This window comes from Eriocheir sinensis, chromosome 67 (assembly GCF_024679095.1).
Source record: "Eriocheir sinensis breed Jianghai 21 chromosome 67, ASM2467909v1, whole genome shotgun sequence".
NCBI classification, from domain to species: domain Eukaryota; kingdom Metazoa; phylum Arthropoda; class Malacostraca; order Decapoda; family Varunidae; genus Eriocheir; species Eriocheir sinensis.
In genome coordinates this window covers 2,999,755-3,071,843 of record NC_066575.1, presented here as the reverse complement: position 1 = coordinate 3,071,843, position 72,089 = coordinate 2,999,755, and the positions used below count along the sequence as shown (strand labels likewise).

Here is a 72,089-nt window from a genome sequence, read left to right as displayed (position 1 = left end):
TCATTATTGTTATTATTAGAGAAAGTCATTACGAAAAAACTTGCCTTTCAGTTTTCAGATACTATTTTTTGGCTATTCATTCACTTATTCATTTTATTTCATTTATGTATTTATTATTATTATCATTATTCATTCGTTTTGTATTTATTTCCTTACTTATTTGTATGTTTCGTAACCCATTTATTCTTTCGTTTATTTTCTATGTATTTATTTATTCGCTCATTTATTTTCTATGTATGTATTTATTTATCCATTTGTCTATCTGTGTTTATGTATTTTTTTGCCCCGGCGCGTCAACCGTCCACGCGGGAGATGGATCAGCCCGGCCGCCGCCCTCACGCCATCCATCACGCTGCGCCAGTCTCTCCACGCGCCGATGTAGTGGTAGTTCTAGTCGTAGTTTTGGTTGTAGTTAGTCAGGGGCGTCGTAAGTAGACCCGGCAGCTGTTAAGGGGGAAGGAAAAACACTAAAACAGAAAAACAATATGACGCTGTGTAGCTCTTTCTGACATCTCTGTATGCAAGGATATTTGGAAGCCTTAACCCGTCCGCTGCGATTGTCATGGATTTGGCCTTCACTGGTAGCCTGATAACATATACTCCCAGGTCGTTCTCTGCCTCCGTGGTGGATAGTGGAGTGTTTCCCATGTGGTATTGGTGTGCTGTATATCTCCTCCCAGGGTGCAGGACTTTACATTTTTCTTCATTGAATTGTAGCAGACACTTTTTGTTCCATTCCTGTAGCTTGGTGATGTCTTCTGGTACGAAATCCGCAGCCAAGGGGTTAGTAGAAAACGTAGAAATGATGGTCTGTATATTATTTACCAACTAGCTGTTTCATAGTTTATTTTGCATATATTCATTATCCCGGGAATAGTGATTAAATTTTTATCGTCTTTTTTTTATCTTAGAATGTCGTACGCATCCGTTACTAAGCTGACCGTTGACTGGAGAGGCACTTGAGTTCCGAAATTAATTGTTACTTTAAAGAGGTGTTCTCAATGGAGTTCAATGGATTTTTTTTCTTTTTTTCTGTTTGATCGGCTGTTAGTTTGGGCAGCTTTCATTTGACGGGGTTTTAGTTAATATTTGAGCAGTTATTATCAGACAGGCTCCAGGTTAGTGAAACTTTTGTTGGAGTGTCGCGCGCGGTTAATTTGGGCAACTATTACTCGATAAGCTCTTCTTAGTGTATATAGCTTCCTCGTTACTTGCTCACTAGTTTACACGTGTTAAAAGAGGCTATTACACTTGGCAAATTTTCCATGGATCTTCATTCAAACCACGATTTCCGCTGGCGTGGTTCTCATATTTCCGTGGTTTTCTGACGCGTCCACGATCTTCCAAAGCTACGGTAGATTTCACCAAAGGACGACGGTATTACTCACCATCATCAGCAGCAGCAATAACAAGAAACAAATGAGAACCACGCTAGCGGAAATCGTGGTTTGACTGTATTGATTTCATATGGATTCTTCTTAATTGATTTTTGTTGTTGCTTAGCTATTCAGACACTTCATAATTAGTTTTCCATTACTTCATCTAGGTGTTGGGTTTTACAGGTGTTAGATAATTACCTGCTCGGCTATTATGCTGCCAGAGACTTGTTCCGCCTGGCAGCTGTTAAAGGGTACAGGTGTCGGGTGGGCGGGAGGGACCAGGTAGCTCCCACGACTGTCATTGTTCACTCACCCCGACTGTTATGCCACACACCTGCACGCCGGTCGGGTCCACACTCACACACACACCTGTTCCTCTACTGATTGTTTTCCCCACACCTGTTACCTGTATGGCCCCTTATTCCTACGGGTGTTTGTTTGTTTGTTGGTTATCCGCTCAGGTGTGTAGGTACTGGTCGGGTACGGTGGCAGGTGCGCGCTAATTGGTCGGTTATTCGCGCAGGTGTTTGGTCCGACAGGTGTTTTCCCCGTGTCTTTTTTTTTATTTGTGTTATTTTGTGTTGATTTTCGTGTATTTTTTGTCTTGATTTGAGATGATTTTATTCCTGATGATTTGAGAGAGAGATGAAGTGTGTCGTACTTATTATCATCGTTATTAATATTATCGTGTTTATTTTGCGTATATTTATTTATTTTGCTTTATTTTGTATTTCGCAATTTTCCACCTCATCCCCTTCCACTCCTCTCTCTTCCACCCCCTCCTCCTCCTTGTCTTCCTCCTTCCCTTCCCTTCTTCGCCGCATCATCCTTCTATCCAGCAACCCTCTCCTACCTCTTCTCCCTCCTCTCCCTACTTCCCTCCGTCCCTCCCTCTTTTCTCCTCATCCTCTTCCTACATTTCACCTTCCTTCCTTCCTTCCTTCCTTCACCTTACGTCAATCTTTCTTCCAATCCTCCTCTTCTCTCCTCTACCTCTCATCTTCTTATCTTCTTACTTAATATTCTTTCATTTATTTAACTTCTTCCATATTTTTTTCCTTTTCTCCCTTCTTTTAACTTTTTTATCTCCCTTTTCTCTTTTTTCTTCCTCCTGTCATTTCTTCGCTTCTTTATGTCATGCTTTCTCCTCCTTATCTCCCTCCATTATCTCCATCTCATCTTCTCCCTTCTCCGCAGCTCCCTCATGAATTCCTTATCTCTCCACTCATCGCCTTATCTCTCCTCCTCCACCCTCCATTCACCTCTCATTCCACTATCCACTGTCCTCCACGTCACGTCTCTCCACTTCTCTCCCTTCTCTTGCTTTTTTTTCCACTCCGTTCTTCCTTTTATCTTGTGTCCTCCACTTATACTCGCAACCACCTAACTTCCTCATTTCATCCCCCTTCCACATCTAATGCCTCTTCCACTTCATCCATCCCTCCATCCATCCATTCGTTCATCCATTTAGTATTCTTTTCATACTTTTCTTTTACTTACCAATATCCTTTAATTTATCCATCTATCCACCTAGCTGCTTCCACTTGTTTTCGTGTTCCACTTTTATATGTAGCCGTTCTCCACTCCCTTTCCACTCCACTCTATCCGTCCTGCATTCATCTCTTTCTTCCACCCTTTAACATCCATTACTCATTTCCCTACATCTCACTCATCTCCACCTGTTCATCTTTTACTCAACTCCCTCCACTCTCATCTCATTCATCCACTTAACTCCACCTATCCATTCTTCACCCATCTCTAATTATCTCCGTCTTCCTCTCACCTCCACCTATTCATCGTCCATTCATCTCCTTTCTTGACTCATCTCCATCTTCCACTTTCCACATTTCTTCACGTATCCATTCTTCACTCACCTCCTTCCAGCCCACTCATCCACCACTCATGTCCCTCCTCCACCACTCATCTCCGTCCTCCACTCAGCACCTTCCATCCCACTCATCTCCTCCACCAATCATCTCCGTCCTCCACTCAGCACCTTCCATCCCACTCATCTCCTCCACCACTCATCTCCCTCCTCCACCACTTATCTCCCTCCTCCACCACTCATCTCCGTCCTCCACTCGTCTCCGTCCACCTGCCTCCCCGTAGCGGTTTCTCTCGCCAGCTGCACGCCGCGGCTGACCCACATGGTGCCGACTTGTAGCCTTTTAAGGAAATTTGTCTTCACTTTCTGCTGCTCACCTCTCCTCCTCCTCCTCCTCCTCCTTTGACTACGACTCTGACCGACCTCCCCCCCATCTCTCTCTCTCTCTCTCTCTCTCTCTCTCTCTCATATAAAAAATATATATACGGAAAAAGTGAGTATAAATAAGTGAAAGCGAGAGAGAGAGAGAGAGAGAGAGAGAGAGAGAGAGAGAGAGAGAGAGAGAGAGAGAGAGAGAGAGAGAGAGAGAGAGAGAGAGAGAGAGAGAGAGAGAGAGACAGGGTATTATTCAAAGAGCACCTTGATCTCCACTTTTATCCCCCTCCCCTGCTATTGAACTCTACCCCCACCCCCTTTCACCTCCACCACACTCACCACCACCACCAAGAAAGTCTCCCAACACACCAGCTATCACCACCACATCACCACCACCAATTAATTATAGTACCCTCATCACCAAACGATCACCACCACCACTACCACATTGATATCACCACAACACCACAACACCATCACCACATCACCACCACACCATCACAAGGGCACCATATCACATCACCGCCACACCACAACATCATTAATCACCACCACTACATCACCACCACCACCACTACCACCACCACCACCAGTCCCGTAATCAAGGGTCGAGGCCACCAGGTAACACCAGGTAACACCAGGTATCACCACACTGATAACAGGTTTACCGCGCACCGCCCAGCCGGGAAGAGGAGGGGGAGAAGGAGGAGGACGAGGAGCAATCGTAGGGAAGTACAAAGGGCAGAAGAATTATGTTGAAGGGGAATAGGAGGCGAAGGAAAAACGAAGGCAAGAGTTATGCCGAGGAGGAGGAGGAGGAGGAGGAGGAGGATTAGAGAGAAGAGAAAAACGGAGGACCAAAGGAAACATGAAAACACGGAAAAGCAGGCAAATGAACGTCTGTTAGATCATAGCGCTAATGCCTACACTTAATGACAATCTATCTCCCAGGCGTTACCGTGACCTCCTGGACGGATTAAAGCACTTCCTATACCTACGTGCGGGGCCGTTCAATTAACTCCCAACGCAACAATGTAACGGCTAAAAGAACCTCATCGTTTTCACACTAACATATTCTGCAGGGAGGTTGTTCCAGTGTCGGATGATTCGCTTTGAGAGAAGAAAAACTCCTGCCGGTGTCTGTACTGCATCATCTCGCTGAAATTGGTTTGCCTGTTATCTCTAATTATCAAGTTAGTTCGGACCCCCCCAAAAAAATTCAAGTGATCGACGTTACTAAATTTGTTCAGGTATTTGAAGACCTGAATCGAATCCTCCTCCAACCCCCCTCCCCTCCCGTGGTCGTCTCTTTCCCAACATCAAGAGGTCCGATCGTTAAATTCGTTCAGCCTCTTTAGGTCGGGAAAGAGACGAGTACTAGGAGATTTGACACAGGTCTTCAAGTACCGAAACAAGTTCAGTAATGTCGACGAGGAGGAGGAGGAGGAACAGAAGTAGGAGGAACAGCTGGAGGAGGAAGAGGAGGAGGAGGAGGAGGAGGAGGAGGAGGAGGAGGAGGAGGAGGGCAAACAACAACGAGAAGGAGCAGGATCATCAGGAGGAGGAGGAGAACGGAAGCAGAACCAGATGAAATAAGAACAAGGGAAGGAGAGAGAACAGGAGGAGGAAAAAGAACAAAAGGAGGAGAAAAGATACAATGAAAAGTAAATAAAAACCACAGGGGAGGAATCTTAAAAGGAAAATAATTGTTAAAGGGTAATGGGATGAAAAGGAAAGAAGATAAGAGAAATTGGGCAAAAAAAAAGACGAAGGGAAGCGGAGGAGGGCGAAGACAAGGACGAGGAGGAGGAGGAGGAGGAGGAGGATAGAAGAGTCACATTAGCATTAAGAGGAGAAGGAGGGGAATGGAAGAGGGAAAGAGGAAGAAGGGTACAGAACAAAGAGGGAAGAATTAAGATAGAAGAGGAGGAAGAGGAGGATTGAAGAGTCACATTAGCATCAAGAGGAGAAGGAGGGGAATGGAAGAGGGAAAGAGGAAGAAGGGTACAGAACAAAGAGGGAAGAATTAAGATAGAGGAAGAGGAGGAGGAGGAGGAGGAGGAAGAAGAACATTATCATTGAAGAGAGTCAGAATGAGAGGGTGAGACCAGAGGAGGAGAGAAAAAAAGGATGCAGAAAGAGGGTTTAGAGGAAGGGGAAGTAGATCGACCACCACCACCACCACCACCACCATCACCACCAACAACAACAACAACAAAAAAAAAAAAACCAAAAAAAAACAAGAACAGGAATAAGAGAAATTAGAGGCACTGGAAAGAAGAGATAGAAGAGAAAGAAGAAGAAGAAGGATGGAAGGATGAAATCAAGGAAGGGACAGTGGATTAAATTAAGAGAAATCGGGTATACTTGAAGGAGGAGGAGGAGGAGGAATCAATATAGTAGAGTAAAAAGAGAATTATAGAGGAGGATTCAGAAGTACTACGAGGAGGAGGAGGAGGAGGAGGGGGAGCCGACTTAGACAACTTCCATACAAGGTTCTAAGGGGTCAGGTGGAAGGGGGGCCGGAAGGGGGGGAGGGGGGGGGGCGCCATGCCTAGCCAATTACTGTTCTTTATATCTGTGTCCCCAGAAGGTTCCTCCTCCTCCTCCTCCTCCTCCTCCTGTGACTCCTTGACCCTCCCCCAAACCCCAAATAATGCTTCTTCTTATACTGTTATTAGAGAGAGAGAGAGAGAGAGAGAGAGAGAGAGAGAGAGAGAGAGAGAGAGAGAGAGAGAGAGAGAGAGAGAGAGAGAGAGAGAGAGAGAGAGAGAGACTAAACTGACAGCTGCAAAGATAGAAGGACAAACGGAGACAGGCGGACAGATACAGACAGAGGAAGATGGGCAGCGACAGGGGCACAGAGAGACAGACAGACAGACAGACAGACAAAGAGACAGCCTGAGAAAGCATCGGATCGCGTGCTTTTAAAATGTAGAGTCACTGTTTAAAGGAGATGGAAGGTCGAGGCTTGAGTGGTTGCCTTAAGACCTTGAAATTGGTCCTGCTTTGTCCCTTTTTCTTTTTTCCTTCCTCAAGTAGTGGTGGTGGTGGTGGTGGTGATAGTGGTGGTGGTGTGATGATAGCGGCGTCAAAACATATATTAATCTCCCTATCTATATCTGTGTGTGTGTGTGTGTGTGTGTGTGTTTATGTCTCCTCGTATGTGTACTCTCGGTTGTCGGAATATTGTTACTTTATTATCGCCGTTTGCAGCGTGTGCGAGGGCCGATTGTGATGTCGTGCGGGGGCGATAATGTCCGCGTCAGTGATGGTGAGGGCGATTGTGTGTGTGTGTGTGTGTGTGTGTGTCATTGTTGTGGTGATGCGGTGCCCTCCTGGTGGTGGTGAGGTGGGTGGGGGGTCCGGTCTGATGTTCGTTGTGGTGTTGTAATGAAAGCTTTGTGTTCGTGGTGGTGGTGGTGAGGGTGATGTATGGTGTCATTGTGGTGCTGTATGGTGTGTTGTGGGGGTGTGGTATTTGTGTTCCAGGTGTGTGTTACTGGTTTGGAGGGGTGTTGATGATGGTATTGCAGGTGTAGAGGTGTGTAGAGGTGGTGCGTTGTGGTGATGTGGTAGTTGTGGAGCTGATGTGTGGTTGTGGTGGTGGTGGTGTAACGTATGACTGGTTGGCGTGGTGGTAGTGTTACATGTGTGTTGGTGATGGGGTGGTGCAGTCATGAGTTGGCGTGGAGGCGGTACTGGCTGACGTGAAGGTGGCGGTGTGTGGCGGGTGTCGTAATGGCACAGGTGTGTTACATGTGTGGTGCGGGCGTGGGCGGCGTGGCTGTCACAGGGCGGCGGGCAAGCCTCACGTGTTGGCAGGAGGCAAATTGTGTTTGGTGGTGTGTGGACGTGTGTGTGTAAAGGGGGACAGGCGCCACCCACCTGCCCGCGCGCACCGCCCGCCCACCTTGCCCCTCCAGGCGCCCACCTACTGACTCGGGCGCCCAGGGTGCCACCCACGCCACCTGGAGCTCTATGAGGCTCTTGTGCCACGGCCTGGCCACTGAAAGGCCTCAAACCACCTGCCCCGGCCCCGGCAGATGACTGTCTACCTGCAGGCCCACGCACGCCGCGCCCCCGCCCCTGGGGGGTCCGTCAACCGGCCTGTGTGTCTGTTTGTCCTGCTCTCGCGCCATGAGTCAAAGGTGCTCCCTGGCGTCACCCCTGCCCCTCCCCCACCCCTCGAGGGCCGGGCGGGCGGCGTGACCATTACGCCGCCTGATCTGCCCCGCTCATCTCCGCGGCTCGTCCCCGTAATGACGGAGTATCGGCGCCTCCCCCGCCCTCGGTGACCCCGGCCAATGATAGAGGCATGGCTAACCACCTCTGTATAAAACCTCTTTTACATGTCAGTCCACATGCAAGCTTGTACTACCGGCCGCCTGCCGCCTCGCGCCGACACCCTCCCCCTTCCCAGGCCTCCTCCTCCCCTCCCACACCTTGCCGGCCCATCTGTACCTGCGCCCAACATTTCCACCTTTACTTTTATCTGGCGAAGTGTTTTAGCCGGTGGGGCAGGCAGGAGGCAGGCTTCGCGAGCGAGGTGTGAGGAATGTGGGTGTCTGCAGCGGGTGTGGGAGCGAGCGAAGCGTTGTGGCACGGCTGCCGTCATCTGGCTAGGCAGTCACCAGCTCCGCCACCACGCGCCACCACATGTTGCGCGCACACTGCCATTGCACGCCCGCAGCCACACCCACGGTGCCGCCCTCTCGCATGTCGGCCCTTCACCGCCCACCCTTGCCGCAGGAGCAATTTTGGCACCTCACGCCCACACATGGCCGCAATACAGGGCATTAACCGCACATGTGGCGCGCGGTGGCCGGCCCTGCACCGGCCGCGTCCCGACCCCTGCCCGCCGACTCCGCACCCCAGCGCGCCCCTCCTCCGCCTCCCGCCCCGCCGCCCGCCTGCTTTTATAAAATAGTTATTGACATTCTCTGGACACAGGCTCAACGCTGAGTGGAAATATTTGCGTCTATACGTCTAGAGGGCCTCGTGGGCGGCTGCGAGGGTGGGCGGCACACGGGGACGGGGCGGGCGGGACCTGCGGGGCAAATGACTCACTGGCTGAATGGCGGAGCCGCATCGCTTCTTCATTCCCCCCCACGCCCACCCCTCCCCGTCCTTCCTCACCCTCCCCCGCTAATCCCGGCCTGCACTGCTCCGCCGCCCATCCACACACACACACACACACACACACACACACACACACACATTACACATTTCTGCCAACAAGACGCACCGTATGATAATGTTGCGAAAGACGCCCACACAGTCCAGTCAACTCACGCCCGCCGCCGCCGCCACGTCCCGTCCCGGCCCGGCATTATGGAGGCCGCGCCCGCCTTAATGCTGTATACAATAATTGCGACGCAGCCCTCCTCGTAAACAAACTAACAACAATAATAATTCCTGATAGACGATTTCCTCAGCCACTACCACCCCGCCCCACCCCGACCCCACCTCCCCTCCTTCCCCGGGTAACATGCAAAGCCCCCCTCCACCCCCCACCTTCTCCTGCCACGTCCGTATCGCGAGACAAAGGCAAACACGTACGTCCGTAAGCTTTCACCGGCGCCACGGACACGTACACACACACATACATAATACTCTTGGATGCATATGGGTAAAGAGGAAGAGGAAGAGGAGTATGAGAAGGCTGCTGCTGTGACCTGTATGGCTGTAGAAGAGGAAGAGGAGAGTGCCGCTATGTGACTGCAGCTGGGTAGTGTGGAAAGAGGAAGAGGAAGAGGAGGAATAAGAGGCACCTGATATAACTGTAACTGTGTGATTTTAGGAGGTGCGAAAAGGAAGAGGAAGAAGAAGATTAGAAACGATGAAAATGATGGTAATGAAGAGGAAGAGAGAAAGAGAAAGAGAACAATAGATAAAGGGTAAGAGGAGAATGAAGATTGATGGAGTTGTTGATGAAGAGAAAGAGGAAGAGAAGAAGAATAAAAAAAAGGTAGTTAGGGTGTGTTACACATAAGAGGAAGAGGAAGTAGAGAAGAAAGTAGTAGAAAGATATTGTTGACGTGGAAGAGGAAGAGGAAGAGGAGAATGAAGGATGAAAGGATTAGTGATGCGGATAAAAGGAAGAGGAAGAGGAAGAATAGAAAACGAAGAAGAGGAAGAGGAAACGGAGAAAGAAGTGTAAATATATTGTTTGTTCAGATAGAGGAAGAGGGAGCGGAGAAGAGAGTAGGAAGAGGTTGGTGATGGTAAAAAAAAGAGGAAGAGAAAAAAGAGTGAAGGACTTGTCGATATGGAGAAGAGAAGAGGAAGAGGAGGAAGAGAAGAGAGGGTGGAGAGGTGAAGTGAGAAAGAGGAAGAAGATAAATAGAAAGGATGAAGATAATAATACAGAGAAGGAATAAGAGGAAGAGGAAGAGGAGGAGAAGAGAGGGTGAAGGGGTGAAATGAGGAAGAGGAAGAAGAGAAGTAGAAAAGATGAAGATGATAATACAGAGAAGGAAGAAGAGGAAGAGGAAGAGGAGGAGAAGAGGGCGAAGTAAGGGCGTCAGAATCAGCATATTACAGAGAAGGAAGAAGAGGAAGACGAAGAAGAGGAGAGCATATCACTTCTCTAAGCACCGCGGACCACCACTTCACATCATCTTCACACCATCATCTTCTTGCGCTCATCTCACTTGTCTTACGTTACGGTTACGGGAGAGATGATCAGCGCGCGACAAGATGAACGACTGTCTTTTATTTGTGGGTGTGTGCGTGCATGTGTCCGCCCTTTTTAGTGACGGCTGGGCGGGAAACGAAGGAGGAGGAGGAGGAGGAGGAGGAGCAAGAGGAGGAGGAGGGAGAAGAGGCGAGCGCGGAGGTGAATGAGCGAGAGACTTCATGGAAATAGTGAATGTTTTGTGTGTGTGTGTGTGTGTGTGTGTGTGTGTGTGTGTGTGTGTATAAAGATGTTCCACTAACTTATTCGATTTTATTCTCTTATCATCGAGTGTCATTTATATTTTGTTCGCTCTACTTCTATCTATAAATAATTTTTTACACACACACACACACACACACACACACATACACACGTAACACAATTCTTCTGCTTCCCTTTTACGTGTATGTATATAAAAAAAAAGAATATTGCCTGTGGTTAGTCACTATTGCCAAGCTCTTTTTTGTTGATGTTTTATTTACGTTTATAGAGAGAATATTTCAACTAAGTCACTATATATTACCGTGCGTGGTGTCCCATTGTATAATTTGAATATATCCAAAGACTTATATATATGGTGAATGGAGGGAGGGAGGGAGGGAAGAGGTGGTTGGCAGGACAAAATGTTTTATAGATTAGATTAGAAGGTTCCACGTGGGTTGTAAATAACAGCTTCGCCTTAAAGGAAATATATATACTATGCTGTGCCTTATATTGTGTGTGTGTGTGTGTGTGTGTGTGTGTGTGTGTGTGTGTGTGTGTGTGTGTGTGTGTGTGTGAGAGAGAGAGAGAGAGAGAGAGAGAGAGAGAGAGAGAGAGAGAGAGAGAGAGAGAGAGAAGTAACATGCATGGAAGGGAATGAAACAATAGGGTCCAGAGAGAGAGAGAGAGAGAGAGAGAGAGAGAGAGAGAGAGAGAGAGAGAGAGAGAGAGATGAAGTGGAGGGAGGCGAAGGAGGGTGGAGTAGGCGAAGGAGTAGGTGGAGGGAGGGAGAAGAACTGGGGTATAGGGTGGAGTAGGCGAAGAAGGAGGAATGGATGGAGAGATGCAGGTAGTGGAGGAGGGAGGGAGAGTGGAGTAGTGGGTGGAGGGAGGAAGCAGGAGGGTGGAGAAGTTAGTGGAGAGATGGGTGGAGGAAAGCAGAGAGGTGGAGAGAGAGAGAAGAGTGGATGCAGTGGATGAAAAAAGACAAAAAAATAAGGAAATACTTGACGGAAAAGAAAATAGTTGTAGACGGAACTGAATGAAGGGAGACAAGAGAGGGGGAGGGTCATAGGAGGTGAAGGAGAGGATGGCAGGAGCTAGGCATGGGTGGGGGTGGACAGGACAGCAAGGGCAGGACACACCACAGGACCCGTCGCTCACAGGACCCATCAGATAAGCAGGTAGTAAGTCTGTCTGATAGGAGAGAGTGCATCGCCTGTTAAACCCTGTGCCACCCCACCCCGCCATTCATCAGGCCTCCTCCTCCTCTTCCCAGCACCCAATGAAGACCACGCCCAAGAAATTGCAGCTAAAAAAGACTTGGGTGGGTGGGTGGATGGGTGGGATGTGTGTCTGTCTGGGCCGTGATAAAGTGGGCAGGAAGGGATGATGGGAGGGTGTAGGATTTCTGATATCTGGAAACGTTCAGTAAAAGTAAAGCGAAGGAAGGGTTGAAGATTATTGTGAAGAGGTAAATCGTGGAGTAAGGAACAGGAGAGGGAGTAAAAAGGGGCGGGGAAGTAAAAGGGAGGAAAGAGTGGAGTATTTTGAAGTGGAGTGAGGGACAGGAGAGGGAGTAGCCGTGAAGTAAAAGGAAGGAAGAGTATCGAGTATTTTTAAGTCATAATTCGTGGAGTAATTTATAAAAGAGGAAAGAAAGAAGGATCGTAAAGGGAATAAAGAGAACTCGCAAGATAAAATACAAGAAACAGAATGAGGAAGATACCACAAAAATAAAAAAAGAAAAGAAAAACGATAGAAAAGGAGAGGTGGAAGAGAAAGGGAATAAACGCAATAAAGAAAGGTCGCAAAGTGGAAGAAAAGGAACAGATTGAGAAAGATGGAAGAAAACAAAACAAAACAAAAAAAAGAAAATAACGAAGCGATGGAAATGGAGAGTGAGGGAGAGAGAAAGGAAATTACAGAACAATAACCAAAGAAGGAGGAGGAACATAAATGGATAGAAGGGAAAGTGGGAGAAAAAGGACAAACAGAGAAAGATACCACAAGAATAACAAAAGGAAAGACGAAGCGATAGAAAAGGAGAATGAGGGAGAGAGAGAAAGAATAACAGAACAATAACCAAAGAAGGAGGAGGAACATAAAAGGGCAGGACGAAGCGAGGAAGCACACCAATATAACGCCCAGAAAAGCGATAACGAAGCAGGAAAGGAGATAGAGGAGGGAGGGAGGGAGGTTGGTAGGAGGAAGGGAGGAAGGTAAGAAGGAAGGAAGAAAGGTAGGCAGGAGGGAGGTACAAGTGTGAGGTGTGAAAGAGGATGATATTGATGTTGCTGTTTCTGATGTTGATGTTGTTTTTGTCGATATTTAACAGTGGAGGACAGAGGGAAGGAAGGGGAGAGAGAGAGAGAGAGAGAGAGAGAGAGAGAGAGAGAGAGAGAGAGAGAGAGAGAGAGAGAGAGAGAGAGAGAGAGAGAGAGAGAGAGAGAGGGCAAAAGGTACAGCTGGATGAGATAGGAGGAAGAGAAGGTACTGATGATGATGTAGGTGCTGTTGATGTTGTTTTTCTCGATATATAACAGGGAAGAAAAAGGAAGTGAAGGAAGTATAGAAATGTGTTAAAGAAGAGGGCAAGAGGAACATCAGTGAGATAGGTGGAAGAGAAGGAACTGATGATGATAATGATGTTTTCTCGATATATAACGGAAGAAGAGAGGAAGGGAGGAAGGGAGAAATGTGTAGAAGAAGAGGGTAAGAGGTACATTACTGAGAGATAGGTGGAAAAAAAGTTACTATGGATGATGATGATGATGGTGATGCTTGCTGTTGTTGCTGTTGTTGTTGTTGTTGTTGTTGTTGATGTTCTTGTTTTCTTTCATCCGAGTGCCGACCGGTTGAGTGGCTGGCTATCAGAGTGACCAACGGAGTCACAATTAAAAACCTGATTCATTTGATCCAGGTCACTATTGCAATGCGCTAGGGGCAGACAGGTGTGTGTGCGTGCGTGTGTTTCCCGCGGCAGGTGTGGGGTTATGTCAGGTGTGGTGTCACTGATGTCGCCGCTAAGGGTCTTGATGTGGGATGCGAGGGACAGGTGTGTGTATGGACAGGTGGCGTGGTGACAGGTGTGTAGGGGGAGAGGTGAGACTTGAACAGGTGTATTTCGGGGTAACAGCAGGTGTGACCGGGGAAAACTTGTTATAATGAAGAAGAAAAACCTGACGAAGCGATGGCGGATGTGATGGTGGTGATGGTGGTGGTAGTGATGGCGGTGGTGGTGGTGGTGGTGTTGTTGTTGGTGGTGGTGATGGTGATGGTGGTGATGACTTGGTGGTGGTGACTTGGTGGTGCGACGCCGCGAGAGAGAGAGAGAGAGAGAGAGAGAGAGAGAGAGAGAGAGACAGAGAGGGTGTGGTTCCAGGTCTTTCATGCTTCTAAATCTTTTCTTTCTTGCAACAGTCAACGTCTCCCATGCCCCCCTCCGCCCCCCTCCCCTTCCTGTTGACTCCTACCGTTGTCATAGCACCATCTGTTGTCCCTGCTACCGTTCCCCCTGCCCCTGTTGCTACTGTTGCCCCGGAGGTCTTGGTAGCCAGGTGGTCGGGACAGGGGGGATTGGAGGGGTAAGGGAGGGAGGGAGAGAGGGAGGAAAGGGAGGAGAGTAAGGTTGGTGTTCGGAAGACAAATGTTGGAGGGTGCACGCAAGGTTGTCCTCTCTCTCTCTCTCTCTCACACACACACACACACACACACACACACACACACACAAAGGAAATCATGTACGCAGATATACAAAACAAGATAAACAGATATACGCAACATAACAGACTTGCACATTTCACCAGGCACGACAAGAGGAGGAGGAGGAGGAAGAAGAAGAGGAAGAAGAAGAAGAGGAGGAGGAGTAGGAGGCGAATGAGGAGGAGGAGGAGGAGGAAGATTAGACTATAATACATCAGAATTTTTTATGTCGTAATTACAGCGCCAGGGAACAAGGTAGCGAGGAAGAGGACATTAAAGGTGTGTTTTTTGTACCTTATTTTGCATCTTACCTGAAGGAAAAAAACTCAGACCTGCCCTGACGTGGTGTTTAGAGGGCTTGAGGACACATGTGCCGGAGGGTGGAGGGGCGGAGGGAAGGAGGAGACGGAGGGAGGGAGGGAAGTAGCGGCTCAGACGGGGAACACCACAAGATCAGCGAGACGGGACTTCCTTGCACGTAAATAAACGGTAAGGAACATCTCAACATCGGTACGGTTCCTTTGTTTATATTTAACGTCTCAACATCGGTACGGTTCCTTTGTATCCGTGGACTATATGGAACATCTTAACACTGGTACGGTTCCTCTGTTTATCTTATCCGCCGCTGTTGTGTAATTCTGTATCTCTCGCTGCTATCATTATTATTACCGTTGTTGTTGTTGTTGTTGTTGTTGTTGTTGTTTATGTATTGGTGAGGGGTAAGATGGGAGTGTATGTGTGTGTCTGTCATTTTTATTATGACCGTGTGTGTTCATGAATATACATAGCGTGTGTGTGTGTGTGTGTGTGTGTGTGTGTGTTTGCACGTATTTCCCTCCCATCTGTTAGCTAGACGATTGCTTTAGTCTCTCTCTCTCTCTCTCTCTCTCTCTCTCTCTCTCTCTCTCTCTCTCTCTCTCGTTTCTTCTTCTTCTTCTTCTTCTTCTTTTTCTTCTTCTTTCCCTCTTTTCCACTCCTGTATACTTTTACCACTTATACCAGTTCCTTCCTCCCTCTCTTCCTCCCTCCCTCCTTCCCTCCTTCCCTCCCTTTCCTCTTCCTTCCCTCCCTCCCTCCCCCCTCTCCTTGCCAGGTGGTCGGGGTTGGTATTGTGATTATTATTGATGCCAGATAACCTTACAGTGTCTCTTGATGTGATCTCGCAGCCAGCCAGCATCATTACCATGCTCTCTCTCTCTCTCTCTCTCTCTCTCTCTCTCTCTCTCTCTCTCTCTCTCTCTCTCTCTCTGCTTCCTTCCCTCCTTCCTTCCTTTCTTCATTCCTTCATTCTTCCTTCATCCATCAATCGCATTCTCGCATCCATCGTCCTACACACACACACACACACACACACACACACACACACACACACACACACACACACACACACACACACACACACACACACACACACACACACACACACACACACACACACACACACACACACACACACACATTCATAATACTCGTCTCTCATTTCCCTTTGTACCATTATCATCATTCTCTCTCTCTCTCTCTCTCTCTCTCTCTCGTGTGGCCCCTTGATCCGGCGTGACCCGCTTCGAGGGTGACCCAGATCCGGAGAGTGACCTCGATGGGGGGGCGGGGGAGGGGGAGGGGGGCGCGAGGGGGGTCAGTTAAGACAAGGGGCGAAGGGTGCCCTGCTGTTGGGGGTCACGTGGGGTCAGGGCACTCCCCCCCCCTTAACCCCCCCCCTCCCCCTTCCTCCCCCCCACCTCCCTCTCTTCCGCCCCATCCCTTGAGTCTTATTTATTATTATCTTATTTACTTTGCCTTTCACTCGTCTCTTTTCCTCCCTTTCTCCTCCGTTTCCTCCCTCCTTGACCTTACTTTTTTCCTCCGTCTCTCCTCCCCTTTCTCTCTCTCTCTCTCTCTCTCTCTCTCTCTCTCTCTCGCTCTCTCTCTCTCTCTCTCTCTCTCTCTCCCATTCATATGAAGCATTACAAATTCACAATAAGATGCAAAAAAATATGTGTTTGTGTTTGTGTGTGTGTGTGTGTGTGTGTGTGTACCTCTCTCTCCCTCTTCCTTTTCCTTCAACTCCTTCTCTTCATCTTTTTCCTCCTCCTTTCTCATCTCTTTCCACTCACCATCTTCCTCCTCCCTTCTTCCTTCCCCCCTTATCATCTTTCTTTTATTCTCCTTCCTCTATCCCTTTCTTTCCTCCTTATCCTCTTCATTTCGTCTTTCCTCCCCTTCATCTCCTATCCCATCTTTTCCTCCTTACTCTGTGTTTTTTTCTATCTTCATTCTCCCTCACACCCTTCGTCATCTTCCCTTCTATCATTTTTCCCTTATCCAGTACTTTTATCCTCCTCTTCCTTCTCCTTCATGCCCTTCCCTTCATCTTCTCCCCACCTCTACAATCTCCTTCTTTTCCTCCTTATTCTGTGCTTTTTTCTATCTCCCTTCTCCCTCCCACCCTTCGTCATCTTCCCTTCTATCATTTTCTCATCATCCAGTACTTTTTAACCTCCTCTTCCTTCTCCTTTCTTTCCTCATCTTCTTATCCTCTATCATTATCTCTCACCTTTCCCCTTATTCCCTGTATTTTTTTTCTTCTTCTTTATTCCTCACGTTCTATAACCTTTATTAAACCATCCTTTTCCCCCTATCCTCTTCATTTCATCCTTCTTCCCTTCTTCATCCCTTCCCTTCTATCATTCCCCCCTTATCCTGTACTTTTTACCCTCGTCTTTCTTCTCCTTCATGCCCTTCCCTTCATCTTCTCCCCATCTCTCCATCCTTCTCCCTCATCATCATCCCTTCATCTTTCTCACCATCATCAGCATCCAATTCATTTTCCCTCCTACTCTTTGCCTTTTCATCTTCCTTCTCCTTCATTCCTTTACTTCAACCCCCTTCTACTCTCCTGCCCTTCCATCCTTCTCTTTCTCTCCCTTTCTCTTTCCTCCCTTGCCCCTCCCATATCGCTTACAGCCTTTCTTTCAAACCCTTTCACCTTATAACTTACGATTCTTGCACCCTTTCTTCCTTTTTCTTTTCTTTCTTTTTCTTTCAACTCTTTTCATCCCTTCTACTTGTTCTCATTTTCTTACCCCTTTCAATCCTCTTCTTTATTATTATTTTTTTCTGACGCAGTTTCCCCTTCCATGTTTCCTATTTCTCCTACGTCTACCATTTTTTCTTTTTTTCTCTTTATTTTTCCCCATTTCTTATCTCCCTTCTCTGTTTTATAATTCCTTCCCCTTCTGTCTCTCTCCGGCATATGACCTCAGATGTTGCGCCGACTAAACGAAACTTTCCAACTTTTTCCTCCTTCTCCTCCCTTACTTTCCTATCTGCTGCCCACAATATCCCTCCCCCCCCCCCCTCTCTCTCCAGCTGACCCCTTCCCCTTCCTTCCCTTCCACTTCTCCTCACTCTCCTCCTCCCCATTTCTTTACTCTTTCTTCCCTTTCACTCCCTTTATTTGTCTCCCTTTTCCTCCTCTCCCTCTCTCCCTTTTTCTACCCCATCCATCTCTCTATACCCTCTCTTACCCTTCTTTTCCCCTTTCTTCCTCCTTCTTCGTTTGTCTCTCTCTCTCTCTCCTATTCCTGCTTTCTTTCACCTCCCTCCTCCCTCCCCCCCTGCCAACACTCCTCCCCTTCCCTCCTCCCTTATCGCACTCTTACATAGTCACCCATTCTTCCCCCTCCCTCCTATCAAATTAGCCCCTTTACCCCTTTCTCTCCTTTATCTTCCCGTTCTCTTGTAACCATCACCACCGGCACTACCCACTCCTGCTCCTGCTAACCCCCCCATCCATCTGCTGTCATCTTCCTCCCCTCCCCTTCCTCTTCCCATTTCTGTGACCATCACCCTTCCATTAGTACAGCCACACCCTCCTCCCTTCATTCAGTGCAACACCCCTTTCTCTCCTTTATCTTCCCTTCACCGGTACCCATCACCATTGCACCCCTCACCCCCTTCTTCTTCCTCCCCTTTCATCCACCCCTCTCTCCTATATGCACGTCCTGTTACCTTCCCATTTCCATTTCTCCCTCTCTCTAATTCCCCCTATATCCTCTCCCCTCACCCCCTTCTTCTTCCTCCCCTTCTAGTCACCCCTCTCTCCTATATGCATGTCCTTTTACCTCCCCATTTCCATTTCTCCCTCTCTCTTATTCCCCCCCATATCCATGACCGACTATTACCATATCCTCTCCCCTCACCTTCTCTTCTTCTTCCTCCTCTCCTTTCTCCCCTTCATCCTCAATCCATATTTTTTTTTTGTGTCAACCCGTGTCCAAAGCGTCCTCCCCCTCTCCCCCTCCCCCTCTCTCCCCTATCACCATACCCTACCCCATCACTTTCTGCCCCCCTTCATATCACCCCTCCCTTCCTATATAGTGCCCAAGGTGTCGTCTCTCCCCCTCTCCCCCTCTCCCCATATCACCATACCTTCCACTATCACCATACCCTCCGCCCCTCATTCAAACCAACCATCCCTCACCCCCTCACCCCCCATCCCTAACACTTATCTCCCCCTTCCCACCCCTTTGTCATCACCTCCACCCCTTTAACTCCCACCCTATGTTGATTTATCCTCCCATCATTACACTCTTTGTTTATTAACCTAACCTATCTTCCTCCTCTTCCTCCTCCTCCTCCCCCATCCCCCCACCCATTCCCTCCGCCATTTCCCTGTCAGCACTACCACCACCACCATATCATTATCGCCTGTGAGTGTGTGTGTACGTACGTGTGTAAACGCAATATATGTACGTCTAAGTGTTGGCTGTGTGTGCGTATTTGCATAAGGGTTCAGATTGTGGCGTATGACAAAACATATAATTTGTTTGTGTAAGTGAGTGTGTGTGTGTGTGTGTGTGTGTGTGTGTGTGTGTGTGTGTGTGTGTGTGTGTGTGTGTGTACGTGATTTCATGTGCGTAGACCTGGTGGATATAGACTGTGTGTGTGTGTGTGTGTGTGTGTGTGTGTGTGTGTGTGTGTGTGTGTGTGTGTGTGTGTCGGTTGCATTAATATTGTACGGGCGTTTATGACTGCATTACGTGTGTACATGTGTGCGTTTATATTAGAGTATTTGTGTGTGTGTGCACGTGTGTCGCCTCGAGTGTGTGCGTGCGTTTATTTGTACGCTGTGTATGTAGACATGTATGTGTACGTGTGTGTGCATGCGAGTGTGCGTGTGTGGGTGTGAGGGCCAGGCTCGCGTGTCCATCTATGGTGAGGACAAACGTGGAGGAGGAGGAGGAGGAGGAGGAGGAGGAGGAGGAGGGTGCATGGAAGTGGAGAGAGGAGCGGGTGGAGAGTGGTCAAGAGGGAGGAGGAGGAGGGTGAAGAAGATGGAAGTGGAGGTGGAGGAGGACAGATGGAGGAGTGGAGAGAGCGGGGGGGTATAGGGAGGGAGGAGAGGGAAGAGAGGAAGGAAGGAAGGAAGGAAGGGAGGAAGGAAGGGAGGGAGGAAAAGAGAGACAGGAATAAAGGAATGAATGAATGAATGAAGGAAGGAAGGAAGGAAGGAAGGAAGGAAGGAAGGAAGAGATGAAGAAATGAAGTTAATAAAGGAAGGAAGGGAGGGAGGAAGAAATGAAGGAAGGGAGTAAGGAAAAGAGAAAGAGGAAGAAAGGAAGAAAGAAAGAAAGAAAGGAATGAAGGAAGGAAAGAAGGTAGAAAGAAAGGAAGGAAGGAAAGAAAAAAAGACGAAAGGAAGAGAGGATGAAAATAGAAAGAAAGATACAAGAAAAAACAATCAAGAACGCAATTTGAAGCAACGTACGAGGAGGTGGAGGCGGATGGAAGAAAGTAATAAAAAGATGTAATTAACAGAGAGGAAAAAGACAAAGAAAATTAAGTAGAATAATGATTAACAGACGACGAGTGTGTGTGTGTGTGTGTGTGTGTGTGTGTGTGTGTGTGTGTGTGTGTGTGTGTGTTTCCCATAGTACCCACGAAATTAGACCACAAGAATGAGGGAACACACACACACACACACACACACACACACACACACACACACACACACACACAATGCGCCGTAACTCAGACAAACGAAGGAGAGCGTGTATAGAGGCGATTGCAAGAGCGGTGTGTGACGAAGGAAACAAAGAGAATAATCGGTCGTGTGGAAGAGCTTGGAGTCAGCGAAACTAGTCCAGCATTATGTGTGTGTGTGTGTATGTGTGTGTGTGGGGGGGGGGGGGGGTTGGTAGGTAGTAAATGAAGCGTGAAGTGAGTCTCTCCAGGTCGGTAATTATAAAGCGCTGTGACCGAGGCAGGATTTTAGGGAATAATTAAACAGAGGGAGGAGCGTCGAGTCACGGGCGTAATTAACCTGACAACGTTAAGCAGCCAGGAGGAGACTCAGGTGTTTATTGGCGACGTAAGAGCGGGGTATCAGGCCGCCTTTGAGCTTAATTTGGTTTATACGAACTTTGGGGTTTTCTTCTGTTTCTTTTCTTTTTTAATGGTAGCGAGAGGCGGAGACTTTTGTTTGCTTTTTGTCTTGTTTTACTTTTTTGTTTTTTTGGGTTATTGTTATTGTTTTGTTTTGGGGTCATGTATTGTGGGTCATTTTTTTTTGGTTGTTTGTTTATTTGTGTTGTTGTTGTTGTTGTTGTTGTTGTTGTTGTTGTTGTTGTTGTTGTTGTTGTTTTCGTCATTTACAGGCACATTTTCATTCGTTTTATTTTTTTTTCTTACTTGTTTTGTTCCAGGTCTGCTTACTTAACCGTTAGAAGAAAATGGAACACACACACACACACACACACACACACACACACACACACACACACACACACACAGCACGACACACAGCATCAGGTAACGGACCGGGGGTAAATAGAACGTTAACAGGGGCTGTCCCGTGTACCCCGCGGGGCCACTCGGAGCGCCCCGCGGGGATGGTCACGACCCTGCCCCGCCCCACCCCGCCAGCAGGGAAAAACATCAGCCCCAGAATGGAGGAAAGTGCAGGAAAATGAGAGGAAGATGAGGCGGCCATTATCTGCTTGTAAGAGAGGGCGGGGCGAGTGTGGGCCTGCTGAAGGGACCCTGCCGCCGCCCCTGCTAATGGACGCCGCCCCTGCCGCCTCCTGCTGGGGATCTGCGCCGCCGCTGTTCACGCCGCTGCTGTACTTTGTCCCCGCAGCCCCGGCCACATGGGTCACGGGGCGAGGGACGACAAGGGAGGATAGGGAGAAGATGGAGAAAGAAGGGGGACTGGGGGAAATGAGATGGAAAGAGAGCGGGAGTTGGGGAGAGAAGGAGAGCTGTGGAGGAGATGGCAAAAGAAGGGGAGAAAAGGGGGAATGGGGAGAAGGAGATGGGGAAAGACTGAAAAGGAAATGGGGAAAGATGGGGGGCTGGAAAGGAGATGGGGAGAGAAAAGGGGACTGACTGAGGAGGAGATGGGAAACGAAGAGGGACTGGGGAGGGGGAGATGGGGAGAGAAGGCTGACTAGAGAGGAGATGGGAAGAGAAAGGAAAATAGGGGGAGACAAGACATGGCGTGAGATTGAAATGGGGAGGAGATGGGGAGACATAACATGGGGTAGAATGGAAATAGGTAGAGTGGAATGGCAGAGGTAGACGGTGCAGAGGAGGAGATGAGGGGGAGATATGCAAGCAGGGGAGGGTATATGGGAGGGGAGAAGGAAGAGATATGGGTGGGGAGGGAATATGCAGGGTTGGGGAGTGCAATGGTGTGGGGAAGGGGGGTTGGGGGAGGAGGGTTGGGGTGCTTAGGAAGGGTGGAATGGACAGGTGTGGAGTGGAATGGCGTGGGTTATGGAAGAGCAGGTGCAGGAGGAGGAGGAGGAGGAGGAGGAGGAGGAGGACGAGGAGGAGGAGGAGGAGGAGGAAGATGGAACATGACCCACCCTTCCTCTCGTGCTTTGGCCTGTTCTTCCTCCTCCTCCTCCTCCTCCTCCTCCTCCACCTCCTCTGAATCTTTTTCCACGCCTGTCCTCCTCAACCTGTTCTAATCCCATAAGTTGTCCTCCTCCTCCTCCTTCTCCTCCTCCTCCTCCTCCTCCTCCTCCTCCGCCCTAGGCCTTCTTCCTAACTAGCCTGTCCGCTTCTTCCTAACCAGTTTATCATTCCACCATTAGCCTCTCCTCTTCCTAACCACCTGTTCCCTTCTAACCAGCCTGTCAGACTCTTCCTAACCAGCCTCCTCCTCCTCCTCCTCCTCCTCCTCCTCCTCCTCCTCCTGACCAGCTGCATCCTTCCTTCCTTCCTCCTGGGCAACGCGGCGTGTGATCTTCCTATTTAAAACCTTCTTTTGTCTTCCTTACCTGAGTTTTCTGATTCAGGTGTTTTTTTCTTCTTTTTCTTCTTCCTCGTTATTCTGTTTACCTGTTTTAATGTGGATTTGTGTTGTTTTCTTTACTAGTTTGGTGTTTTGTCTTCGTCCTTGTTCTTGTTATTTTTCTTCTTGTTTTTTCTTTTCCTTGTCCTCAAAATATGATATCTACGTTGTTTTTTTCTTCCTATTTATTCTGTCTTCCTTTTCGTGTCACTTTGGTTGTCTTCTTAACTAGTGTGATGTCTTCTCCTCGTACTTTTTTGTTGTTGTTGTTGTTTTCTTTTTAATCTGACGCTTGTGTTTTCTTCTTCTTTCCATTCTTGTCTTCCTTTCCTGTTTTATTTTCCCTTTTCCTGTATTCCTCTTTTCATTTTATTTCATTTTCTTATTTTTCCTTTCTCTATTTTCCTTTTTTTCATTTCTTTCATCTCGTCAGTTTCTTTTCTTCACTTAATTCCTGTTTTTCCTTTTTTTTTCCTTGTCTTCTTAACTAGTTTTATCTCTTGTTCTTTTCATTATCTTTTTCCTCTATTTTTGTCCTTGTTTTTGTTCTTCTTTTCCTTGTCCTCTTAATGTGATTCTTGTTTTCTTTTCTTCTTAGCTATTTTGTCTTCTTTCTGGCATTTCTTTGATTGTCTTCTTAATTTGTTTGATGTCTAGTCCTTGTTTTTTGTTCTTTTTTTCCTTCTTTTCCTTCTTCTCTTAACCTTGTCTTTTGTGTTTTTTCTTCCTTTTCTGTCTTCTTTATAGTATGGATTTGATTGTCTTCTTAACTAGTTTGATGTCTTGTCTTTGTTTTTATTGTTTTCTTCTTTTCCTTCTTTTCCTTCTCCTCTTAACCTGGTCTTTTGTTTTTCTTTTCTTCCTTTTCTGTCTTCTTTCTAGTGTGGATTTGATTGTCTTCTTAACTAATTTGATGTCTCGTCCTTGTTTTTGTTTTGTTTTTCTTTTCCTTCTTTTCCTTCTCTTAACCTTGTCTTTCGTGTTCTTTTCTTCCTTTTCTGTCTTCTTTCTTGCATTTCTTTGATTGTCTTCTTAAATAGTTTGATGTCTCGTCCTTGTTTTTGTTCTTTTTCCTCTTTTTCTTCTTTTCCTTCTTTTCCTTCTCCTCTTAACCTGGTCTTTTGTTTTTCTTTTCTTCCTTTTTTGTCTTCTTTCTGGCATTTCTTTGATTGTCTTCTTAACTAGTTTGATGTCTCGTCCTTGTTTTTGTTCTTTTTCCTCTTTTTCCTCTTTTTCTTCTTTTCCTTCTTTTCCTTCTCTTAACCTTGTCTTTCGTGTTCTTTTCTTCCTTTTCTGTCTTCTTTTTAGTGTGGATTTGATTGTCTTCTTAACTAGCTTGATGTCACGTCCTTGTTTTTATTGTTTTCTTCTTTTCCTTCTTTTCCTTCTCCTCTTAACCTTGTCTTTTGTTTTTCTTTTCTTCCTTTTCTGTCTTCTTTTTAGTGTCCATTTGATTGTCTTGTTAACTAGTTTCTTCCCACCTTGTCCTTGTCCTTGTTTTTTCCTTGTCCTAACCTGTTCGCTCACTCTTCTTCCTCCTCCTCCTCTTCTTCTTCTTTTGTCTTCATGATCATCCTGTCTTTCAAGCTGTCCTCCTCCTCCCCCATTGTATCCTATTCCTTATGCATCCTCTTCCTCCTCCTCCTCCTCCTCCTCCTCCTCCCCCCGGTCAGCTGGTTCTCTCTCCAAAGGTTAAGCCAGTCTCGGTGCATTGAATGGGAATGTTTTTGTATGTATTTGTCGATGGGGCTGATTGGCGATATGTCTGTATTTTATAGTAGGGGAGAGAGAGAGAGAGAGGGAGAGGGAGAGGGAGAGGGAGAGGGAGGGAGAGGAAGAGGGAAGGAAGGAAAGAAAGAGAAAGTAGATAAGAAAACAAAAGGAACAGAAGGAAATTGAGACAGAAAGGGAAAGATAAAAAAGGAAGCAAATAAAAAAAAGAGAAAACGGAAGTAAAGGAAAACGATGACAACTACGAAGGGAGAGAAAAAGAAGGACAAATAAGGAGGAAGAAGAGAATTAAGGAAAAAAATTGAGTGCAGGCAAGAGAGAGAGAGAGAGAGAGAGAGAGAGAGAGAGAGAGAGAGAGAGAGAGAGAGAGAGAGAGTGGTCAGTACAACATTCTCTAGATCTAATACCTGTTCTCGCGCGGGTTAGCAAGGGCAGGCGAGCCGTGACGGATGGTCGGGGAAAGATTAAAACATCGGCCGTGTCAGCGAGAGAGAGAGAGAGAGAGAGAGAGAGAGAGAGAGAGAGAGAGAGAGAGAGAGAGAGAGAGAGAGAGAGACAGACACAGGCAGACAGGTATAAGTGTGCGTGTTGTCAATCGTGCGTCATATTGCTTGCATCTCTGATTAGGGGAAGTGACGAGGAGGAGGAGGAGGAGGAGGAGAGACAAAGTGGAGGAGAGGAGGAAACAAGGACGAGTGGAGAGGTGGAAGATGAGAACGGAGGAGGAGGAAGAAGACGAGAACCGAGGAATGTCAGACAGCAGATTGCATATCGAGGGAAAAAATATATAATAACGAGGTAGACTTGTGTGCGTGTGTGTGTGTGTGTGTGTGTGTGTGTGTGTGTGTGTGTGTGTGTGTGTGTGTGTGTGTGTGATAGAAGGAGGGGGACAGGGAGGGAGAGAAGAGCACCTTTTGTTTACCTTACGACGCTTGACCATTAAAGGGAGAAATTGCAGATTGCATCTTATACCCACGAGAGTTGCCAGTTGTGCCCCGCGCGCCGCCCGCTCACATGTGTCTGCTCGGCGCCCTCCTGACGGGCCCACGGAAGCGCCCGACGCTTGGTTCCGTGTCCTGGGCAGGCTTCAGGGCGTCACAGGGGTAGGGCGCATGTCTCTGCGGTCTCTGCGTCAGGAGTGAGGGCGGCAGGGCAGGCGGAGAGGCCGTGTCGGGAAGAAGTAGGGTACTGGAGGCGGCAGGTCTGCGCTGAATCAAAGATGTTGCCTTTTATGGGCATCCCGGCCTGACCCCCTCCACCACCACCACCACCACTACCGCTGCTGCCGCCGTCGCCACCGCCACCACCACCACCACCGGCTACAATAATAATACTTGTATCATTATGATTTCTATTTTTGCCGCTACTTTTATTACCACCATTATTATGATCGCCGGTGTTGTTGCTATTGCCACACCTGCTATTATCACTGTTGTTGTTGCTGTAACCATCACTTCTAAGACTGCAGTTAACATGCTGCAACAACGACAGTAGATACTAATATTATAACCTCTTCCATTATGATCACTACTACTACTACTACTACTACTACTACTACTACTACTATACCACCACTCTGAAGGGGTTATCGCGCGCCTTATCTCCGTAACCTAACACACCGGCGGCCTTGGTAGCGGCGCGGCCCGGCTCTCGGTGTCGTCTGCTTCCCTTCACCGCTTAAGGATTGTTCTCGCGGGTCACCTGAGACGCCGACATTACCTGGCCTCTTGAGTGCCCCCGCCCACCTGTCCCCCCCTCCCTCGGCCAGGTGAAGTGTTTCTGGTGGGGTGGGGGGTGGGGGGTTCACGAGGATGAGAAATGATGTTAATAGTGAAAATAAAAATGATGATGATGATGATGATAAAAATAATACCACTACCATTACTTCTGCTACTACTACTGGTACTACTACTACTACTACTACTACTACTACTACTACTACTACTACTTCTAATTCTACTACTACTGCTACTACTACTACTACTACTACTACTACTACTACTACTACTACTACTTCCACCACTAATAATAATAATAACAATAACACAATAATTAACACATGAAATTTACCTTTTGTAGTTTCGTTGAAAATAGTCCGCAGTTTTAATTAGTTATCACACACACACACACACACACACACACACACACACACACACACACACACACACACACACACACACACACACACACACACACCTCAGAACTAACCATCTAATTCTACATGAGCCTCACGCCCATCATATTGTAGTCAGGTGTGCGTTGCCACGGCGCTGCTCTGTCGCTCTGCCCTCTGACCTTGCGCTGGTAAAGAATCCCTCGCCTCGGGGCTCATAGGCGGGTGTGGTATGCGCGGCACCTCTCTTTACCGTCCCAAGGCACCGCGTAACCCACCCCGACCAGCCCGCGAGAAGGACGACCAGCTGGGCATCACACCTAGGACTGCGGGACGAGTGGCGACAGACGGTGAAAAGAAGCATAACAGGGATGATGCGCAATGGTGGAGATGATGAATGGCCGCAGGAGTGAGTAGGAAATGAGTGAACTGGGTTATGTTAATGAAAAAAAATGACAGTTCAGTACGAGTTCAGGAAGACGAGTGGCGACAGACGGTGAAAAGATGCATAGCAGGGATGATGCGCAATGGTGGAGATGAGGAATGACCGCAGGAGTGAGTGGGAAATGAGTGAACTGGGTTATGCTAATGAAAAAAATGTCAGGAAATATGACAGTTCAGTACGAGTTCAGGAAGACGAGTGGCGACAGATGGCGGAAAAAATGGATACCTGTGACGATATACGATTATTGAGATGAGTATTGGCTGCAGCGATGACTAGGAAGTGAATGAACTGAATGACAGAGGTAAATATCGGTTGCAGGAAGGGAGTGAGGCTGAGTAAATGATAGTTCAGTTAGAGGAGTAGAGACAGGTGGCGACAAAATTCATAACAGTTACGATATACGGTTACTAAGATGAATAATGACCGCAGCGATGACTATAGGAGATGAGTGAAGTGAATGATGGGGGTGAATAACGGGAGATGGATTGGTGTGGCGGTGAGTAAGTGACAATTCAGTGAAAGGAGTAGCGATAGGTGGCGACAAGATTCATAAGAGTTACGATATACAGTTACTAAGATGAATAATGACCGCAGCGATGACTATAGGAGATGAGTGAAGTGAATGTAGGATGTTAATAACGGCAGATGGATGGGTGTGGCAGAACGTTAATGACAGTTCAGGAAGATGAGCGTCAACAGATGGCGAAAAAATGCCAGCGATGACAAGGAAGTGAGTGAACTGAAAGATGATGAATAACAGCACCAGGAAGGATGAGTTGGTGAGTAAATGATAGTCCAGTAAGATGAGCGGAGACAATGCATAACAGGGATGGTAGGGGATTAGGCGACTGTGGAGATGAGTTATGGGTGCAGCGATGACAAGGAAGTGAGTGAACTGAAAGATGACGATGAATAACGGCAGCGGGAAGGGTGAGTTGGTGAGTAAATGACAGTTCAATAATAAAGGTGTCGACAGATGGCTAGTAAACGCTTAACAGTGATAATATGCAGTCGTATAGATGAGTAATGGCTGCAGAGATGATTGGGAAGTGAGTGAACTGAATTGTGGATATGAATAAACATGGCAGTGAGTAAATGACAGTTCAGTAACATAGGTAGCGACAGAGGGCGGGGAAAATGGAAAACAGTGAAGATATACGATTATTGAGATGAGTAATGTCTGCAACGATGATTAGGAAGTGAATGAAGTGAATGATGGTGGTGAGTAAATGTGTCAGGAAGGTTGTGGTAGCGAGTAAATGACAGTTCAGTAACATAGATAGCGACAGATGGCGGAGAAATGAATAACAATGAAGATATACGATTAATGAGATGAGTATTGGCTGTAGCGATGATTAGGAAGCGAATGAACTGAATGTTAACGGTAAATAAATGTCACAGGAACGGTTTGACGCTGAGTAAATGGCAGTTCAGCAATAGTAGCGGAGACAGATGGCGGAAGGAGACATTTCAGTGACGATAGGCGACTGTTGATAAAGAGTAATGGCCTTAGCGATGACTAGGAAGTGAGTGAACTGAATGACGGAGGTGAATAAAGAATTGCAGTGAGAGTGTGGCGGTGAGTATATGACATTTAGACGAACGGCGTAAGACAATGGGAAAAAATAACATTCTAAAGACTACCCACCGTTATGAAGATGAGTATTGGCTGCAGGGAGGGCTCGGAAGGGAGTGAACTGAATAATGAAGGTGAGTATGGATTGTAGACATGATGTGATGGTGAGTAAAGCACAGCCAGTAAGACGAATGGCAACAGAAACTTAGGGTCGTATTTTAAAACATTTCGTCGTCCAATTTCACCTATTTGGCAAGGCTTTCGTAGGAGTTGTGGGCATTTCCAGGAGTAGTTTTATGACCCTGGTGGTAGTCTGACCCTTCTTCTGTACCGTGAACCTAAAGAAACACCCATTAGAACCCGATTGCCCCTCTCTTTGACTTATAGAAGTATTTGATGCGGGAAGTGAATGTGTATTATATTACCAACCTAAAGATCAAAGATAGTAACGGATATGCGCGCTTTTGGAGGTAAATATAAGTTACCGCGATGATTTGAAAGTGAAGGAAAGTAACAATGACGATGAGAAATGGCGTTTGAAGTGGTGTGGCGATAAGTAAAGAAAATGTTACACGAATGGCGAAGCAAGGCGGAGAAAAGACATTGACAACATAATTTTTGAGATGCATGATTGGCTGTAGCGAGGAGTTATAAGTGGAGGCAATGGATAATGGCGATAAATAATGGATGCAGAAGTGATGTGGCGATAAGTAAAGAAAATGTTACACGAATGGCGAAGCAAGGCGGAAAAAAACATTGACATAACATAATTTTTGAGATGCATGATTGGCTGTAGCGAGGAGTTATAAGTGGAGGCAATGGATAATGGCGATAAATAATGGATGCGGAAGTGATGTGGCGATAAGTAAAGAACATGTTAGCCTGTACGAATGGCGAAGCAAGGCGGAAAAAAACATTGACATAACATCATTTTTGAGATGCATGATTGGCTATAGCGAGGAGTTATAAGTGAAGGAAATGGATAATGGCGATAAATAATGAATGCAGAAGTGATTTGAGGATAAGTGAAGAACATACTGACGAATGGCGAGGGAAGGCGAAAAAAAGGCGTATCATTGACTTAATACAATTTCTGAGAGATGATGATTTGCTGTAGCGATGAGTATGAGTGAAGAAAATAGATGAGTGGATGAATAAGTGGCTGCAGAAATAGTGTGGCCATTTCAGAACTTAGGCGAATGGTGATAAATGGCGATAAAATGGCGATAAATGGCGATAAAATGGTGATAAAATGGCGATAAATGGCGATAAAATGGCGATAAAGATGAAAAAACATACAGAGATCAGTATTTGGATCAGCGATAGATGGAAGGGAAATAAAGTTAATGATGTGAGTAAATAGTGGTTAGAGAAATAGTGTAGCGATGGATAACCGATGATTTGGAAATGAAGCATAACAGTTTTTTTTCTTTTTTACATCAGAGGACACGGCTCAAGGGCAATGAAAATAGTGGAAAAAAAAAAAAACGCTACTCGCCGCTCCAATAATAATAATACTAAAGTTAATACTAATGGTGTCAGCAATCGTGTGGCATTGAGCAAGCGATGATTTGGAAATAAGGCGAAGTGAATGGAAGCATGAAGTAAATGAATAAACTGAAGGAAACAATGAATAATGGCTGAAGAAATAGGATGTTTGGTGACGAGTAAGCGATTGTTTAGGAGTGAAGGAAATGAATAACGTGAATGAGCGATGGTAAAGGAAGGGGTGTGTTGTTGAGGAAGGTGGTGATTGTGGTAGTGGTGGTGATGGTGGTAGTGATGATGATGGTGATGATGGTGAACAATAGGTGTGACAACGAAATAGCTTAATGATAATGATGAAAACGGGTGACGGAAGTAAAAATGATGGTGATGGTGATGGTGGTGGTGGTGGTGACGGTGGTGGTGAACAATAGAAGTGGCAACGTAATAGATGAATGATGGCAATGAATAACAGCAACAACAACAAAACAGTGTGGTGGTGAGTACGTGGAGTTCCTGTTGTTGTTGTTGGTGGTGGTGGTGGTGGTGGACAATGGGCGCAGCAATGAATGAACTCAATGGTTTAGGTGGACAATGGGGGTTGCTTTGAATGCCCTCTGTGGCGGCGGTGAATAATGGCGGCGCTGAATGGCGGTGGAGGTGAGTAATGGGCGTGCAGGTAAGGGGTGCAAGGTGTGTCTGCCCCGCTCAGGTGTCGCCGGGCGGGGGGGGTGGGGGGGCGAGGGGATAAGGCTTTCCTCGTGACCGGCTGTTGGGCAAAATCTCTATCATGTTGTTTTGTGAAGTGTTCTACCATTTTTTAGGTGGTCAGTAGCTTAATTAACTAACTGGGTGACTAACTGACTGACTTACTGACTGACTGATTGACTAGCAATCTAATTAACTGACTATTTGATTGACTAACTGAGAGAATGACGTAATAATTGACTAACTTACGAACTTACTCATTGACTGACTGCCTGACTGACCAACTGACTGACTCGTTGGTTACCTGACTGACTGACCAATCATCTTGCTCATTAACTGTCTGGCTAACTAATGAACTAACTAACTAGCAAACTAACTCACTGGCTGCCTGACTGATTCACTAACTAACTAATAAACTATATCATTGATTCCTTGACTGATTACTGACTAACTACCCTCTTAATTCCTTGGTCTTCCCTTCTTGTTACCTTGGGCCGCTTTCACAGTCGTTTTGTTTTGATCGTTACCAATGGCTGTTATCGCCGCTATAGTATTTTCACGTAAAACTGGCCGATGGGGTGGTGGCGGCTGCGGGGTTAGCCTAGCCCCGCACCTTGCCACACACTCTCAACACCTCTCGCTTTCTCTGCAGCCGCCACTACCCCATAGGCCAGTTTCACGTGGAAAACTATAGCGTCGATCGCCGCCATTGGTAAGGATCAAAACGAACGAAGTGACTGTGAAAGCGGGCCCTAATACCTGACCACCAAGCAGTAGACAGGTGAGCAGGTCAGGAGATGAACGCAGACATAGGTGTTGTAAGGTAACATGAATACCTGTGATCTTACTTAACTCCCTCGCCTTTTCCAAGTCCTCTCTTTTTGCCGTCTTCTAACACCTGGCCATGAAGGAAAGGACAGGTAGGTAGGTAGGAAGGCTTGCTCAGGTGTAGGTGTTTTGCGGGATATTCTCGTCACGCCCGGAGCGATGTTCGGTATTTCAGACACACCGCTGTCGAAACGCATGAACGTAATTGAAATGAGGCGACCATCGCTATAGGTGGCGCCGAAGGGCCTGTGACGCCGCGAGAGAGAGAGAGAGAGAGAGAGAGAGAGAGAGAGAGAGAGAGAGAGAGAGAGAGAGAGAGAGAGAGAGAGAGAGAGAGAGACAGACAGACAGACAGACAGACAGACAGACAGACAGACATCGTAATTAGAAGAGATGAATTATACTTTTTATTACGTTTTTTACATTATTAGTATCAGTATAAGTATTACTAATCCCTTTCTACACACTAACGGTTGTATAAAATAACATGTCCCTATATATATTTGTGTGTTTATATTTTCTCCATAATGTGATTGTCAAGTGAGTTGTTTGCATTCTTTTTCTTTCCGTCTAAAAATTTATTGGTTGCATACACTAACACTACCCTTCTGTCTTTGCAGGTAATGGGTGAGGCAGCGAGGACCAGGCAGGTGAGAGAGAGAGAGAGAGAGAGAGAGAGAGAGAGAGAGAGAGAGAGAGAGAGAGAGAGAGAGAGAGAGAGAGAGAGAGAGAGAGTTAGCATACTCTTTTTATTTATTTCTCAACGAACTGATGCGTTTTTGCTTCTGAATATTATAAAAAAACATATAGACACCATTATTTTTACTGTGTGTGTGTGTGTGTGTGTGTGCGAGAGAGAACATACATACATACACACATACACGCGTGCGACTACTGTATAAGGAAGCCCAACCACCAGCAGGTTTTCCTTCTTTCTTGTTTTTCATTCGCTTATTAAATAAAAAAATAATGTGACAGGCGAGGAGAATGAGCCTCTGAAGGGACGAGGTACTAAGTGTCATTGTTCACGCCGCGCACTCCAAGCCGCTGTGAGGTGCCGCTAATAAGTACCTGGCGTGAAATCTCAGGTGTGCGGGAGTCAACGTGCGAGCGATGAGCGGCAGGTAGCGATGGTGATAGTACTAATGATGGTGCAGAGGTGATGTTAATGATAATGATGAGAAGTGATGTTGGTGTTGGTGGTGGTGGCGGCGCGTGATGTGGGAGCGCTTGGGAATGTTTTTTTTTTTTTTTTTTAAGTTGATTTGTTGAAAGACCATGAAGTTAATAGTTGTGTGATTGTTAGGTGTTGTCTTCCTCATTTTCTTTTTTTTTTTCTTTTCGTCTTCGTTTTTTCTTACTCGTCTTTTTCTTCATCTTATTTTTTCGTCTTTTTCTTCATCTTATTTTTCGTTCTCTAGTTTTTTCGTCGTCTCTTGTCTTTCTTTTTTTTCTTCATATTTTTCTTTTTTTTCTTCTTTTCTTCTTCTTCTTCTTCTTCTTCTTCTTCTTATTATTATTATTATTATTATTATTATTATTATGCTCTTTCTTCATTACTTTCTTCATTATCTACTTCTTCTTCTTCTTCTTCTTCCATTTCTTCTTCATTATCTTCATTAGCTTCTTCTTCTTCTTCTTCTTCTTCTTCTTCTTCTTCTTCTTACGTTCTTATGTTCTTATGTTCTTCTTCATCTTTATTGCCTCCTTTTTCTTCTTTTTCATCACCATCATCATCATCTATGCATGGACTCGTGTTTACCGTGTTGAGTCCCCTGTACAAACGATCGGAATCTATTCTTTGGGAAGCTCAAACATGATCCTATATCGTAATGGACTCTCTCCCTATCACGATGGACTCACCTGGCGTGGAAGCATAATGAACTCACCTGACCTACCTGAACACACACACACACACACACACACACACACACATACAGGAAGAGAGAAAGAAAGAAAGAAAGAAAGAAAGAAAGAAAGAAATGTAGTAAGGAAGGAAGGAAGGAAGGAAGGAAGGAAGGAAAGAAAAGGGAAAGGAAGAAAAAATGAATGAGAAAGAAAGAAAAAGAAAGGAAGGAAGGAAGGAAGAAAGAAAGAAAGAAAGAAAGAAAAACAAAGAAAGAAAGAAACGAACAAACAAACAAACACACATTAAGGAAAACGGACTTAAAAATAAAGGAAACATTGACAGCTTTTCATCAACACGACACACACGAAAAAAAAAAATGCCAGGAAGATAAAATACAGAAGTCTTTACTGATGGAGATTTAATACAGAGTGAAGTCGTGTATTACTGACGTCGATAAAATGTCGCTAATTCCACTCACGCTGCCACGCTCAATGCACAAAAAATACTGAAAGAGTCTGGAGAAGCGTGCCTTGAGTGGCGAATTTATTTTAAGTAAGAAATGACCAAGTACTGCGTAGAAAAAAAAAGAGATGTGGAAAGAGTGATAATAATGGAAGAAGGAAAAGATGAAGGAAAAGGAAAAGATGATCACTACGTAGAAAAAAAAGAAATGTAGGAAGAATGAGTGATAATAATGGAAGAAGGAAAAGATGAAGGAAAAGGAAAAGATGATCACTACGTAGAAAAAAAAGAAATGTAGGAAGAATGAGTGATAATAATGGAAGAAGGAAAAAATGAAGGAAAAGGAAAAGATGATCACTGCGTAGAAAAAAAAGAGATGGAACGCAAAGAAAGAACGATCAGAATTAAACTAAGAAAAGAAAAGACGAAGAAAAAAAGAGAAGGAAAGAGAGAATTGGGGATTAAAAGTATACTAAGAGAAAATGAGAAAGGAAAAAGTACACTTAGAGAAAATGAAAAAGAAAAAGTATAATCAGAGAAAAAAAACAGAAAAAGGGAAAGAAAAAAGTACAGTAAGAGAATAAAAAGAGAAAGAAAATAAGCATAATAGGAGAAAAAAGAAAAAAAGAAAGATGAGAATTAAACTAGAGAAAAAAAATACGAAAGAGAACTGCATAGATAAAAAGAAAAGGAAGGAAAGAAAAACGATAAAAACTGAATTATAAAAAGAAAAGACGAAGTACTTACTGCGCAGATGAAAAGAGGAGGAAAGAAAGAACGGAAGAACAAGGAATATTAAGCTAAGAAAAGTGAAGAACTGCATATATGAAAAAGAAAAACAAGCAAGGAAGAAAAACCGATTAAAAGACAAGAAGTAAAGAGAGGCAGCCATGAAGAAGTGAATTAATATAAACCAAAAAAAGGTGTATAAAAAAATCCCTGAAGACTGTGATTCGTGTATGGAACTTAAACCAGGAAAAGAGAAGACGAAGAAAGATGAAAGGAAAAAAAGGAAAAGAGAGAGAGAGAGAGAGAGAGAGAGAGAGAGAGAGAGAGAGAGAGAGAGAGAGAGAGAGAGAGAGAGAGAGAGAGAGAGAGAATAAACGTACATTAAAACAAGAGGAAAAAGATAGTTATAGGTTGAAAAAATGAATTGATTGCGTGTAAAATCGAGCTCGTGTACTAATCTAAAATTGGAGAACAGACGACAAAGAAGAAAAGATACAAAAAGAAGAGACAGGAAACATATAGAAGGGTAAAAGAGATGATCATGACAGGAGAAATGGAAGTGAAACATAGAGAGCTCAAGAAAAGAGAAGCGAAGAAAATTAAAAAGAAGGAAATTAACTACACAAACAAAGATTGAAATAGGAATAACATAAAACAGTTAGTGGTGATGTAAATAAAAGAGAGAATGCCATGAAAAAGTGAAACAAAAAGTAATACGTGAAGAAGAAAAGAGTAGAGGATAGAGAGGAGAAAAATGACCAATAAAAAGACAAGAATGACCCTGGTGGTGGTTTGACCCTTCCTCTGTACCGCGAACCTAAAGAAACACTCATTAGAACCCGACTGACCCCCTCTTTTGACCTTTAGGAATGGGTGATGTTAGAAGCAAAGGTGTCTTATAATTCCGATCATTGTCTCCCTGGCAGCCGCGTGTTCCTCCTTCTATGCATACCTCTTCATCCTCCTTCTACTTCCTCCCCCTCTTCCTCTACCTCCCGTTCCTCCCTCGCCTTGTCTGCTTGCCTTCTTCCCTGCCTCGTCTCCTACCTCTTGTCTACCCATCTGCTTGCTCTCCTTGCCCCCAAAATGAAGGAAGTAAAGAAAAAAGAGCAGGAAATGGAAAGAAAAGAAGGAAGAAAAATAAAAAGGGAGAGGGAAAAAGAAAGAAGGAAGACAGTAAAGTGAAAGACGGAAAAAAAGGGGAAAAATGGAAAGAAAACGAAACAAGCGAAGAAGGAAGTAGGGATGAAAGGAAAATAGAAGAAAGGAAGGGAAGAAAAAACAAGGGAGAAAGGATGGAAAGAAAAATAAGGGAAAGATGGAAGGAAAAAAAGGAAAAAGAAGAGAAGAAAGAAGGAAAAGGAAGGAATATAGGAGAGAGAGAGAGAGAGAGAGAGAGAGAGAGAGAGAGAGAGAGAGAGAGAGAGAGAGAGAGAGAGAGAGAGAGAGAGAGAGAGAGAGAGAGAGAGAGAGAGAGAGAGAGCCCGGGGCGCCTTCAGGTTGGGTGCAGGTGTTGCTTGAGGCGCCCCGACACACCTGTTTGGAGGGGTGAGCCAGGGTCAGCCCCGCACCCTTACCTGCCCTTACCTTACCTTACCTTACCCTTACTGTATCTTACCTTAACCTTACCTTACCTTACCTTACCTTACCTTACCTTAACCTTAACCTTACCTTACCTTACCTTACCTTAACTAATCTATCCTAACCCTTTCCTTACTTACCTTACGTTACCTTACCTTACCTTACCTTACCTTACCTTACCTTAACTAATCTATCCTAACCCTTTCCTTACTTACCTTACGTTACCTTACCTTACCTTACCTTACCTGCCATCTCCTCCCTATCCTGCCATCGTCGACTAGCCTGTGTGTGTGTGTGTGTGTGTGTGTGTGTGTGTGTGTGTGTGTGTGTGTGTGTGTGTGTGTGTGTGCGTCTTAATTAGCGTCTCTTGTCTGCAGGAAAAGTATAATTGTAAGTGTTGCCGCTCTTTGTTCTTCATTATACTGTTTTTCTTGTCATCTTCTCTCTTCTGCAACGCTTCCTCTTCTTCTTCTTCTTCAACGCCTTTTTTTCGTGTGCGTTTTCATCTTTTTTTTTTTTTTGGTTGTTGTTGTTGTTGTTGTTCTTCTTCTTCTTTCTTCTTCTTCTTCTTTTTCTTCTTTTTCTTCTTGTCCTTGTTCCTCTTCTTCTTCGACTTCTTCGTGTTCATTATATATTTTTCGTTTTAGTTATCTTCTTTCTTTTTCACTTTTTTCTTCTTTCTTTCTTCTTCTTCTTCTTCTTCTTCTTCTTCTTCTTCTTCTTCTTTCTTTTTCTTCCTCTCCATTATATATGATTATTTTCGTTTTATTTTTCTTCTTTCTCGTTTTAATTTCTCTTCTTTCTCTTCTTCATTCTGTTCTCAAATGCTCCCTCCTCCTCCTCCTCCTCCTCCTCCACAAAGGTACACAATCAATCAGTGCATGTCCACGCCGCGGTAAAACGTTCTAATCACTAAATAAACGACCGACAAGCAGCCGCGGACCGCTTAAGAAGCACGACGCCGCCACTTTATCAATCACCACCGCTCGGACGGCCAGCGGCGGCGACAGGTGAGCGGGACAGGTGAGCTAACCCGCCCGCCAGGTGTGAAGGGGAGCAGATCCACCAAATGGTTTCTTATTTTGACTATATATTGGTTTTTGTTTACTGTTTTTTATTCATTGATTGATTTGGGATTATTCGTTGTTTGACTTGACGTATATAAAAGAGATAGAAGGCAGAAGGAGTTAATAGAGTTTGGAAAATACGGGGAAGCGAATATGAGTAAAAAGGTTAACTAGCGATTGTTTTTATTCAAAGTATGTATTAATTTGGAAGGTCTTATTGTTTTTAAAGCACAGAAAATAGAAGGAACGCTTAATGAGTCAATGGATAGTGTCTTGAAAATAAGGGAAAGCTATTAAATTAGTGGGGGAAAAGTTTAACCGGCATTTTTTTTTATTTATTCAAAGTATATAATGTTTTTGAAGGCCTTATTGTGTGACTCTTAAGTACACAAAAGAGATAAATCACTCAAGAAGTTAACTGAGTTTGGAAAATACGGGAAAGTGATTATGGGTAAGGAAGGTTAACCCTCATTTGTTTTTTTATTCAAAGTACATAATGTTTTTGAAGGCCTTATTGTTTGACTCCTTAGTACAAAAAAGAGATAGAACACTCAAGAAGTTAACTGAGTTTGGAAAATACGGGAAAGTGATTATGGGTAAGGAAGGTTAACCCTCATTTGTTTTTTTATTCAAAGTGTTTATTGTTTTGGAGGAACTTATTGTTTGGCTTTACGCACACAAGAGGTTGAACGTTTGGTGTCTATTCAAAGTGTTTATTGTTTTGGAGGAACTTATTGTTTGGGTTTACGCACACAAGAGGCTGAACGTTTGGTCTCTGTTGATAGTGTCTGGAAAATACGGGAAAGTTAGATAAGAGTAGAAATTGAATACATGTGAGTAGAACGCGTTAACCAATAATAAATAGAGCAAAAGGTAAAGATAAGGGGGTCGTTGTGAAGTATTTCCTCGAAGAGACAATCATCGCATCGGGTCTTATCGTAATTGATTTTTTCTTTATATAGTTCAATGACGACTTCTGTTGACACTAATCGAATTTCCGTGTGCTGTAATTAACCTTCGTATCGATATTACCAACGGCATTGCAATGAGAAAGGATGAAAGAAATGTAAATATCTTGATCATAATATTTAACTCCTTCGATGCGGATTTCCTACAAAAAAGACATCACCAAGCTACAGGAGTGGAACAAAAAGTGGCTGCTCCAATTAAGTGAAGAAAAATGTGAGGTCATGCATCTTGGGAGGGGAAATCCAGCATACCAATACCGCATGGGAAACACTCCACTACCCACCACAGAGGCACAGAAAGACCTGGAGCATATGTTACCAAGCTACCAGTGAAGGCGAAATCCGTGCCAATCGCAGCGGACGGGTTAATTAAGATGTCTAGGAAATATGAACTTAAATTGAGAGATACGAGTTTATTGCAGAATGTCACTTGTTTCCTGAAATCAACAAAAAATATATAACATTCCGGCAATTTCATCAATAATACCAAAAAGAAAGAAAGAAATATTTTGTCCACACGTCAAGGAGATACGACCTCAATTGAGAGAGAATTATGGGCTTCAGGAGAGCGTCGTCCGTTGCCTTAAAACTACGACCAAATAATGTGCTTGTCAATATTTCCCGCAATAATGCCAAATAAGAAAGGAAAAAAATGGGGGAAAAAATATGTGAGGCATCAAGGAATTAAGAGTTTAAATGCTGAGATACGAGCTTGAGGCCGCCTGTTACTCGTCGCCTCAAAACTACAAAGAAAAAATTCGTTCTTTTTAATATTAGAAAAAAAGGTGATTTCACACAGACAAGGCGACGAGGAATTACAAGCTTGAATATAACAGCTTGAGGCCGACTATCACACGTTGCCTCAAGCCTACGAAGAAAAATCACCTTATTGATATTAGAAAAAAAAGATGATTTCACACAGACAAGGCGATAAGGAATTACAAGCTTGAATGAGGAGATAACAGCTTGAGGCCGACTATCACTCATTGCCTCAAAACTACGAAGAAATATCACGTTCTTATTAATATTGGAAAGAACAGAAAGAACGTAATATCTACAAAGCGTCAAGGAAGAGATACGAACTTAAGGCAGACTGTCACTCGATACCTTAAACCTATGAAGAGAAATGATGCTGTTATTGATATCAGGTAGAAATAGATGATTCATAATAGAAAGATAAAGGTGGATAAAATATAATACCCGTAAAGCTTCCACGAATTACTCATAATCGCTTTCCAGTATTTTCGAAACTCAATTATCTTCTTGAGTGTTCTATCTCTTTTGTGTACTTAAGAGTCAAACAATAGGCCTTCAAAAACATTAAATACTTTGAATAAATAAAACAAATGCCGGTTAAACTTTGCCCACTCTTATTTAATAGCTTTCTCGTATTTTCAAGACACTATCCATTGGCTCATTAAGCGTTCTTTCTCTTTTCTGTACTTTAAAAAATAATAAGACCTTCCAAAACAATAAATACTTTGAATAAATAAAACAAATGCCGGTTAAACTTTGCCCACTCTTATTTAATAGCTTTCTCGTATTTTCAAGACACTATCCATTGGCTCATTAAGCGTTCTTTCTCTTTTCTGTACATTAAAAAATAATAAGACCTTCCAAAACAATAAATACTTTGAATAAATAAAAAAAATGCCGGATAAACTTTTCCCACTCTTATTTAATAGCTTTCTCGTATTTTCAAGACACTATCCATTGGCTCATTAAGCGTTCTTTCTCTTTTCTGTACATTAAAAAAATAATAAGACCTTCCAAAACAATAAATACTTTGAATAAATAAAAAAAATGCCGGTTAAACTTTGCCCACTCTTATTTAATAGCTTTCTCGTATTTTCAAGACACTATCCATTGGCTCATTAAGCGTTCTTTCTCTTTTCTGTACTTTAAAAAATAATAAGACCTTCCAAAACAATAAATACTTTGAATAAAAACAATCGCTGGTTAACCTTTTTAAGAGATACGAGCTTAGGGCAGACGTCGCCTCAAAACCATCAAGTCACGGAAGCCATCAGCGAGTGAGTGGCCCCAGCAGGCGATAAATTTGCGGCGCGTCGTGAGTCAGGTGCGCGGCGAGGCGGAACGTTGATCAGCGGCGCACAGGTGGGGAGGGGCGGCTCAGGTGACGGTGATTGGCGGTTTGGTTTGGTTTCCGTTGTAACGCGGCGAGGGGATGAGGTGTGAGGTGCTCTTGTTTCACTTTTTTTTTCTTCTTTTAATGTGTGAGTGTGACCGCTTTTTTTAATCGCGTGTTCTTCCTTTCGCCTTGGTTAAGAGATTTTGTTATTATTATTGTTATTATTATTATTATTATTATTATTATTATTATTATTATTATTATTATTATTATTATTATTATTATTATTATTATTATTTTTGTTATTATTATTGTTATTTTTTGTTATTACTTTTTATTTGTCACTACTACTACTACTACTACTACGTTCTATTACTTATCACCATCCTCATCTTCATCCTCCTCTCCTTATCATCATCATCATCGTCATCATCATCACCATTATTATCAGGAAGTGTTTATCACCAAAACCTAATAACAATACTAGATATTTCTCCCTTCCAGCGCCTTAACAATTTTCATCACGTCTAGGATTCAGAACAAACACAAAAGTAACACAAGATGACGCATTAAACACCATACCATCAACACGCCAAGGACATTTAAAGGACGAAAAATGAACCGTTGGCAATACTCCTTCCTCTAATACTTCTTTCTTTAATGTGTTTTTTGTGTCGACCTTCCATGCTACACGACCCGACCACGCCCCTTTCCGCCAACCTCCTCTGACTCACTCACACCTTTGCCCTCGGCCCTCCCCGCTTCCTAACCTGTGAGTGTGTGTCCCATCCCACTCTGATACCTTCCTCTGATTCATCCTTACTTTCTCCCGTGACTAAGAACATCTAGTGTCCATTGGTCCTTACGAAACCAACTCGTGTTCTCGTTTATAGTACTGATTTCTTTTCCTGAATTATTAGTTTATATTTTTGTTTTCTACAACAGACATTTTTTCATCAGATTCTTTGCCGCCATCTTTTTCATCCCTCATCCATTTATTTTGCTAACTCGCCGCAGCGGTTCGAGTCCTGGCTGCATTATTATTATTTTTGTATTATTACTATTATTGCCGACGCCTCCATTTTATGCCGAAACTTGTGTTTACATACGAGTGAAGGAGAAAGTGTAAATGTTAGCGAGAATCGTGAACAGTAGTCGAATGCTCAGCGTCGGAAGGCACAGACGGCCCGAAGGTCTGCCGGCGTGTAATGTGGAGAAGAATAAAAAGAGAGACAAAATCAAGTGAAAATAGAAAACTAAAAAAAAAGTGAAAGAAAAAGAAAATGCAAGGAAATTTTTAACCACAATTTTCTCCCGTTTTCAGACATGTTTTCTATTATTGGATATTTCAAAATCATTAGTAGTATCATTTTCCCTTCCGAGATACATCAGAAATACATACCGTAAAATAATAATAATAATAATAATAATAATAATAATAATAATAATAATAATAAACGGACGGGAAGCGGAGGTCCAAAGTAAATATATGAGGAAGGGAAGCAAGGTCGTGAAGGAAAAGGAGAGGGAAGTATGTTCATTTCTGGCTCTCAGTTCTGTTCACTCTTTATTCTATGTTCTCTTGTCTCTGCCTCTTGTGTCTCGGACTTGTTTAGCTCACCGTTCACTAATAGCATCGTCTTCATGATTCACTTCACTCAATTTCATTTCACATTACTCTGTCCTCCTGTCTAGTGACGTCTGTATATAGCACGCCTTTCCCGCACCGCCTCATCCCTATATATAACCGTATCTACATCCTGTGTGCTCCATAGATACTCCTTAGCATGTGTATTTTTTCTTTCATTCTTTCTCCTCTCGTTCTTTCCTTTCAATATTTTCTTTCATACTTTCCTTTCATTATGTCTGCCATATGCACACTCTTTACGCTTCTTTATCTTTATTTATCGTTCATGTATACTCTGCATCTTTATTTCTTCTTTCATCCTTTTCCTCACGTTCTTTCCTTTCAATATTTTCTTTCATTCTTTCCTTTCATTATCTCTGCCATATGCACACTCTTTACGCTTCTTTATCTTTATTTATCGTTCATGTATACTCTGCATCTTTATTTCTTCTTTCATCCTTTTCCTCTCGTTCTTTCCTTTCAATATTTTCTTTCATACTTTCCTTTCATTATCTCTACCATATGCACACTCGTTACCCTTCTTTATCTTTATTTATCGTCCAGGTTTACTCTAAAGGTTCACTTCTTAGCATGTTGATTTATTTTCCCTTCATTTGTGACTTTCCTCTTGCCAAATGCACACTCTTTACTCTTCTTTATCCCTCTCTATCGTCTGTGTTCTTTATCCCTCTCTGTCGACCATGTTCTGTATTCTAAATCACCCATGTTTACTATATAGTCACTCCGCTCTGTCGTTTTGTTCCCCTTCTGTAAAGCACAAACACCCCTTCACGGACAAGGGAGGGGGCGGGAGAGGAAAGGAAAGAAGGAAGGGGGGAGGGAAGAACTGGAGGGGGAAGGAAAGAAGGGAGATTACGGAAAGAAAAGGAGGCAGCTCATGGAGGCAAAAAAAAAAGAGGATATATAGAGGATAGATATATGGTGATGCCAATAACGAATAGCATCATCCTCTACAATAGATCCTGAGTGTATGGTTGTTTGGATACCCTCTCAGCCTCCCTAACGCGTCCCCCTCACCTCCAATTAAGGCTCACGGGTACTTCAGCCGCTGCTCCCCGCCACTTGACGCGCCTCTCCCTCCGCCTCGACACTGGGAGTTGGGTTTCCTTCCCTTCCCCTCGCCCCGTGACGCTCCCTGGCTCGTTAAGCTTCTGGTGGGGTTTGTACGGGTGCGAAAAAGAAGATAGAGTAAGAACAAGAAGAGGAAAAAAGAAGACGAAAGAAAAGAGAAGATATAGAACAAGAACAAGAAGAGGAAAGAAGATGAAGAAAGAGAAGGAAGAGAAGAAGAAAAAGGAGGAAGGGGAAAAAGAAGGACACGAAGAAGAGCAAGAAGGAAAGAAAGGACGAGAGGATGACGACAACGACGACGACGATGGCGACGACGAAGAGGAAGAACAAGAACAAGAACAAGGACACAAAACAATAACAAGAAAAAGAGAAAGTGTAGGAGAAAGAAGAACTAGGAGAAGAGACGAGGAAGAACAAGAAGAAGAAATACCACCAAAAAATTATATACAGCGCCTCCCCTTCGAAAAAAAAAAAAAAAAAAACTCCCCGCCACCAAATCACTCCCTCAGGCGAGACCACCATAAGAGAAAGTGTAGGCGAAAGAAGAACTAGGAAAACAGACGAAGAAGAACAAGAACAAAAAGAAACACCACCCAAAAAAAAATCCATCAACCCCTACCCCCCTAAAAAATGAAAAAAAATAATAAAATAAAAATACTCCCCGCCACCAAATCACTCCCTCAGGCAAGACCACCGCGGCAGGAATCTAATCTAAAACACCAAACGGGAGAGAGAGAGAACAACAACAAAAAAAAAGTAACTTGCGAAAATCTTCCCGAGTCATATTTTTTACACTTCTACGGACGCCTCTCCTCTCGCGGTAGTGCACGCTTAACTTTTTTTTTTATTTTTTTTACGCATACTCCTTTTTTCGGTGCCCGGCTAATGTTTTTATCGGGAGTTAAGAGACAGGGCGGCCATAATGGTGCAGGAACAGCCGCTGACCAACACTTTACCGCTAAGAATTGTGGGGGGCGGCGCACAGGTTAATAGCAGGTGTTGTGGGGGGGAGGGGGGAGGGGGAGGGAAGGGGGCGGGAGAGGGAAGGAAGGGAGGGGGAAAGAAGGAAGGAAGGAGAGGGACAAGGGAGGAGGCGGGAGAGGGAAGGAACGGGAAGGGGGCAGGAGAGGGAAGGAAGGAAGGGGGAAGGAAGGAAGGAAGGAGGGAGTGAAGGAAGGAAGGAGAGGGACAAGAGAGGGGGAAGGAAGAAGGGAGGGAAGGAGAGGGTCAGTGGAGGGGGCGGGAGAATGAAGGAAGGGAAGGAAGGAAGGAAGGAAGGGGAGAGGGACGTGGGATGCTGAAATGGGTGGAACAGGTAGTGGAGGGGTGGGGTGATGGAGGGGGGAAGGGGTGAGTGGAGGGGGGTGAGAGTTAATCCCGCCGGAGATCTTAAGATAATGTGAGATAATTTTGATTAGACTTAAATTCCGATAAGGGATTAATTACCCGTTCTGGATCTCGTTAAAGGTGCGTGGCCGGTAACGCACCCCCGACACACCCTGAGCCCACCTGTAATTATGTGATCAGGTGCACCGGGGAAGGTGTTATGACCTCGGGGGGCTGGGAGGGGGGAAGGGAAGGGGAGGGAGTGCACAGAGGAGTATGAGGGAGTAAATTTAAGTGGGGAATGGGAGCCTGGGTGGAGTTTTGGGGACAGGGGGTGGAGGGGGAGGGAGGGGGGGTAGAGCAAGGTGGGTGTGGTTACCTGTAGCATTTTGTGGGTGTGGCTCTCCTGGTGGTGGTGGTGGTGGTGGTAAACGGCGCTTATGCAGAAATTGATGATGATGGTAATAATGTTGATGAGGATGAGGAGGAAGACGACGAGAAGAAAAGAGAGAGAATAATTATTAGAAAATGGAGGGCGAGAGGGGAGAAAAAATATATGAAGCAAAATTAAGAAAACGACGAAGAAGGAGGAGGAGGAGGAGGAGGAGGAGGAGAAGAAGAAGGAGGAGATAAAATGCAGAAAATAACATAAGTAGGAGGAGGAAAATGTTAATGAGTGGAGGAGAGAGAGAGAGAGAGAGAGAGAGAGAGAGAGAGAGAGAGAGAGAGAGAGAGAGAGAGAGAGAGAGAGACGCATTAATAAGTAAGGATTGTAATGATAATAAATACGTTGCCTCTAATCGTCCATTATATTACCTGGTCGTGGACGCGGCTAATGAAAACGACGCGCAGGTAAAAAAAAAAAAGTAAGAAGATAAAGAAAATGTGTTGTGGTCTTTTGTTTTCTGTTTTCTTTTTATTATTTTTCGTCTTTTTATTATATTATGTTGTTGATTTTTTGTTGTTTTTGTTTATTTCGATTTCCCATTTTATTTTTTTTCTGTGCATTTTCTTTTATTATTTGTCTTTATTTTTGTTTATTTTATTTTATTTTTGTGGATTTTTGTATTTCCATTTTTTATATTTTATCATTCGTGTGTATTTTTTTTCGTGTGTGTATTATTTGTATTTTCTATTTTTCTCCGTATTTAATTTTTGTGTAATATATTTTTCGTTTATTTTCTCTCGTATCTCAATCTTCGTCTTTCCTCCTATTTTACTTTTATTCTTTTCCCTTAACGTCTTTCGCATCATATTTTGCTATTTCCTTTTTTCTTAATTTTTCAGTTTTCTTGGATTTCATGTCTCGGTATTTTCCTTTTTTTCTTTTTCCATTATTCCTTGATTAATATTTATTTTCTAAGCTTTTCTTTTTCTCTCTTTTTTTCCCTGTATTTTTATTGAATTTTTCTCCATAATTTTCTAATTTGTTTGTCGTGTGTCCGTAATTTTATCTCCACAATTCTTTTTTATTTATTTTTCATTAGCTTCTTTTTATATCTTCTTTTCCTCTCTATTTCTTTCTTCCTCAATCATGTCCTTACAATTAGCGAGTATTAGTTTTTTCTTTTTCTTTTTGCATTTCTTTATTAAGTCCTCATAAATTATCTGTACACACGAATTTGTCTAATAAATTTATAATATATCTTAAAGACATTGTTCAACGAAATACCTATGTCTCTCTCTCTCTCTCTCTCTCTCTCTCTCTCTCTCTCTCTCTCTCTCTCTCTCATTTATCCTTATTTAGTCATTTTATAGTACTTCCTCTATTAAAAGTCTTCATTTTAAAATTTTATCACACTGAAACATTTGAGCATTTTGGAAGGTTTGTTTTCACCTCAGAGTCGTTATTTTCTTTCTCTCCTTTTCTTCCTTAACTTTTCTAATCATTTATTACTCCATTATCTTCATTCCTCGTGTCTGCTTACCTTCCATTAACGGTAAGATCACACCTGGGAAAGCTTGCGATAGTATGCGGTTAATATTAAGTTTATGAATTTATCTTGTATTTCATCTCTGTTTGGTTTACTTTTTATTTTTATTTTTATTTCCATCACTCGTCTAAGTACAGTTACTCTCTACAAGCTTAGTAAACATTGGGGAGTCTTGAAGTTAGATATATACAATTCATTTTATTTCCTTCTTTCTCTCTTCATTAACTTTAATATATCTATGTATTGTTATTAGATATTCAAGTATTAGTATATATTTAGTAATTTGATTTTTATTACTTATTTTTCATTGTTTCTATTGTTTTGATTCGTTATTTATACGTTAACCTGATTTTTATTTTCGTATTTTTCTTTCCTTCCTTCATCTCAGCACACGTTACATATACATGTTTATTTTAATCATTATGGTACGTTGCTTTCATTTATATATTCATTCTTAGTTTCATATTTATTTCTCATTTTATCTATTATTTTTTTCTTGTGTAGGTTTTTTTTTCTTTACTTATGAATTCACTTATGCTCCTCTTTCAAAATTATTCAGTACTATTTGCTTTCTATCATTTATTCGTTCACCTGCTCCCGTGTTTGTGTTTCCTTTTCTTTAATATATTTGGTTCAGGTTTCTCCGGGTCAGCTGCTTGGACGGTGAGTGATGGCGGGCACGTGATTGTATCTCGCGCTTTTTTACTCGCCGGCTTTCTTCTCGAGACCATCTGGCCGAGAGAGAGAGAGAGAGAGAGAGAGAGAGAGAGAGAGAGAGAGAGAGAGAGAGAGAGAGAGAGAGAGAGAGAGAGAGAGAGAGAGAGAGAGAGAGAGAGAGAGAGAGAGAGAGAGAGAGAGAGAGAGAGAGAGAGAGAGAGAGAGAGAGAGAGAGAGAGAGAGAGAGAGAGAGAGAGAGAGAGAGAGAGAGAGAGAGAGTCATTAAGCTAGGTCACCCCTCCCTCGCAACACCTGCAGGTCACGTTGAGGTCAGCCAGGTAGCGGCAGGTAAAGTCGACGGGGCCAGCACTTACCTGTTCGTGTGTGTGTGTGTGTGTGTGTGTGTGTGTGTGTGTGTGTGTGTGTGTGTTACAATTTTACTTTTTTTTTTTACAACAAAGGAGACAGCTCAAGGGCACACAAAAAAAGAAAACAATAATAAAAAAAAAGCCCGCTACTCGCTGCTTCCAAAAAAGAATCAGGAGAGGTGGCCGAAAGAAAGGTCAATTTCGGGAGGAGAGGTGTCCTGATACCCTCCTTTTGAAAGAGTTCAAGTCGTAGGCAGGAGGAAATACAGATGAAGGAAAATTGTTCCAGAGTTTACCAGCGTGAGGGATGAAGGAGTGAAGATGCTGGTTAACTCTTGCATAAGGGGTTTGGACAATATAGGGATGAGCATGAGTAGAAAGTCGTGTGCAGCGGGGCCGCGGGAGTGGGGGAGGCATGCAGTTAGCAAGTTCAGAAGAGCAGTCAGCGTGGAAATATCGATAGAAGATAGTAAGAGAGGCAACATCGCGGCGGAATTTAAGAGGGAGAAGACTATCAGTAGGAGGAGGAGAGCTGATGAGAGGTGATTATTATTGTTATTATTTTTATTATTATTGTTATTATTATTATTATTATTATTATTATTATTATTATTATTATTATTATTATTATTATTATTATTATTATTATTGTTATTATTATTGTTGTTGTTGTTGTTGTTGTTGTAGTTGTTGTCATTGCCATCATCAGTATTTCTGTTCATTATTATCTTCAAAGGAATGTTAATATTTTCTCCAAGGTTTATTTAATATTCATTGATTTCTCCTTTCGTGTCATATCGGGTTTTACGTTTTCCTCTCAGTCTGTATAAATTAACAATATATTCAGCTATTTACTTACGGATTATTTTATGTATGTTTTAAGAATATCGTCTATACCTTTATCTTTCCTCCTGGTCTAACTCTACATATAACTAAACAAAAGCAGGGTCTGTACGGTATCCTCTATTATTTTTTTCTTAGTGCTATCCATATTAGTTTTCGCTGTTCTCACACAACCCATTGAAGCCTCTAGTACTTAGTTTCCTCTTGCGATCTAATGCCGGGGCGGGACCCTCACCCAGAAGAACCCTACAGTAAGGTGTGATCAAAGGGGCAGTGCAAGGCGTCCCAGCTGACAGGGGGCGGGCGGGTGATGGAGGCGCCACTCCCCTATCTAACACCTGTATACGTTGCTTCATAGTCGCTCGGAGGCTCAGCAAACGCACCCAGGTATAATCAAGGGGCTGAACGAGGTGCGCCAGCGGACAGGTAAACGGTGAGGCGACGTAGGAGCTGCTTCACTATCTAGTACTTGTATCAGACACGTATTCTCAGACTCTCACCTTTTACAACTATTTCCCAAGTCCACACAGGAGTTAGTCGTGTTCTCATGAGTATTTTTTCAACGTTCATGGTACAGAAGCCTCGTCAAACTACCAAGAGGCTCATAAAATCCCCTCTTGGAAATACCCACAACTATATAGGCCTTATCAAATGTGGTTAACCCCCGCGTTCATGGTACAAAAACCTCTTCAAACTACCAAGAGGCTCATAAAATCCCCCCATGAAAATACCCACAACTATATAGGCCTTATCAAATGTGGTTAACCCCCGCGTTCATGGTACAAAAACCTCTTCAAACTACCAAGAGGCTCATAAAATCCCCTCTTGGAAATACCCACAACTATATAGGCCTTATCAAATGTGGTTAACCCCCGCGTTCATGGTACAGAAGCCTCGTCAAGCTACCAAGAGGCTCATAAAATCCCCCCATGAAAATACCCACAACTATGAAGGCCTTATCAAATGTGGTTAAGCCCACGATATGTTTGAAAATATGAGCCTCAGCTTCATCATACCAATGCGACGAAGATGAGCACCGAGGCCACGCGCGGCTATAGCATATGCCCCCAACTTTACCTGTACTTTACCTTCATCACCTTCTGGTCGAGGGATAAGCGAAACTGTGTCCTGTGAGATGTATTTAATGACGAGGCAAAGATTGGTATTGTCAGACGCTTCCATGGACTCCTCACATTCACTATTTTCACAGGCCAAAAAAGAGATCAGTCGGGTTTTAATGAGTGTTTTTAAGGTTCGCGGCACAGAAGAAGAGTCAAACTGCCAGTAGGGTCAGAAAGCTACCCCTGTAAATGCCCACAACTCCTACGAAAGCCGTGTCAAATCTGTGTTCTTGGGCGCCGTGATGTTTAAGAATATGACGCAATATGACGGGGGAGAGGGAGGCGAAGAGCGATGTATATAGGGGCCACACACAAGCAGACAGGCAGGCAGGCGGCGTCGACCCGTGTTTCTTGCTAACATACTAGCCTGAAACACGAACCTCCGGGCAAGACAGAGACAGTAGTGTTGAGCTGAGGGGCCGCCCATGTGTGTGTGTGTGTGTGTGTGTGTGTGTGTGTACCCCTCGAAACACCGGGTAGCCTGTATGCAAATGCTGATCGAGATTATAAAAAATTCTCCGACGGGGCTACTTCGAGAGGGTAAATATTTGCAGGTTCGGGATCGGCGGTGCGTCCCAGGGTTGCCTATGTGTATCCAATCATCGGGGTGTAGATTCGAACCTTGCATTAGGGTGTCAGTGGGCTGCTTGGAGGGTTGTAGAGATAAAGGGTAAAAAAGGGTGAGTGGTGGTGAGACTTAGATGTACGTTTTCTATCCTTGTAATTCCTTCCTACGAAGCTGCACAGTTCTAAAATTCTTCGGTTAAATAGATGCCTCTTCTCACACGTGTCAGTCGCGCTGTGAAAAAATGTATAGTACTATCTTTGATCAGCCGGTAGAGTGCTGTCCAAACCTTTTTCCCACTGTCCCTCTTTTCAACTTTTTGTATCGTCAAGTATCACCATGATCGGTGATACTGAATATTTATTATTCGAAGAGCCTGTCAATCATATTTAATGATATTCAATATCACCTCAGTTTGAATGCTAGACAATATATTATACACTATATTTTAACAGGGAAACTATCAAATCACAACAAAACGTTTGAAAGTTTCTTTAAACAATGTTAAACGTACGGCTGATGGTCACTGAGTATATCTGCCACCCCGGAAGGTAGTAGTAGATGCAGTTATTAGGCTTTGTTTCAGCCTTTACCTCTGTTTTGCCTCAAAACGGTTATTGCAGAGCAAGGGGCCTCACAGAGGTAGGTGAAGACAACTCCACCTACAAATTTGAATCGAAGTTTTAAAATTCTTGCAGTGCTTCCTGAAGATAAATGGGAGCCTACAGCGATACACGTTCAGCAAAATTGCTGATTCATATAAAGGCAGATGACATGATATTAAAAGTATTTTCCACTTAATCCTTACCTTCTCACGTCCCCAGCCGTCGGCTGCTTTCCCCCAAGGGCACGCGAACCCCACTTGGACACCACTGGTCTAGACGTCTGGACGCCGGCCGTTCAATTATTTACAGTGAGATAAATTAATTAACAATACAGTACTCAGGGCACTGTTTAATATGTTATATAATCATTTACTTATTCATTTGTTTAATCAAGTTTCTCCATTATTTATTGTTTAGTTATCTGTTTGTTGCCTTCGTATTGGAAGGATGTTTTCCCCTTCCGTCCTACGCGAGGGGCGTCCTCAGCAGGCTTCGAAACCTTCAAGTGTGTGTGTGTGTGTGTGTGTGTGTGTGTGTGTGTGTGTGTGTCAAGTGTCCTGTGCATGGCGCCAGTGCCTTGACGCGACGCCTCAGACTCATCAGGCCCTTCACCACCACCACCACTACCACCACCACCACCACTACCACAACTACCACTACTAACACATCTATGCTTCTGCCACCTTTAATACACTATATACCGCCACTATTCACCACTAACAACAACACCTACTACTACTACTACTACTACTACTACTACTACTACTACTACTACCATACTGCAACTGGTAAGATGTCTGAAGCGTCTCCGCGGCGGCCCAGCGGTAAACACTACATGTTCCTGGCGGTGACTTGAGGCGGCGGTGCGGCGTCGGGCCCTCTGGCGGCTCTTACGCGGCAGATGGATAGAGATAGATAGAGACAGACAGACAGATAGACACAGAGAAAGATAGATAGATAGAGATTGATAGATAGATGGATAGACAGAGAGATAAAGACAGAAGAGATAGATCGGTTAAATTATATACTTACCTCTGAACTGTTTATTCGCTTGATATTTTTAGTTGATTGATCGAGTGAATGATTTGTTTGTGGACTTATTTGCATGATTGATTATTTGATTGGCGGGCTAAAGAGTTCGTGTGTGGATTTTATTTTTGTTTACTTGATTGAAGAGTTTGTTTGTGGAGCGTTTATTTTATTTATTTATTTTATGTGAGTTGTTGTTTTTAAGACGCATTACGGAGGTGGTGACGGAATGCCTTCGTCAGCGCGTGGAACTATTGTATTGTATTGCAGTAAGGAGTGTATTGTCTTGCAGTGTAGTGTTGTAAGTGTTGTGTATTGTATTGTAACGTAGTGTAGTGAGTGTATGGTGTATATGTGTAGTGTATTAAGTGTAGCGTAGTGATTTTCAAGCGTCCAGATACCACGCATGTTGTCCAGGAATAATAATACCTGTTATGGTTTGGGTGAAATAAAGCATCCGGCATATTATTACCCGCGGAAGAGGAAGAAGCATCACCCAGAGAAAAAATAGGCTGGTAATACAAGACACTCGCTTCTCACATCAGCTACTTCTAAAGGTCAAAGGGGGGATCAATCAGGTTCTAATAAGGTTTTTTCTAGGCTCAGGGTACAGAAGAAGGGTCAAACTACCACCAGGGTCATAAAACTACCCCTGGAAATGCTCACAACTCCTACGAAAGCCTCTTCAATTATGTGTTCTTAGGGGGGTCAAACTACCACCAGGGTCATAAAACTACCCCTGGAAATGCTCACAACTCCTACGAAAGCCTCTTGAATTATGTGTTCTTAGGGGGGTCAAACTACCACCAGGGTCATAAAACTACCCCTGGAAATGCTCACAACTCCTACGAAAGCCTCTTCAATTATGTGTTCTTAGGGGGGTCAAACTACCACCAGGGTCATAAAACTACCCCTGGAAATGCTCACAACTCCTACGAAAGCCTCTTCAATTATGTGTTCTTAGGGGGGTCAAACTACCACCAGGGTCATAAAACTACCCCTGGAAATGCTCACAACTCCTACGAAAGCCTCTTCAATTATGTGTTCTTAGGGGGGTCAAACTACCACCAGGGTCATAAAACTACCCCTGGAAATGCTCACAACTCCTACGAAAGCCTCTTCAATTATGTGTTCTTAGGGGGGTCAAACTACCACCAGGGTCATAAAACTACCCCAGGAAATGCTCACAACTCCTACGAAAGCCTCTTCAATTATGTGTTCTCAGGGGGGTCAAACTACCACCAGGGTCATAAAACTACCCCTGGAAATGCTCACAACTCCTACGAAAGCCTCTTCAATTATGTGTTCTTAGGGGGGTCAAACTACCACCAGGGTCATAAAACTACCCTGGAAATGCTCACAACTCCTACGAAAGCCTCTTCAATTATGTGTTCTTAGGGGTCAAACTACCACCAGGGTCATAAAACTACCCCTGGAAATGCTCACAACTCCTACGAAAGCCTCTTCAATTATGTGTTCTTAGGGGGGTCAAACTACCACCAGGGTCATAAAACTACCCCAGGAAATGCTCACAACTCCTACGAAAGCCTCTTCAATTATGTGTTCTCAGGGGGGTCAAACTACCACCAGGGTCATAAAACTACCCCTGGAAATGCTCACAACTCCTACGAAAGCCTCTTCAATTATGTGTTCTTAGGGGGGTCAAACTACCACCAGGGTCATAAAACTACCCCTGGAAATGCTCACAACTCCTACGAAAGCCTCTTCAATTATGTGTTCTTAGGGGGGTCAAACTACCACCAGGGTCATAAAACTACCCCTGGAAATGCTCACAACTCCTACGAAAGCCTCTTCAATTATGTGTTCTTAGGGGGGTCAAACTACCACCAGGGTCATAAAACTACCCCTGGAAATGCTCACAACTCCTACGAAAGCCTCTTCAATTACGTGTTCTTAGGGGCGATATGTTTTTTAATACGACACTATATAAAATCCTCCCTCGCCAACACACGCCAAGGCCAGTCACCCGAGTCCAGTCTCAAAGGACCCTCGCGGCGTCATGGGCGTTATGGGCCGAAAATAAGGATCCACACGAACAGCTCTGTCCTTGATGTATACCTGGACCCGTATTCTTAGACACTTTCGGGTCACAACAATATTTCCAGAAGCTACGAAGGAAATTACTCGGGTCACTAAGGGTCGTATTTTAAAACATTTCGTCGCCTAAGTTCACCTATTTGGCAGGGCTGTCGTAGGAGTTGTGGGCATTTCCAGGGGTAGTTTTATGACCCTGGTGGTAGCTTGACCCTTCCTCTGTACAGTGAACCTAAAGAAGCACTCATTACAACCCATTTGACCCCCTCTTTGACCTCTAGAAATAGTTGATGTTAGAAGTGAAAGTGTCTTAAAATACCAACCTAAAAGTGTTTCTCGCATTCATGGAGCAGAAGCCTTGTCAGACTGTCACTAGACTTATAAAACGACGCATGGAAGTACCCACAACCTCTACGAAGGATATTACTCGGGTTATTAAAAGTGTTTCTCGCATTCATGGTGCAGAAGCATTGCCAACCTGTCACTAGACTCATAAAACGACACATGGAAGTACCCACAACCTCTATACGAAAGCCTTATCAAATGTGGGTGGTGTGTAAGGCCCAAAATGTCTGAGACTATGGACCCGGCCCCGCAGACTACCCAGGCCTTAGCGCCGTCACGAGTGGCCGCGAGCCTGGCCTTCCTAAAACTCTCAGGGGGCCTCGCCGTGAGTCGTGGGTCGCGGCGAGTCGTCCTGAGCATCGCCCGCACGCACGCACGCCTCAAACCCACAGGTGCGCCGCCGCCGCGCCGCACACGTGAGGCCGCAGCCTGGCCGGAACTCGCCGCCATTTTGTTCCCGAAGGAAAACTTTTTCTCCCAACCGCGTCATTCACTGATCCTCTTCCCCAGACCCCCGCCCCTCACCCTCCCTCTCTCGCCCCCCGTCCTCCTCCTTCCTTTTGTCCCCGGCCCCCGCCCTCCCCTCCATCCCTTGCTACTCCCCCCCCCCCCCTAACCGCCACCCGCCAATCGTCCACGCCGCGTCGCGCCACACCTGTTTTTGTGACAAGAAAATTATTTTACAAACACTGCGGTGAAGGATAGTAATTTGTATCAGTATCTCAGTTTTGGGGCGATTTTATGCTGGTGTTCATTTACAACTCGACCCTTTTTATGGGGTAAGTTACTGCGCCCATAATGGCTCCTGCTGCGGACCCTGGCGTGTGTGTGTGTGTGTGTGTGCGTGCACCTGAGGACGTAACCACCACCATGTGTGATAAGTCAGCCGGTGCTGGTGGTGGCGGCGTGCACAGCAACAAGGTCTGTTGGCCACGCGGGGCGTCTGTCGGCTGCTGCTGCTGCTGCTGTGCGGGAAACTGATCCGCCTTAAATTAACTATTCCTTCACCGCCGCGGCATGCACAGGTCCGCGGTGCTCGCCGGCCCGCCACTTGTCACTGGCTGCACCACCAGGATCGCGTCGCAGGTAACGCTGGGTGGGTCATGGAGGGAAATGTGGCTTCGTTGTTTATTTTTTTATCTACCTCCTGTTCTGAGTGTGTCATCTTCATATACTATACCTTTGAGAACACAGGAGGAGAGGTAGCAGCATCTCCTCCGAAAAGTACGACTAAAATAAAATTATACACTCATTTCACGAGTTTGAGTAAATTACCTTGAACATTCCTTGGTTTGTCTCGTCACGTCCTATTACCAGTGTGCGATTTATTTATACACACATGCCCTAGAAGAGAGGAATGGTCTTTTTAGTATGCAGACAAATGCAGCAGCAGACCCCTCAAAAACGATAAACAAGAGATAAACTGATTTTTTAATTTGTTTAGAAGCGGATTCTTTTTAGAAGCAGCGAGTAGCGGGCTTTTTTTTATTATTGTTTCCTTTTTTTGTGCCCTTGAGCTGTCTCCTTTGTTGTAAAAAAAAATACAGCCCCGTCAGAATGATAAAAGGAAGATCAAACAGAATTTTCATTTCACGTGTTTGAACGAATCACTTAAAAAATCTCGCCGCGCACGATGACCAATAACTAGATGGACAGACGGGTCATTGACGTGCGTGGATGTCATCATACAGTGGAGGCGACGGGAAGGCTTTCGCGCCCTAGGACTGCCAGATGAGTGTCGCATTAGTAAGCCTGCGGTTTCTTTGATTTCATATCGGGAGTTTTACTTAATAAACTATAATGACATGTAGGTGCGAGTTTTTTATAGTTAGAACCATGGTATAATATGTGGATAGAAGAGTCGTGGGTGTTGGTGGTTGTGTGTCGTGGCACGTTAAAACATTTTGTATTCTTTGAGGACTCGCTTTAATGTCGCGTCAGGGCTTGGTGATTCATTCATCTTGAGCTCTCAGTCTCTTCACGGACATCCAGCGTGGCCTACTTACCAACCACTTGTCTGTAGGCTCCCGAGAGACAGGCGACTTCCCTCTCATTTGTGTCGTTGCTTTTAATTTGCTGTACATTCTTTTTTTCTGTACAAGTTTCATGTAGGTGCTGTTCATCCTCCCTTATAAGCTGGCCGGTAAATGGGCACCAAGGGAAACCTGGGGAAGGTAAGCACTGGGAGCCGTGCGTCACACGTGCCCTGTGTCCCGGGGTTCTTACCCACCGCAGGGTCAAGGTCTAATAAGATGATCACCGAGGCCACGCGCAGTTTAGGGTGTATCCTTTGATTACTTATTCTGGAAAATAAGGATAAGTATTATATATAAGAATAACAGCACATCACTGTATAGCCACTGTGTGCCACGAACACACTGCTTGTGTTTGGCTACGGCTTCCACACACATGCTGTACACATGCCGTGCAACGCGGCGCCGCCCTGCGCCCGTCCCGCCCCGCCCCGCCACCCACCGCCCTGCAGTCTGCTTGGTTGATATAAACAAACAAACAGACGCGTCGTGAAAGTGTGTGGCGGGCAGCCTTACGTTGGCCAGGGCGCTGGGTGATGCAGCACACGCCGGCCACGCCAGGCCACGCCACAGACACGCCAGACGGCCAGGGCCTCGCTGAAGCATAACGGAACACTGACGGAGGACATTGCTCGCTGGAGAAGGCCCTCGCTGAACACTAATGCGGCGTGCCGCCCCCCTGACGACCAACACTGACCGTGGCCACAGCGGCGACACGGCACCCTGACTGGGGGCGTAACTCGTTACTGGCGGCGTGGCTGAGGGCGTGATTCTTAGTACTGGTGGTGTGAGTGATGGCGGCTATACGTGCTTGAATCCATCAAATGTGTCAGGGACACCAAATGGTCACGTGCTGCTCAGAGCCACGCAGGTCACCGGTGCTCTTCAAAAATGTCTTGTAGGTGAGGAAGAGGAATTGTATTGTGTGTTGTCTTCCAACCATCAGAAATAACGGTGTTGGACATTGTGTCGGATGGTTATGGAGGAGATTATTAAGGAGAGCAAAGTTGAAGGCCTGTTCGCCAAGTTTGTCTGTGAAGGAGGATTAAAGCCAGAGCCAGGGGTGAACATTGAAATCTTAAAAAAAAATAAAAAAAATCAGTGTAATGAGGATTGGTCAGGATGCGAGATGTAATTTATGTGTGGAGGGCTAAGTCAGTGTGGGGGTGGGTGGAATATAGGAAAGGGTGGGTTGACTCACGGGGGGGGGGGGGGTGCAGCGAGGTATGGGGCAGTGACGGGGGGCGTGGGCGTGGGTCGGTGCGGGCGGTGTGGAGCGGAGCGTCGGGAGGCAAGGTGTTGGGGACGATCTTGGTTGTGTAGGGAGGACAGATTTCGTTGAAGAGTACACGGCTGTTTGAAAAATAAATAAATATAATGACATGTAGATGCGATTTTTTTTTACTTAGTAGGATACAGAAGTCAGGAGTGGTGGTTGTTGTGTGTCGAGGCGCGTTAAAACATGAAGGGTGTGCAGGGTGTGTGGGGCAGGGTGAGGCGTCGGGGGGTTGATGAAGGGTGTGTAGAGTGTGTGAGGCAGGGTGAGGCGTCGGGGGGTTGATGTAGGGTGTGTAGAGTGTGTGAGGCAGGGTGAGGCGTCGGGGGGTTGATGAAGGGTGTGTAGAGTGTGTAGGGCAGGGTGAGACGGTGACGGGGAGTTGTAGGGTGTGCAGGGCAGGGTGAGGCGGTGCGGGGGAGGGTAGGGTGTGTAGGGCAGGATGAGGCAGAGGGGTGCAAGTGAATGGTGGTGGTGGGGCAGCGCCAGCACCGCCCATCGCCCAAATATAGCGAGGGCAGCAGGCCGTGGCACCGCCCCCCTCCCCCCCTCAGCGCCACCCTTCCGTTGTCACGAGCACTGAAAAGTTGAAATTTCAAGAAGAGACTTGTTACCACTTTACTAGGCCTCGTGTGGGTCTGGGGGGTGAGGGCTGGGGGCGGTGAGAGGGGTTAGTGGCATCTTGGAGAGGTAGAGAGAAGGAGGAGCGACGCGGCCTGCCGTCTGGGGGGTGTATGGGCCATCATCAGAGTAAGTAATTGCGGGCAGGAAGAGACTTGAGGCTGACAGAGGCTGGCGAGGGCTGGGCGAGGCAGGCCGAGGCTGAGGCAGGACAGATCAGGTGACTGAAACAAGCCGGGCTGGCCTGAGCCTCGGGGTGCAGGGGGCCGGCGTACAGGGCCGCCCCGCCCCCCTCCCGCCAAATATAGCAGATGGGTTGGCTCGTGTTCCCTTTTGGAGCTGCCACACTGCCCGGTGCCACACCTGCCTCCGTGCCACGCCACCCACCCGTGCCGCACACCCCTTCCACTCCTGCCCCGGGGTAGCGCCGCTCCTGCCCCTCACCCCTTTACGTACCTTCCCGCACGTGGCCTCCCCCCGCACAGGTAATGCTGCCCGTGTGTGGAGGCTGCACCTGCGACACTTCCTGATGACCCAGTGGCACACCTGCCTAGTGCCAAGTGTGCCCTGTGTGCCCCCAGTCCCACAATGTCATGCCCCCCTGACCCGTGTACCTGCCGGGACGCTAAACCCTGCTGGTGTGGGCGGGCGGGGCGGGGCGGGTAATTAGTGTTGAAGCGGCTCTTGGCTAACGACTGGTTTACACACATTTTCATTTATTTCTCTTTGTTCTTTCGAGTAATAGAAACAGAAACCAGCATTTTAGGATTTTAGGAAGAAAGGAGGAAGAGGAGTTTTTAAGGGAAGAGGAAGAAATCATTTGAAAGAGTGGAGTAAGCTCGGCACGATGATTTGAGGTGTACGGTTTCACAAGTCACCTCGCCGTGCCCTGGGTACACTCGGCCGACAAGCTTACACGCGTTCACGGGACTCATGAAAGCGTCCCGTCGCTGCCAAGAAATAATAACTGTGTGTGTGTGTGTGTGTGTGTGTGTGTGTGTGTGTGTGTGTGTGTGTTCTGGCCGGTGTGTTGGCCGTTCGCCGGTGTGTTGAGTGTCTGCTGCGGGCCGGCGCCGTTGACCAACAGTGGGGGGCCTGGGAGGGGCAGGGAAAGGTCAAATAAACTAACGTGAGTGAACTTCAACGGGAGACGAGGGTACCATGGGTCACTGGTGTCGGGGCTTGGGGGGGAGAGGAGCTGATTGTTAGGCAGTATGGAGGAACAGAGAGGCTGAGCATGAAGGGAGGTCAGGAAGTAGAGGTATTGGTTGGGGGGCGAGAGGGGGTCAGGAACGGAAGAATCAAGTTGGGGAAAGGGGGGCAGTAGTTAAGGGGGCTGGGTCAGGTGCTGGAGAATGGGGAAAGGGCAAAAAGGGTAGATGATAGAGGCAAGGAAGGGGGATGATGAGGGGGAACAGGAAGGGGGTAGAAGATGGTGAGGGGGTGATGGGACCTAGGTATCGGGGGGTCAGCTTGGGGACACAGGTGTTGGGGGAGGAGGGAGGGGCGTGAGGGGAGGAACGGAGGACCAGTGAGGGGGTGGGGGAGGAGAGTGGGGGAGGGGTTGAGATGACGGAGGGGGGCTAGGGGGGGGTGACTGGCTGACGGTCTCTGTCTATATTTGGGGGGTGACCGGCCCATATGCGGCGTGCTATATTTGGCGAGCGTGCGTAGTACCTGCCGGTGCTGATGACGCTGCTATGGTGGTGCTGTGGTGCTGAGGTGGGGGTGGTGCTACGATGCTGGTAGTTGTGGTGATGGAGGGGATGCTAACGAGGTGGTGCTTTTGTGGTGGTGGTGGTGGTGATGATGATGATGGTGCACTTGTAGGGCTGCTTAAGAGGCTGTGCTGTAGTGGTGTGGTGGGGAGTGGTGATGAGCTTGGTGCTGATGCTAGGGATCGTGTATGGCTGCTAACGAATCTGTGCTATGGTCTTGTGGCGGTGGCAGTGGTGATGAACTTGGTGGTTATGCTGAGGATTCTGTAGGTATGCTGATGACGCTGTGAGAGTAAAGGTTGTAGATGCTGTTCACGGGGATGCTGTGGTGCTGATTGTTCTCTGTTGGGCCAGTGCTGTGCGGGGGAGCTCATGAGGCCGTATGCTGCCCTGTGCTGTTAGTGTTGTGCTGTGATGCTGTGTTGAGATCCTTGTTGTTATGCTGTGGTGCTGACTGTGTTGGGGTATAGTGCTGTGCGGGGAGCTTGTAGGGTGCTGTGCGGTTAGTGCTGTGTTGAGATCCGTGTTGGTGATATCCTGCTCAGCTTAACCCTTCAATAAGCAATCATGTCAATTAAACCTTGCCCCTCCCCCTCCACTCTCAACACCACCACACACACATCAGCCCTTCCACCCACCACCCTAACCTAACCTTCACCTCCACCCACCAGAGTTCCGTCAATCCCCACTTCCATCTCCACCCACCACAGTTCCGTCAATCCCCACTATCACCACCACCACACACACAGCACTCCACCTTCCACCCACCACATAATCACCACTCCTACAGCACCATCAGTCCACCCTCACCTTCACCTCCACCCACCTCCGTCCACCCTCCACCCTGGCCCTGGCACACCACCGCGGCGGAAGAGGAACCACTGAGGGCCACGTCCAAGGCAGTGCGGTGTCTTTAAGGTCACTCTTTGCATTCCTCGTCTGTTTGGTGTATTCCCTTGAGGTGATAATAGGCAGGGATAAGAAGGAAGGGAGCGATGATCTGATTTTTCTTTGTTATTTTGTTTTTGTGTGGGTGTAGGGGGTGATGAACTACTACTACTACTACCACTACTACTATTACTACTACTACTACTACTACTACTACTACATAAAAGATACCTCAACCCATGTTTATTTTCCCGACACATAATCATGGAGGGCTCTTACTTCTACTACTACTACTACTACTACTACTACTCTCTGTGTGTGTGTGTGTGTGTGTGTGTGTGTGTGTGTGTGTGTGTGTGTGTGTGTGTAACCCGATACTCCACAAAGAAAAACAGCTTCACGCGTTTCAGCCGAGGAATTTTGTGTCATATATTTTATTGTTTACTGCGCGAACGAGATGGAGAGGGGGTCATATTTTTGCCTGGATTACAATGATTATATAGACTCTCTCTCGCTCTCGCTCTTTTTCTGTATCCGTGTGTGTGTGTGTGTGTGTGTGTGTGTGTGTGTGTGTGTGTGTGTGTGTCTGTGTGTGTCATTCGCTCCAGTTGATTAAGTTATTTCTTACACCTAACAATGTCATTCACACACACACACACACACACACACACACACACACACACACACACACACACACACACACCTCTGAAACTGTATATGACAAGTAGTTTTCGGCATCTTCTGTGTGACTTTCAGGAGCATCGCGTTGGTCTGTCTCCCTTACCAGCAAAAGGCACACACGTGAACCTCCAGGTGTCACAGGTGGTGCGTCCGGTCCAGCACTGCCAAATTGTCGTACTCTGAACATTGCATTTCTCATTTTTAGGCTCCAAGACTGTCGTAACCACACAAACAACGATAGAAAATTAAAGTTATCATAAAACGGTTAAATATTGATGGTTTTCATTTTTTTTTCTTTTTTTGCTAGAGTACGAAACTACGAAAATGCAATGCGGTGAGTACGATAATTTGGCAACGCTGGTCCGGTCACACACTCACCTCCCCGTCACTGCCCTCTACTAACCTCCTCCCCCCTTTGCAGGATGGCCTCGGGCGAGAAGATTACCTCGGCGGCGGCTCCTCCAGCCCCTCGGACTCCTCCTCCCCACCCACGCCGTCGGACACACCCACGCCCTCCGCCGCGGGCCAAGGAGGGCAACAGCCAACCGCCCACCCCGCCGCCAGCCAGGCCCTCCCCGTGCAACTCACCCCCGGGCTCGTGTTGGCCTCCTCCGTCCCTGGTGAGTGCCCTCCCCCCATTCACTCTGTTACCTTCACACACCCCTACTCACCCTCATTGACTCATAACAGCCACCCACACCTAACCCACTCTTACCCACACCTACCTCACCCTTACCCACACCTGCGTCACCCTTACCCACATCAATCTCACCCTTGCCCATCCCTATCTCACCCATACCCACCACACTTACCTCACCGTATAATCACACCCTCTGTCGCCTGTCACTCTCCCTCACCCATATTGCCGCATACCCACGCCTAGGAGCAACCCACCTCATCCATCTTAGCGCCATTGTCACCCACCCACACACCTTCCATCACCCTGACTCACTCTCATTCAGGCATATTCAGTTTCAGCAGCCATCCACAATTCTACCATCATCCTCATCGTTTGCACCTTCATCCACCATCACCCATATTCACCCACACCATCCACCAAGTTGCCATTGTCGTCTGCACCTCCTCTGGCTGCCCCGTCCCCCCATCGTGGCAGGGCGGGGCGGGCCAGGGCGGGGCACAGGTCACCCGGTGTCTTGTTCCCTTCAAAGTGTTTTCTCACTATTTTTTTTCTCCGTCTTGGGTGTTGTGTGTGTTTTTGTGTGTTAGCGTATCCGTAGCAATGTCACCCCTCACGCCCTTATATCAGGCGTGGGAGGGGCTTGGTGTTTTTTTTATTTGTGTGTGTGTTTGTGTGTGTTGGTTTGTATACAATTTACTAATCAATATAAACCTACGCTGCCGGGTGCTTGTGTGTGTGTGTGTGTGTGTGTGTGTGTGTGTGTGTGCCGCCAGTACTCCCGGTGTTCGTAGATTCCACCTCGACTCGTGAATTTAATGTCACACTCGTATACAAGCATTCCGTCAACTCCCTTAGCATTCTCTTCTTCTCCCCTTCCATTATAACATGACTTCTCTAAGACTGTAAATGGAGTTATAACAGAAATTAATACCCAGAAGAGAAAAGGTCTGAAGCTGTGGACTTTTTGCATCTCAAGATTATATTTACCTTATGTTGTTTGTCCCTTATCACTTCATATAACATGACTTCTCCGAGACCACAAATGGATTTTAGTCAGAAATCAAACAAAGGAGAAATAAAAGGCCATTACATGTATTTTATCTGGGTCTGGAAAGGGCGTTTTGCTGGGAATGGAGCATAGAAGAAAACGCCTTAACATATAACTTGTCTAAATCTGCAAATGGTGTTTTAACGAGAAATTAAACAAGCAGGAAAAAGCGTTTATTCTAAGGGCTCTTACTATCTTGACATAACCATCTGTTCTCTTTAACATAACTTCCCTGAGGCGGCAAATGGAGCTTTAACGTGAACTCAAACAGAGGAAATAATGCCTTAAGTTTGGAGCAGAAAAGCGCTGAAGACTTCGACCATCTTGACATAACCATCAGTCCTCCTCAACATAACTTCCCTGAGGCGGCAAATGGAGCTTTAACGTGAAATCAAGCAGAGGAAATAATGCCTGAAGTTTGGAGCAGAAAAAGCGCTGAGGACTCCACTATCTTGACATAACCATCAGTTCTCCTCAACATAACTTCTCAGAGGCTGCAAATGGCGGTTTAACACGACACTAAACAAAGAGGAGAAAATGCCTGAAGCTGGAGACTCCGCATCTTGACAAGGGGCGCCCCGATCACCTGATTAGCGGATCGCCTTCCCGGGAGTGTCGCGGGGTGGCGCTGCCCTGAGGACACCCTTGACGTTTTATGTGAAGCGAGACTGATTGAATGACTCGATTTCTTTGTCAGTGAGCGGGGTACGGGTGTGGGGCGTGAAGCCATACCCTTAGCCGGCTGACGTATCGCCGTGCCTCACCCTTCCTTATCCCCGCGGGCTGATGACTCCAAGTGCTTTTTTTCGCTCGTGTCTTGAGGGAAACTGTAGAATAAATTTAGGTCCTGACACCGCTTGACCCTCCGTCGGAATTGTGTGCCCCCTGACGCGCGTGTGGGCCAGTAAACAAGATAACTTATTACGGCAGCATTCAGACAAGTCGTGTTCCTGTCGGATAAAACATAGACTGGAAACTTGATATCATTGTTTCCTCGTCAGTGTTTGGGAAATTTAAGGACGATCAGCCGTATTTCAGCGGGTCCGTCTGCCCTACCCGTCCGGATGCCTCACAAAGGGTATGGTTTCACGCCCACGTCCATAAATCGCTCGCTGACGCAGAAAGGGAGTTTGGAACCAGTCACCTCCCCCCCACCCCCCCACCCCCACACACACACATACACAGCGTCGTTGGTCTCGCAGCGTCACAGCGTCCCATACTTCGCCCACAGCAGATGAATATCGCTCCTGATTTATTATTATTTTTTTTTTTACGTCTACGCCTATAGCGCCGGTAGGCTTGCTTGAGGGGTCTGGATGGTAGTCGGCCCCAACCCGTATTGGCGCAGGCAGGTGTTTATAGTGGCGCCATCTCCTCTTACTGAATTACATGCTGCACCAGAAAGAAGGCAAAGCGTATAGGAAGACTGGTGTAGATTTCGGTACGGGCATTCCTTGTACTGTCGACTCACGTGACACTGCTATGTTAAACGCAACCAGTGCTGTATTATGCTTGTAGGGAAGGCAGATAATTAAAATCCACCCCATGATTGAAGTCGCTGGAGGCCACACACGGTGGTGCTTTTATACAAGCTGCTGGTAAACTCCACCAGCTAACCGTTTACCGTTTACCGTTGATGAGGTTTCAGGCCCTGCTCCGCCGTTGATGCAGTGCTCTACGAGGGCCCTCAAGGATAGTCGTTGATGCACTTATTCTCAAATATCGTAGTGAGTGAGTGTCTTAATTGCATTTACGAATAATATCACAAATTTCCATTAGTTCAGTTTTCATGTCTAATATTTTCATTATAGTATCACAATTAAATATCCAACGATTATTTCCAGCACACTTTCTCTCAATTTCAGTCTGGAGAACTTCACAACACTGGTCATTCGCTGAGTGGTTGATTTCAGGCTTCTTGTACCTCACACAATTTATACAGCTAGTGCTACGAAGTTTAATATGTTCAACTTCATCAGCTTGCGCAGCGTTTTGACATATCATTTGCCAGCGATTAGAAACGCTACTTACTTTTAAAGCTTGTGTTAGCTAACGTATAAGTGAACACAACGGAGCCCAGCGAGCAGCTTTTAAATCAGCACCGTGTGAAGCCCACTTTAAAAGGATTCAAGGTGGATGCGTGTGACTCATAGGAATTTAGAGAGGCTGATTGTGGCTTCTCTAGATGTGACTCATAGGAATTTAGAGAGGCTGATTGTGGCTTCTCTAGATGTGACTCATAGGAATTTAGAGAGGCTGATTGTGGCTTCTCTAGATGTGACTCATAGGAATTTAGAGAGGCTGAGTGTGGCTTCTCTAGATATATTTTGAATGTGTCTGGGTATATTGTAGAATGGCCGAGTGTGACAAAGTGTGACTCAGGATGTCTGCATGTTCCTCAGCGTGACTGTGACAGTGTATCTGGGTGTGACGTAGAGTGACAGCGTGGCTTATCGTTTTTAAGAGTGTTTTGATGTGACTTAAAGAGTTGTATTATAAGACATTTCGTGGCCCAAGAACAGCTATTTGACAAGGCCTTCGTAGGAGTTTAGAGCATTTCCAGGAGTAGTCTTATGACCCTGGTGGTAGTTTGACCCTTCCTCTGTACCGTGAACCTGAAGAAACACTCATTAGAACCCGACTGACCCCCTCTTTGACCTTTAGAAATAGCTGAAGTGAGAAGCGAAAGTGTCTTATAATACCAACCAAAGTGTCTGGGTGTTACTAAGAGTGGCTTGGTGTGGCTGAGTAACCCCCGCCTCCCTCAGGTTCCATTGCCATCACCACCAACACCCTCGCCACCACCCAGCCTCATGCGCCTCACGCCTCCTCTGCCAAGCCCGCCACGGTCCTCGCAGGTGAGTTCCCGCCCGCAGGTGAGTGAGGCACGTGTGTCCCGCGCCGGAGGGAGTGTGTTCTAATTCACTAATTGCTCGTTTTCTTATTTAGGGTGTTCGTTGTTTTATTATCCCTTCATACGGGATGTTTTATGTTTGCCCATCCTTCCATGATGAATAATTATATTAGTATATTTGAAATGTCCGTAAAAGTTTGTAGGCGTGAGTACTCCTTTATCGCCCCCCTAATGGCCGGCGTGTTGCAGGGGGCAGCGTGGTGGTGGGCGGCGGCGGCGGCTCGGTGATGTACACTGCAGGCGGCGGCGTGGTGTACGCGGCGCCGCAGACCCACGTGACGGAGGGCGGCACGCCGGTGCTGCTCAACCTGCCGCCCGGCCTGCAGGTCACCCACGACCAGAGTAAGTCGCTCCCTCACCCTCCTAATTTACTGCTCGCCGCCCTCAAGTTACTCCCTCACCCCCTGCTACATTCCTTCACCCTCCTGAAGACACCCCCCCTCCAAGATCACCCCATCATCTCCCACTGAAGTCACTCCCTTACCCTCTAATTTACTTCCTCACCCTCTAATAAGTCACTCCCTCACCCCCAAGTCCCTCCCTCGCCCTCCTAAAGTCATTCCCTCCTCCCCTCATTTACTCCTTCCAGCTGGTCTCCTCCCTTCTTCCTCTACTTCTGCAGCTCTTCTGAGTGTGATAATCTAACGAGTCAATCATTTCCAGACGGCCCTGGCACAGGCCCACTGGTTACCCTGCCAATGGCCCTGACCTCTGCAGCCCTACAACAATCAGCCGCTGCTGTGGTGGTGTCAGCAGCCTCAGTCGCTGCCGCCTCAGCCAGCATTAGTAACAGCAGCAGTAAAGGAAGCAGCAGCAATAGTCAGGCCACTCCCACGGACCTGTCAATGCATGTCAAGAGAGAGAAGCGGCCGTGAGTCTTCAAGAAGGATAATAGCAGGGATGGTGGGGTGGTAATGGTGGTGGTGGTGGTGGTGGTGCTGTGCCTTGAGTCCCCGCCCACGCCACGCTGAGGCTGAGGTGGTTCAATTGTCCCGTGTCCTTCAGAGCCTTGACTCAGCTTGGTACCATGTGATTTGTAGTAATTTTAATTAAGTAGTTTCAGGATGATGAGTCATTGTTCACATATACATCAAAATGTTTAATAGTGCTTTAGCTTGAATCATTTTACAAAATTGAATATTTCAGGTATTTGCTGATGATGGAACCATAACTGTGTTCCTAATTAAATTATCTCCATGACAGAGTGGTGTGAAACATCACCATTTAGCCCATTATTTTAATAATAAGGTTCATTTTAATGAAGTATTGAAATGTATTCTTTTAATAAGAGGAATATGTGTTCCTTGAGTCAGTTGTTATGCTGTCCTCTGTTACTACATGCAAAGTAGTGTCACTTGATGGTCAGCAGTTCAGAATTTAGTGAATTATGCATTTTGTTATGTTTTGGCCGTGTATGATGATGGTCATGACGGGGGTGTGGTGGAGGCGGAGGTGGAGGGCCCTTGTGCGGGTCCTTGCATGGCCTCACTGGTCCAGGGTGTGTGCCGCTGTATGACAGTGTGAAAATGGTGCATGAGAGTCTGGTGAAATGTATTTATTGCCTGCATGGCTGGATGGGGACAAGGTATGTACTTCCCCCTGCTGTAGGTCCATACTACTGCCTGGTCCCTGCTTAGCAAGGACCACAGTGAGTAGGTCAGCCAGCCAGCCAGTCAGTGGTGAAGGGCAGGGCAGGGCAGGGGAGTTGTGAGTCATGGTAGTCTGGGGGTGTTTGTTTTAACATAGCTTAGGAGAATATTATGCAATCATGAACCTTGCCTGAAATTTAATAGGTAATTAAAAATCGGCACTTTTTACATTCTCCTCCAACCTCACATTTAGCCCTTGATGAGCTTAACCCATTCTTATATGCTATGTACATATGCTGACATGTTGCTGCCACTTCATGTTTTGTTATGAATGTACTGTTATGTACAGAACACACCACAAAGAGGCTTTTATTTTACACATCGAGTGGCTGTGGGTCCAGGAGGTGTGGAGGGAGAACCCTTCCTCACCTCTCAGGGCCGTGACAAGCCATCAGCTTTACACAAGTTCCTGGTGTCCTATGAGGGGGTGAATGCTGAAGAGGCTAAACTAGTGCAAGTAACTGATTTCAGACAACATTAAAGTGTGTGACGATGTTGTAGGGATTTCATAGATATTAATAGACCATTGCATACATTATAAAGATGAAAAAGGTTCCCTCTTATTCACTTTCTGACTGTTAAAGTGGTGATGGAGGTTTCCAGACAGTACTGATGCATTATGTAAGCAATAAGTCTTCTGTGAATAAGTTTCATTACTATGAATAAATAATCAAAGTTTAAAAGCAGTACCTGGTATTAGGACTTATTTAGGCTGTGCATACTCATGGTGTTTCTTTTTTTTTTTTTTTGTGATCCACATTAGCAGATGAACCACTGCAACAAAACTATCCCTTAGCCAATGTTATGGTGCATTACTGCCTGAAGCTCTTTAATGTATTGATTAAAACATTTTGTGTCAGTCAAGTCCTTGTTTTTAAAGTGTTTATGAAAACTCCTCAAATGAGCCATCCAGCAAAACTTAAACGAATGGTGCACCAGATGTTTTCAGGTGGTTGTCCTTCTCCAGAAACATGACATGCAGGGAAGGAGTCTTGCCATACTATAAGTCTGCATGAACCCTAATGCCAAGTCAAGTTAAAGTGCAATTGTTTTGATGTAATCTTAATAACAAAATTCCAAAAAAACTAATTACTTATTTTATTGAACAAACTTTTTTATAACTACAATGAAAGGTTTAAGAACCAAATTAATATATTAACTTTGAATAGTTTAAATTTTGAAGCAGCTCCACTGTGAGATGCCACAGGCCATTATCAGATGATAATATCAATATGTAATTATCACATATGTGACACAAGTCTCTCATCTTCACAATAACCTTCCGACCATGTGTCCAAATCTCAGATGCCTCTAAGGGCATTAGAGGATGTTCAGTAAACCCACATGCACCTTACTTTTGTGAGTCTTGGTCAAGAGTGTTGATTGTTTATCATCTAAGTTACCTTTGTGTATGATGTGCAACTGTTACAAGTTAATTAACTATTATACACCAATTACTGATTTATATAAATAACAAAAAACCAATATTTGGTCCTGCTTTACTTACTGAGGCACATTACCACCTAACTGCTGTAGAATACTCAGCCACTGTCTGGTGAACCCCATCACTGCATTTTGCTACTCATGATAATAAGTTCAAGGAAGTGAATTACTCTTCCTTGATTAGTATAAACATCAGTTACAGTATTACAACTCTAAGGAAAACTAATAATAAGGCAGAAGAGGTAAATTGATATATATTATAGTTTTTATTTTGATGAAGCTTCTTGTGTTCTTGAAGTGAATTCTGAGATGCAGAGTCATGATGTGTTTCCTTATGCATTAGCATCACCTTTTGTGACCCCCTCCTCATTTATCACTTCCCTGCAGCCTTAGGCCAAAGTGGACTGATCCTGGTGCCTTCTATTCAAGGTATTAACACATGAGCTTTATTTAGGGATGGCTGAATGGTCCTGAAGCCACCAGCCATCTTTATTTTCATTTTAGGTTGTTGCTTCTATTTGCTTACCCATGAAAAGCTTAGATATTTAACCAAAGTGTTGTCTGCTTTCCCAGAAGGTTTGGTGCTCTGTTCAGTTAATGTTTGAGATCCGACAGCAATAATTTGATGTGATTTAGTACACTTTGCTTTTGTTCACTTGATATCATGCTCTATTTTTTTTTGGTTATCCTTATGATCTCAAATGGAAATTGTTTGATAGCACGAAACGCTTGGTGGACTATATGCAAGTAACTGTAACAGGAACGTTGCTTAGGCATCACACTGCTTCAGCATCCCTCCCTCACCTGTGCAACCTGCATGTGAGGGTACAAAGTAGTCACTGAGCAACCCAATGTAAAATTTCTTTTGATGATGTTGTTTACATTCATGAACATCAGTAGGACTTACATGCAGACAAGTGATGAGTATGTTACAACAGATGAACCAATGTTGTACTGCTTTGTACATGAACCAGTTTTAAATATGTGTGGTAGAACTATAAAAACAAATGATTTAGACCTGTATAATGTAAAGGGCCGTTGAAAATAGTGAGTCTGTACCCAACATGTTTTTATCACAGAATGAGAAAAGTAGTATATGTATAATGAAGCTTCTTAAAGCCCACACCTTTTTTGAAGTTAGTTTACATTATAGGTGAAGAAAGTGGGAACACATGAAGGGAAGTAAAAGGAAAAAAAACGCTATAGCGGCTTCACTTAAGCTGGATCCTTAACAGTGGATTGATTCTCATCCAGGTTGGTATGGACAATGGTAACTGGCTGTTGGCTGGCGGTGTCTCATGTCTCTGCCACCCAACACCTTCACGTAGGCTCAGAAAATCTTCCCATTTCTTTACCTAGCACACCTGTTACACAATCCTAGCAAATCTTTTACATCATTGGATCAAGGAGTCATTATACAACTATAACACTATTTTCAAACCTTGATCGAGTCATAAACAGAGTAATCACGGTGAACATAAGTAAGAGAATACCATTTTTAAATTATTGAAAATATTTGTAACAATTATGGAATGAAGTTTACAGTACAACATTGGATTTCTTACACAAAATTATCTGAATATGATGGTGCTTTTAGAGTTTTGATAAAGTGCAATATAAGAAGAGGCAAGAGGGTTTTATGTGAATATGTTGCATCCTGAGTTACCAACATTTCTGTTCATTAATCAGGATGCAACATATTCACACAAATCCTTCATTGTGTCTTCTTATCTAAAGGCAGAAAACACCGTCATATTCCGAAGAATTTCATGTACAAGAACAAATGTTTTATTGCAAACTAATTCATAATTGCTGTAAATATTGATGATAATTTAAAGTGGTGTAAATCGTTAAATGGTATTCTCCTAGTAAACTGATTTTAATTATGTATATGTATACTCTGTTCTTTACCCTATCAAACTCCCACTTCTTTTCGACAGCTGAAAGTAATGGCTGTTGAGGGGACGTGCTTGGAAGGGTCAGAAACATTTTAGTAAATCATGTCTCATTTCAGAAGAGACCCAATCTTGTTGTATTGTCAGTTTGACCAGTATTTCTGATCGTGGTGTATTCATTATGCCATTTATCATGTTTTTGATCATATATGACATATATTTCAATATCAGGTTGCCCAAATGAATTGTATTAATAAGGCAATAAGCCAATAGTTGATTTGATAGCTTGCATAGAAATTAATATCATCTTGCTGTTTCCCTTCCTGCATATGAAGCTAATGAAGAGCATCGTAGGTGAGGCAGGAGGCCCTGACAAGGGAGGAACAATGGGTGACAGACTTGGCTCCTAACCTGGAGACTGTGCATGTGGAAGCATAGCGACATAGTACAAACCACTATGAGTGTTTTTATGGTTCTACTGTACATTGAGATTCCCTGTAATTATTTAGTCAGTCAATTTGCTGTTGATGTTTCTTATCCCTCACTTTCTTAATTAGGCTTTGGTTTCTTGATGATGAAGTGTTTGGGTCCCTCTTGTTGGGCGTGTCCATCAGCCACCACAGGTGAGCTGTGTGCACTGCCTTCCTAACCTGGCCACAAGGACTTCAAAAAGTGTTAAAGACATTGAGTTTTGGGACCAGAGGCTTACTCTTTGTAGTCCTTTACGTAAGAAGGATTTTTTTTTAATACTGAATGAATAGTGTTGAAATACATCCTTGAATAACTATTTGTTTTTATTGAAGGTTCCTATTATAATAGGTTTATGCTGAGGTTGCTGCATTGCAAAGAGCCTGATTTAAATTTGCCAAGGTCATAAATTATAAAAAGTATGGAGGTCTTTTGATAAAAAGATGCACCAGAGGGTGTCACAGAGGTACATACCTGTACTACAAGATTTGCAAGGTCTTCTAAAAAAATAATTAGCCACATATTATGAAGTTAATGAAAAGGTAAAAGTAAAGTTGGGTGCATATGTGTATAGCTGTGAGTGGCTGCTCTGCTCACCTCTGGTCACATTGGTCCTTTGAGCCTGTGGTAGTAAGAACCATTACCCTGGGACACAGGCCAATGTAAAGTCTGGGATTGCCACAATTTACCTTCCCCAGGTTTTCCCAGGTAGGTACCCATCTATTAACCAGCCTGAAAGGGAAGGATGAACAGCTTGGTGAGCCACACGCCACCCGCTCGGGCTGGGATTCAAACCCAGGCCCGCAGATTTGTGGGTTGGGGGGCTTCGTGGTGCAGTGGTTAGCACACTCGGCTCACAATCGAGAGAGCCCGGGTTCGATTCCCGGGCTGAGTGGAAAAATTTGGGCGGCTTTTCCGATACCCTACGCCCCTGTCCACCCAGCAGTGAATGGGTACCAGGTATTAATCGGGGGTTGTGTCCCGTCTCCTGGGGTCTGTTCCCTTCTCCTATAATTCCTTCCCCCTCCTGTCTCTCTCCGGCATATGACCACAGATGTTGCGCCGCCTAAACAAAACTTTTTTTCTGCAGATTTGTGGCATCCTAACGAATACCAACACTGCTACAGATGAATGGTTATAAACAA

General features: G+C 45.1%; 1 protein-coding gene across 2 annotated transcripts; it reads left to right on the top strand.

The window, feature by feature from the left end:
• The first annotated feature begins 31,971 nt into the window (after nt 1–31,971).
• Nucleotides 31,972–71,261, top strand: LOC126987944 (uncharacterized). Of its 2 annotated transcripts, XM_050845593.1 has the most exons (5): nt 31,972–32,005; nt 61,309–61,507; nt 65,344–65,433; nt 65,679–65,831; nt 66,153–71,261. In XM_050845593.1, exons 1-5 carry the CDS (start codon nt 31,979–31,981, stop codon nt 66,362–66,364), a joined length of 681 nt encoding a protein of 226 aa, XP_050701550.1. In that variant the 5' UTR covers nt 31,972–31,978; the 3' UTR covers nt 66,365–71,261. The 2 variants fall into 2 exon arrangements, with proteins under 2 accessions (XP_050701550.1, XP_050701551.1); XM_050845594.1 differs by lacking the exon at nt 65,344–65,433.
• Nucleotides 71,262–72,089: the final 828 nt, after the last annotated feature.

Excerpts from the sequence above, each read along its gene's own strand:
- LOC126987944 (XM_050845593.1), top strand. The coding sequence starts at position 31,979 with ATGGGTGAGGCAGCGAGGACCAGGCAG. Across the intron at positions 61,508-65,343 it reads GTTGGCCTCCTCCGTCCCTG|GTTCCATTGCCATCACCACC; the intron begins GTGAGTGCCCTC and ends CGCCTCCCTCAG. Across the intron at positions 65,434-65,678 it reads GCCCGCCACGGTCCTCGCAG|GGGGCAGCGTGGTGGTGGGC; the intron begins GTGAGTTCCCGC and ends GGCGTGTTGCAG.